Source organism: Staurois parvus, unplaced genomic scaffold (assembly GCF_062004578.1).
Source record: "Staurois parvus isolate SC_StPar_1 unplaced genomic scaffold, SC_StPar_1.0 ptg000283l, whole genome shotgun sequence".
Lineage (NCBI taxonomy): Eukaryota > Metazoa > Chordata > Amphibia > Anura > Ranidae > Staurois > Staurois parvus.
In genome coordinates this window covers 2,890,464-2,962,054 of record NW_028318079.1, presented here as the reverse complement: position 1 = coordinate 2,962,054, position 71,591 = coordinate 2,890,464, and the positions used below count along the sequence as shown (strand labels likewise).

At 44.1% G+C, this 71,591-nt stretch overlaps 2 protein-coding genes across 2 annotated transcripts; both read right to left on the bottom strand.

Annotated features, from left to right (window-relative positions):
• Window positions 1-16,009: 16,009 nt before the first annotated feature.
• On the bottom strand, window positions 16,010-28,159 carry LOC149458557 (E3 ubiquitin-protein ligase DCST1-like). Its single transcript, XM_089682003.1, has 14 exons — window positions 27,988-28,159; window positions 26,897-27,022; window positions 25,273-25,347; window positions 24,356-24,624; window positions 23,266-23,446; window positions 22,593-22,736; window positions 20,895-21,016; window positions 20,616-20,770; window positions 19,032-19,131; window positions 18,838-18,933; window positions 18,522-18,648; window positions 17,177-17,293; window positions 16,541-16,683; window positions 16,010-16,369 (listed from the first exon to the last, which is right to left on the bottom strand). Exons 1-14 carry the CDS (start codon window positions 28,157-28,159, stop codon window positions 16,010-16,012), a joined length of 2,187 nt encoding a protein of 728 aa, XP_089538129.1.
• A 24,959-nt stretch (window positions 28,160-53,118) lies between these two features.
• Window positions 53,119-65,178, bottom strand: LOC149458556 (E3 ubiquitin-protein ligase DCST1-like). Its single transcript, XM_089682002.1, has 14 exons — window positions 65,007-65,178; window positions 63,915-64,040; window positions 62,291-62,365; window positions 61,374-61,642; window positions 60,374-60,554; window positions 59,701-59,844; window positions 58,002-58,123; window positions 57,723-57,877; window positions 56,139-56,238; window positions 55,945-56,040; window positions 55,629-55,755; window positions 54,286-54,402; window positions 53,650-53,792; window positions 53,119-53,478 (listed from the first exon to the last, which is right to left on the bottom strand). Exons 1-14 carry the CDS (start codon window positions 65,176-65,178, stop codon window positions 53,119-53,121), a joined length of 2,187 nt encoding a protein of 728 aa, XP_089538128.1.
• Between the last annotated feature and the right edge of the window lie 6,413 nt (window positions 65,179-71,591).

Below are 71,591 nucleotides of genomic sequence, written 5' to 3'. Positions count from 1 at the left end.
TGTAGACTACTGGTGGAGGTAAGAACACTTCACACAATTTCCCCAGAAATTGTAGATTTTCTAGTTACTCAAGTTGTCTTTGTCACAGTTCAGATTGCCCTCAATTAGGTCTGGATTCAGGCCTTTATATTTATCACTTCTGTTTTGGGGTTATTTTTTCTGTCTCCCCACTCTTCTAATATTGTGTCCTTAGTACTATTGATATTAACACCATTTTATTTGTTTTGTTTACATCCCACCCCCTCCCATCATCCACCGGCTCCTCCTAGGGCTCTCTTGTGCCTTCGGAAAGCCCAGTATTCAATCCGGCGGTGCCTCTGGGTTACCATACAGTTGGCCGATTGAATCCTGTGCCGGTAAGTGTCTGTTTATTACAAGTCAGCAGCTACAGTATTGTAGCCGTTGACTTTAAATTTTTTGAAAACTGTAGTTCTTCTTTAGGATGTTCCTGGTTCAGTGAACATTGTTTGCAGTTCTAATTCATATATTTTATAGTAAATGACCTCAAATGCATCTTGCAATTGCAGTGTGCTTGCGGCCACCAAATCGAATGGTACCATGCGTTTTGGCACAGTCCATTCTGAAAAAATAGTGCCTGCACTCCTTTTTCCACATTTCAGTGTATTTTGTATTCAAATGAATACGGACCGCACTGAAACGAGCAGAAACCTCACAGGGGTGTGCACGTTCCAGTGTGAATGGCCCTTAAAGCAGAACCTCATTTAAAAGTGAAGATTCAGCTTATCCTCCTCCTCCCTCCCTCCTCTAGCTTTATTGGAAGTCCTCCACCCCTTTCCCTACCTGCAACCTCCCGAAACACATCACAGGTCCCAGGAAGCTGAGGGACCAGCAATGGGGAGCTTTTAAACAGCAGGAAGTCACAGCCTGCTCCCCACAGCCAGGATGACAGCGCCAGGGATCTGAAGACCGGTGAAGACATCGCTGGACTGCTGGGCTGGTAAGTGTCTGTTTATTAAAAGTCAAGAGCTACAGTATTTGTAAGTTTTTGAAAAATCACTGTAGTTCCTTTTGTACTTGTGTGGGCGGGCTGAGACCATATGTAATACAGAACTCAGTTGTCACTTATAGCGGAACTTCACTTAAACGTGACAGATCTGCTCATCCTCCTCCTCCCTCCATCCTCTACCCTTGTTTAACCACTTCAAGTCCGGACACTTTCACCCCCTTCCTGCCCTAGGCCAATTTTCAGCTTTCAGCGCTATCACACTTTGAATGACAATTGTGCGGTCATGCAACACTGTACACTTTTTAGCATTTTTTTGAGACAGATAAAGCTTTATTTTGGTGGTATTTATTCACCACTGGGATTTTTATTTTTTTTTGCTATATAAATGAAAATCTCCAAACATTTTGAAAAAAAGTGTTTTTCTTATAAAATTTTCCAAATAATATTTCATCATAAATATTGACCAAAATTTATTCCGTTATCTCTTTAGTAAAAAAAAAAAAAATAACCCAAATTAGTTTATAACCAAAAATTATAATTAAAAAACTTTTTTTTACATTTTTATTTTATTTTTTATATTATTATTTATGTTTTTTTTTTTTACATACTGTCACCCTAGCAGTACAGTGTCACCATGAAGTCTTCTGTAGATAGCCAACAGTTTTACGCCTTCAAGAAACTTCATAACTACACGCTGTTCCATGCACGCACTAACACTGTTGTCCGATATGCCGTCATACGCTGCCGATCAGTGATAGGTCCTTTAAGGCAGTGAAATTATACCCCCACCCCTGAATTTGTGGTAAAGTTAACCCCCTCCCCCCATATTGGTGAATATGGAAGGGGTTAAATTTCAATGCCAATGACAACCAATGTGGGAAGGGGTTAATACCAGGTTCCCGCCCGGCCTATAGCCAGATGGCGGCCTGCAAAACCCCTCATCCCTCCGGATGGATGCCATATGGCGTCCTTTCGGGCATGCGCAGTTTGCCTGTCCGTAGAGCCGCGCAAAAAAAAAATACTGATCACTTCCCCAAAGTAGTACAATGTTACTATGGTAACATTGTACTGTTTTGGTCATGGTTTGGAAAAAAAAAATTAAAAAATGTTAAAATGTTTTAAAAAAATTATATTTTTTTTATACTGTCACCAGTCAGTGTCCCTGATCACCGCCATGCCAGTTATATGATGACGCTGTACTGCACTGGTGACAGTTTGTAAAAAAAAATAGTGAAAATAATTTTTTTAATTTTTTAATTTTTCGAAAAATTATGACACAAAAATTACAACTTCAGAAAACTCGCAATGCCTCTTATGAAGTACGTCGGACTGTCTACTTTGCAAAAAGGGGTCATTTGGGGGATATCTGTACTGTTCTGACATTTGGGGGATATCTGTACTTTTCTGACATTCTTGGACCTCAAGAAATTAGATTGGCTGTCAGTACTTCAGGATTGATCAATATTCAGATCTATACCATAGTTTGTGAACGCTATAACTTTCCTACAGACTAAATAATACATCCTAATTTGGGTTATTTTCACCAAAGACATGTAGCAGAATACATCTTGGCCTAAATTTATGAAGAACAATTATTTAGTTGCAAACTTTTATAACAGAAACAAAGAAAAACGTGTTTTTTTTCAACATTTTCGGTCTTTTTTTGTTAATTTAGCAAAAAATAAAAACCCCAGGAATGATTAAATACCACCAAAAGAAAGCTCTAGTTGTGTGAAGAAAATACAATTTTAGTTTAGGCACAATATTGGATGACTGCGCAATTGTCAAAGTGTGAGAGCGCTGAAACCTGAAAATTGGCTTGGGCAGGAAGGGGGTAAAAGTGCCCTGTATGGCAGCGGATATTGACCTCCAATGTAGGGAGGGGGTTAATACTGACATCCAATGTGGGGGAGGGGGTTAATACTGACATCCAGTGTGGGGGAGAGGGTTAATACTGACATCCAATGTGGGGGAGTGGGTTAATACTGACATCCAATGTGGGGGAGGGGGTTAATACTGACATCCAATGTGGGGGAGAGGGTTAATACTGACATCCAATGTGGGGGATGGGCTTAATACTGACATCCAGTGTGGTGGAGGGGGTTAATACTGACATCCAATGTGGGGGAGGGGCTTAATAATACTGCCACCTATGTTGGGGGTTATCATTGCATCCACTGACACCAATGATGGGGGTTATTATTGCATCCACTGACACCAATGATGGGGGTTATTATTGCGTCCACTGACACCAATGATGGGGGGTTATTATTGCATCCACTGACATCCAATGTGGGGGAGGGGTTTAATAATACTGCCACCTGTGTTGGGGGTTATTATTGCATCCTCTGACACCAAGGATGGGGGTTATTATTGGGACACTGACACCAAGGTTGGGGGTATTATTGGGACACTGATACCAAGATTGGGGGTATTATTGGGACACTGACACCAAGGTTGGGAGTATTATTGGGACACTGACACCAAAGTTGGTGGTTGTTATCAGTGCACGGACACCAATGATGGGGGTTAATACTGGTCCACTGACATCAATGATGGGGGTTATTATCGGTCCACTGACACCAATGATGGGGATTATTATCGGTCCACTGACGCCAATGATGGGGGCTATTATTGGGACACTGACACCAATAATGGGGGTTATTCTTGTGTCCACTGACACCAAATAATCAGGGTTATTCTTGTGTCCACTGACACCAATGATGCGGGTTATTTTTGCGTCCACTGACGCCAATGATGCGGGTTATTCTTGCATCCACTGACACCAATGATGGGGGTTATTATTGGTCCACTGACACCAGTAATGGGGGTTATTCTTGTATCCACTGACACCAATGATGGAGGTTATTCTTGAGTCCACTGACACCAATGTTGGGGGTTATTAATGGCCCACTGACACCAATGATGGGGGTTATTAATGGCCCACTGACACCAATTTTGGGGGTTATTAATGGCCCACTGACACCAATGATGGGGGTTATTAACCACTTGCCATCCAGAGAATTTACCCCCCTTAATGACCAGGCCCTTTTTTGCTGTTTGGCACTGCACTACTTCAACTGATAACTGCGCGGTCTTGCAATGCTGTACCCAAACGAAATTTACGTCCTTTTTTTCACACAAATAGAGCTTTCTTTCAGTGGTATTTAATCACCTGTGTGCTTTTTATTTTTTGCGTTATAAACAAAAAAAGACTGAAAATGTTGAAAAAAAAACCAATATTTTCTACTTTCGGCTATGAAAAATATATCGTAAACTCAAAGTTAGTCATAAATTTAAGCCAAAATGTATTCTGCTACATGTTTTTTGTAAAAAAAATCCCAATAAGTGTATATTGATTGCTTTGTGTGAAAGTTATGGCGTCTACAAACTATGGTATAGATATTGTAATTTATGCCATTTTTTGCTATACAGCGCTGCACTAGTTTAACTGACAATTGCGCAGTCATGCAATGCTATACATAAATCATTTATGTCCTTTTTTTCGTACAAAATATAGCTTTCTTTTGTTGGTATTTGATCGACTGTGCGCTTTTTATTTTTTGCGCTATAAACAAAAAAAACCCAAACTTGTGAGGAAAAAAAACAATATTTTCTCATTTCTGTCATAAAAAATATTCAAAAAACTCAAATGTTGCCATAAATTTAGGCCAAAATGTATTCTGCTACATGTTTTTGGTAAAATAAATCCCAATAAGTGTATATTGATTGCTTTGTGTGTAAGTTATAGTGTCTACAAACTATGGTATAGATCATTTGAAATTTACACAGCTTTTACTTTCTGACTGCCTATCACATTTCTTGAGGGGCTAAAATACCAGGATAGTACAAACACCCCCAAATGACCCCTTTTTAGAAATTAGACACCCTAAGCTATCTGCTGAGAGGCATATTGAGTCCATGGATGGTTTATTCTTTTTCCACAACTTTTTGGAAAATGACAAAAATTGTTTTTTTTTTTTACACAAAGTTGTCACTTAAATGATATATTGCTCACACAAGCCATGGGTATAAGTGGAATTACCCCCCAAAAGACATTCTGCTACTTCTACTGAGTATGGGGATACCACATGTGTGAGACTTTTGGGGAGCCTAGCCACCTACAGGAGCCTGAAATCCACTGACCACTTTGAAAGCCTGAAGGTGCGTAACTTCTTCATTTCACTTCCTCACTACCTATAACAGTTTCGGAGGCTCTGAAATGCCAGGATAGCCCCAAACCCCCCCCAAATGACCCTTTTTTGGAACGTAGACACTCCAAGGAATTTAAAAAGAGGCATGGTAAGTATTTTGCAGATCTCATTTTTTCTCACAAGGTTTTAAAATATAAAAAAAGAAAAAAAAAATGTTTTTGTTTTCTTTCTTCATTTTCCAAAAACTTGTGGCAACAAACTTATCAAATTCCTTGGGGTGTCTACTTTCCAAAAATAGGTCATTTGGGGGGGGGGGGGGGGGTTGGTGCTATTCTGGCATTCCAGGGCCTCCGAAACAGTGATAGTTAGTCAGGAAGTGTAATGAGGAAATACAGCCCTTTAAAAGCCTGATGGTGCTTATTGGATTCTGGGGTCCTGTACTTGGCTAGACTGCCAAAATGTCTCTCACATGTGGAACCCCATATTCAGGAGAAGTAGCAGAATGTATTTTGGGGATTAATTCCGCATATACCTATGGCTTGTGTGAGCAATAAATTACTTAAATGACAATTTTCTGTAAATTTTTTTTTTTTGTCATTTGCCAAAAACTTGTGGTAAAAAAATACATTTTTTTATTGATTAAACATGCCTCTCAGCAAATAGTTTGGGGTGTCTACTTTCCAAAAAGGGGTCATTTTGGGGGGTGGGGGCATTTTATGCCTAGCATTAGAAGTTTATGCCACACATCACTCACTCTTCTAATCACCTGAAGAACAAGCCTTTTCTGACACTTTTTGTTCACATTACAAAAATCTGTATTTTTGCTAGGAAATTAATTTGAACCCCCAAACATTATATATTTATTTAGAGCAAAAACCCTAGTGAATAAAATGGTTGGTGCTGCAGTTTTTTATCTCACATAGTACTCACACAGCGATTTTTCAAACGCAATTTTTTTGAAAAATATACACTTTTTTTAATTTTAATGCACAAAAACACAATATATTGGCCAATTATTCATTAAGATATAAAACATGATGCTATGCTGAGTAAATAGATACCAAACATCCCATGCTTTAAAATTGCGCATGCCCCATGCAATGGCGACAAACTGCATACATTTTTAATACCTATAGACAACGCTTTAACATCCTTTACAAGCTTCCATTTTAGATTTACAGATAATTACTGCCCTTGATCTGACGTTTGTGGCGATACCTCACATGCATGGTGCAACCACTGTTTCCATACTGGCACAGTACCCTCACAACCGCAGGTACGCGGGGGGGCGAGGGTACTTTTTTTTTTTGTTATTCTGATTTATTTAATTATTTTTACACTGTCCCTTTAAATTTTTTTTTTGATCACTTTTAATGCTATCACAGGGAATTCAAATATCCCCTATAACTTCAATGGGCATTGTCATATATATATATTTTTTTTGAGAAATCTGGGGTCTGTCATACTCTAGATATCTCCTCCGCCCTTACATTATCTAATCTCACCAAGATCGGTGTGGTCAGATGCTTTCCCAATTTACAAATGGGGCTGTTTATATCCTGCGCGACTGAAGTAATGAAATGCTCGTAGCTTCTGATTTCTTAGACTATAGAGATGATTGGCACCATTCCGGTCTCCAATCAGCTCTATGATCAGCTGGCAGAAACACCCTCAGCATTCTCACGTTTCCCCGATGGCACGGGACTGCCCGAGAAGGCCGTGGAAGGCAGCGTGGGAGGGGGGGTATATTCTCCCGCTGCTTGTAAAAGCAATTTTGCAGCTAATTAGCCATTAGGATTGCTTTTACATGAAAGCCCATCGCCGGCTGAAAAAAACGATACTAGGATGATGCCTGCAGCTATCACCCTGGTATACCGATTCAAAGTCCATGATGTATCAGTACGTCGCTGGTCCTTGTTTGGTGTATATGCTATGTTATTTTTTTCTTTATGCAGCCTGTGGGCTGAATGGAAAAAAAGAGAAGAAATCTCTGCCAGAAAAAGTGTGTGGTATGCCCACCATCAGAATACCTCCCTTCATCCACCCACTTCTATTGGTGGGCAAATATGAAATGTGCCAACAAATATAAAATATATATATGCCGAAGCATAGGGGCCATCCACCCACTGGCCACCCCAGTTCAGCATGCTTCGGCATATATGCTCTTTTTTTAAACTGCGGATAAAAAATCTCATCTGACAGCGCTACCCACACTGATTTTTGTATATTCTGAGAGCAAGTTCCCATTGCTGTCGGAATAAACAGGTCAGTGCTGCAGCTGAAAGCATTCCTGCAAACTGCAAAGGTTAACAATAAAACAGTAAAAGTAGAACATTAACAAAAATGACAACAATAAAAAAAACTATAACTATTTTTGGTTTTTAAAATTTTTTATTTTTTTGGGGATTTGTACTTATTTATATTTTTTTTTTACTTCTTTTTTTTTTTTCAAACTTTAACATCTAAAACAGATGGTAGGGTCTCTCCAAATGCGATAGCCAGTTTCCTGACTACCTAACATCTTTCAAGACCCTGTGTAAATGTGCCCTGAACTGTGCCGTGCTGTACCCTATACTAATACTCCACTAGTGTATGGTAGAGGCGGAAGCAGTTCTTGACGCAAAGGCCAGGTTGGCCAGGACAGGAGGGACAATAAAAGCGTCTGTCACGCCTAATTCCATGTCTGCTACAGACACAACATCTTTTTTGGGGGTTCCTTTGGGTTGGGGTACCAGGAATGACATCAGCAAAATGCCTCTCATGCAGCCGGCTAACTGCATCTGGGTTGGGGTTTGGGGCGTAGCACCTCCTGGCTACAAAAGGGCCTTGATGATCTCTAACTGGAATTTTAAGTAGGATCCACTATGTTCAGTTGCTTTGTAAAGAACAAAAGCATTATATATAGTCAATTAAAATAAACAGACACTTTTTTGTACCAGCGTCTGGATTTTCGGGAAACGAAGTACGGCTGCATCATCTGGTCATTGAAGTCCACCCCTCCCATGTTAAGGTTATAATCGTGGACACAGAGGGGCTTCTCAACAACATCAGCTGTAGTGGCAATTTGGATGGTCGTATCTGCGTGAATGGAAGACAGGACGAAAACATCCCGTTTTTCCTTCCACTTCACTGCGAACAATTCTTCGTTTCTCAAGCAGGCTTTTCCCCCCTTTCTAAGACGGGTATTTACAAGCAGTTGGGGGAGGCCCTGGCGATTAGGTCGCACAGTGCCACATGCGCAAATTCCAAGATTGTACAAACGTCTAAATAGTGGCACGCTTGAGTAAAAATTGTCCACGTATAAGTGGTACCCCATATGGAAAAAGGATGACGCCAAGTCCCAAACTATCTTGCCACTGCTCCCCATGTAGTCTGGGCATCCGAGGGGCTCCACATGACTATCTTTTCCCTCGTAAATGCGAAACTTACATATATAGCCTGTTGCCCTTTCCCAGATCTTATACACCTTGACCCCATATCTGGCATGCTTGCTGGGTATATACTGTTTGAATGCAAAGCAGCCAGGAAAATGAATGAGGGACTCATCGATGCAGATGTTTTGATGGGGAGTATACACATCTGCGAATGTTTGGTTAAAGTGATTTACGAGGGGCCGAATTTTGTGGAGGCGGTCAAATTTAGGGTCACCCCGAGGACGACTGAGTGTGTTGTCGTTGAAGTGCATAAAATGCAATAACGTCTGATATCTATGCCTGGCCATGACATCAGAGAACACGGGCATGTGAAGAAGCGGGTCGGTGGACCAATATGACTGCAATTCATTTTTTTTAGTAATGGCCATGTTGAGGGTTAGGCCCAAAAAAACTTTAAATTCGGAAACCGTAATGGGTTTCTATGCGAATGGTCTGGCAAGGTGTGAATTTGTGTTAGCGGCGATAAACTGTCATGCATATAAATTGCTTTGGCCCACAATCAATGCATAAAGATTATCTGTGAAAAACAGCTCAAAAAAATCAAGGGCAGCATTTAAATTTGCTGTTTCCATCCTGAATTCCGGGTTGGGCAGTGAATGGGGGAAGTAGGTGTGCTTCAGAATTTGTGGGCTGCCAATCAGGATTTACATGCTTAGAAGGCGGGAAACAGGAGAGCGAGATAGACGCTTAGAAGGCGGGAGAGAGTGAGAAGCTTAGAAGGCGGGAAACGGGAGAGCGAGAGACGCTTAGAAGGCAGGAAGCGGGAGAGAGAGACGATCTCCCGTTTCCCACCTTTTAAGCGCCTCTCTCGCTCTCCCGGTTCCCGCCTTCTAAGCGTCTGTCTCGCTCTCCCGTTTCCCACCTTCTAAGCGCCTCTCTCGCTCTCCCGTTTCCCGCCTTCTAAGCGTGTCTCTTGCTCTCCCGTTTCCCGCCTTCTAAGCGTCTCTCTCGCTCTCCCGTTTCCCGCCTTCTAAGCGTCTTTCGCGCTCTCCCGTTTCCCGCCTTCTAAGCGCCTCTCTCACTCTCCCGTTTCCCGCCTTCTAAGCGTCTGTCTCGCTCTCCCGTTTCCCGCTTTCTAAGCGTCTCTCTCGCTGTCCCGTTTCCCACCTTCTAAGCGTCTGTCTCGCTCTCCCGTTTCCCGCCTTCTAAGAGCCTCTCTCGCTCTCCCATTTCTTGCCTTCTAAGCGTCTGTCTCGCTCTCCCGTTTCCCGCCTTCTAAGCGCGTCTCTTGCTCTCCCGTTTCCCGCCTTCTAAGCGTCTCTCTCGCTCTCTCGTTTCCCGCCTTCTAAGCGTCTTTTGCGCTCTCCCGTTTCCCGCCTTCTAAGCGCCTCTCTCGCTCTCCCGTTTCCCGCCTTCTAAGAGTCTGTCTCGCTCTCCCGTTTCCCGCTTTCTAAGCGTCTCTCTCGCTCTCCCGTTTCCCGCCTTCTAAGCGTCTGTCTCGCTCTCCCGTTTCCCGCCTTCTAAGCGCCTCTCTCGCTCTCCCGTTTCCCACCTTCTAAGCGTCTGTCTCGCTCTCCCGTTTCCCGCCTTCTAAGCGCGTCTCTTGCTCTCCCGTTTCCCGCCATCTAAGCGTTTCTCTCGCTCTCCCGTTTCCCGCCTTCTAAGCGCATCTCTCGCTCTCCCGTTTCCCGCCTTCTAAGCGTCTGTCTCGCTCTCCCGTTTCCCGCCTTCTAAGCGCGTCTCTTGCTCTCCCGTTTCCCGCCTTCTAAGCGTCTCTCTCACTCTCCCGTTTCCCGCCTTCTAAGCGTCTGTCTCGCTCTCCCGTTTCCCGCTTTCTAAGCGTCTCTCTCGCTGTCCCGTTTCCCGCCTTCTAACCGTGTGTCTCGCTCTCTTGTTTCCCGCCTTCTAAGCGCCTCTCTCGCTCTCCCGTTTCCCGCCTTCTAAACATCTGTCTCGCCCTCCCGTTTCCCGCCTTCTAAGCGCGTCTCTTGCTCTCCCGTTTCCCGCCTTCTAAGCGTCTCTCTCGCTCTCCCGTTTCCCGCCTTCTAAGCGTCTTTCGCGCTCTCCCGTTTCCCGCCTTCTAAGCGCCTCTCTCGCTCTCCCGTTTCCCGCCTTCTAAGCGTCTGTCTCGCTCTCCCGTTTCCCGCTTTCTAAGCGTCTCTCTCGCTCTCCCGTTTCCCGCCTTCTAAGCGTCTGTCTCGCTCTCCCGTTTCCCGCCTTCTAAGCGCCTCTCTCTCTCTCCCGTTTCCCGCCTTCTAAGCGCCTGTCTCGCTCTCCCGTTTCCTGCCTTCTAAGCGCGTCTCTTGCTCTCCCATTTCCCGCCTTCTAAGCGCGTCTCTTGCTCTCCCGTTTCCCGCCTTCTAAGCGTTTCTCTCGCTCACCCGTTTCCCGCCTTCTAAGCGCCTCTCTCTCGCTCTCCCGTTTCCCGACTTCTAAGCGTCTGTCTCGCTCTCCCGCTTCCCGCCTTCTAAGCGCCTCTCTCGCTCTCCCGTTTCCCGCCTTCTAAGCGTCTGTCTCGCTCTCCCGTTTCCCGCCTTCTAAGCGCGTCTCTTGCTCTCCCGTTTCCCGCCTTCTAAGCGTCTGTCTCGCTCTCCCGTTTCCCGCTTTCTAAGCGTCTCTCTCGCTGTCCCGTTTCCCGCCTTCTAACCGTGTGTCTCGCTCTCCCGTTTCCCGCCTTCTAAGTGCCTCTCTCGCTCTCCCGTTTCCCGCCTTCTAAGCGTCTGTCTCGCTCTCCCGTTTCCCACCTTCTAAGCGCGTCTCTTGCTCTCCCGTTTCCCGCCTTCTAAGCGTCTCTCTCGCTCTCCCGTTTCCCGCCTTCTAAGCGTCTTTCGCGCTCTCCCGTTTCCCGCCTTCTAAGCGCCTCTCTCGCTCTCCCGTTTCCCGCCTTCTAAGCGTCTGTCTCGCTCTCCCGTTTCTCGCTTTCTAAGCGTTTCTCTCGCTCTCCCGTTTCCCGCCTTCTAAGCGTCTGTCTCGCTCTCCCGTTTCCCGCCTTCTAAGCGCCTCTCTCGCTCTCCCGTTTCCCGCCTTCTAAGCGCCTGTCTCGCTCTCCCGTTTCCCGCCTTCTAAGCGCGTCTCTTGCTCTCCCGTTTCCCGCCTTCTAAGCGTTTCTCTCGCTCACCCGTTTCCCGCCTTCTAAGCGCCTCTCTCTCGCTCTCCCGTTTCCCGACTTCTAAGCATCTGTCTCGCTCTCCCGCTTCCCACCTTCTAAGCGTCTCTCTCTCTCCCGCTTCCCGCCTTCTAAGCGTCTCTCTCTCTCCCGCTTCCCACTTTCTAAGCGTCTCTCTCTCTCGCTTCCCGCCTTCTAAGCGTCTCTCTCTCCCGCTTCCCGCCTTCTAAGCGTCTCTCTCCCTCCTGTTTCCCACCTTCTAACCGTCTCTCGCTCTCCCGTTTCCCGCCTTCTAAGCGTCTCACTCTCTCCCGCCTTCTAGGCGTCTCTCTCCCACTTCCCGCCTTCTAAACATCTCTCTCTCTCCCGCTTCCCGCCTTCTTAGCGTCTCTCTCTCTCTCTCTCCCACTTCCCGCCTTCTAAGCCTAGAAGGTGGGAAGCAGGAGAGAGAGAGACGCTTAGAAGGCAGGAAGCGGCGGAGAGAGAGTCGCTTAGAAGGCGGAAAGCGGGAGAGAGAGAGACGCCTAGAAGGCGGGAGAGAGTGAGACGCTTATAAGGCGGGAAACGGGAGAGTGAGAGAGACACTTAGAAGGCGGGAAACGGGAGAGCGAGAGAGGCGCTTAGAAGGCGGGAAATGGGAGAGCGAGAGTGGCACTTAGAAGGCGGAAAACGGGAGAGCGAGAGAGGCGCTTAGAAGGCGGGAAACGGGAGAGCGAGAAAGACGCTTAGAAGGCGGGAAGCGGGAGAGCGAGAGAGAAGCTTAGAAGGCGGGAAACGGGACAGCGAGAGAGACGCTTAGAAGGCGGGAAACGGGAAAGCGAGAGAGAGGCGCTTAGAAGGCGGGAAACGGGAGAGCGAGAGAGAAGCTTAGAAGGCGTGAAACGGGAGAGCGAGAGAGACGTTTAGAAGGCGGGCAACGGGAGAGCGAGAGACGCGCTTAGAAGGCGGGAAACGGGAGAGCGAGAGAGACGCTTAGAAGGCGGGAAACGAGAGAGCGAGAGAGACGCTTAGAAGGCGGGAAACAGGAGAGCGAGAGAGACACTTAGAAGGCAGGAAACGGGAGAGCAAGAGACGCGCTTAGAAGGCGGGAAACGGGAGAGTGAGACAGACGCTTAGAAGGCGGGAAACGGGAGAGCGAGAGAGGCGCTTAGAAGGCGGGAAACGGGAGAGCGAGACAGACGCTTAGAAGGCGGGAACCGGGAGAGCGAGAGAGACGCTTAGAAGACGGGAAACTGGAGTGCGAGAGAGACGCTTAGAAGGCGAGAAACGGGAGAGCGAGAGAGAAGCTTAGAAGGCAGGAAACGGGAGAGCGAGAGAGACGCTTAGAAGGCGTTCAACGGGAGAGCGAGAGACGCGCTTAGAAGGCGGGAAACGGGAGAGCGAGAGAGACTCTTAGAAGGCGGGAAACGGGAGAGCGAGAGAGACGCTTAGAAGGCGGGAAACGGGAGAGCGAAAGAGGCGCTTAGAAGGCGGGAAACGGGAGAGCGAGACAGACGCTTAGAAGGCGGGAACCGTGAGAGCGAGAGAGACTCTTAGAAGACGGGAAACGGGAGTGCGAGAGAGACGCTTAGAAGGCGAGAAACGGGAGAGCGAGAGAGAAGCTTAGAAGGCAGGAAACGGGAGAGCGAGAGAGACGCTTAGAAGGCGGGCAATGGGAGAGCGAGAGACGCGCTTAGAAGGCGGGAACCGGGAGAGCGAGAGAGACTCTTAGAAGGCGGCAAACGAGAGAGCGAGAGAGACGCTTAGAAGGCGGGAAACGGGAGAGCGAGAGAGACGCTTAGAAGGCGGGAAACGGGAGAGCGTAAGAGACGCTTAGAAGGCGGTAAGCGGGAGAGCGAGAGAGACGCTTAGAAGGCGGGAAGCGGGAGAGCGAGAGAGACGCTTAGAAGGCGGGAAACGGGAAAGCGAGAGAGACGCTTAGAAGGCGGGAAACGGGAGAGCGAGACAGGCGCTTAGAAGGCGGGAAACGGGAGAGCGAGACAGGCGCTTAGAAGGCGGGAAACGGGAGAGCGAGAGAGACTCTTAGAAGGCGGGAAACGGGAGAGCGAGAGAGACGCTTAGAAGGCGGGAAACGAGAGAGCGAGAGAGGCGCTTAGAAGGCGGGAAGCGGGAGAGCGAGAGAGACGCTTAGAAGGCGGGAAGCGGGAGAGCGAGAGAGACGCTTAGAAGGCGGGAAACAGGAGAGCGAGAGAGACGCTTAGATGGCGGGAAACGGGAAAGCGAGAGAGACGCTTAGAAGGCGGGAAACGGGAGAGCGAGAGAGACGCTTAGAAGGCGGGAAGTGGGAGACCGAGAGACGCACTTAGAAGGCGGGAAACAGGAGAGCGAGACAGATGCTTAGAAGGCGGGAAACGGGAGAGCAAGACTGGCGCTTAGATGGAGGGAAACAGGAGAGCGAGACAGATGCTTAGAAGGCGGGAAGCGTGAGAGAGAGACGCTTAGTAGGTGGGAAACGGGAGAGCGAGAGACGCTTAGAAGGCGGGACAAGGGAGAGCGAGAGACGCTTAGAAGGCAGGAAGCGGGAAAGCGAGAGACGCTTAGAAGGCTGGACACGGGAGAGAGAGACAGACGCTTAGAAGGCGGGAAACGGGAGAGAGACGCTTAGAAGGGAGGAAGCAGGAGAGCGAGAGACACTTAGAAGGCGGGAAGCGGGAGAGCGAGAGACGCTTAGAAGGCTGGAAGCGGGAGAGCGAGAGACGCTTAGAAGGCGGTAAGCGGGAGAGCGAGAGACGCTTAGAAGGCGGGAGGCGGGAGAGCGAGAGACGCTTAGAAGGCGGGAAGCGGGAGAGCGAGTGAGACACTTAGAAGGCAGGAAGCTGGAGAGCGAGAGATGCTTAGAAGGCGGGAAATGGGAGAGGGAGAGACGCTTAGATGGCGGGAAACGGGAGAGAGAGACGCTTAGAAGGCGGGAAACGGGACAGAGAGAGGTGCTTAGAAGGTGGGAAATGGGGGAGAGATAGAGACACTTAGAAGGCGCTGTACTACTTGTGGGGGGGTGATGATTTTTTTTTTTTTTTTTTACACTGATTGATTTTACAGCCTTTATGGGTATAAAAGCAATCATTTCTCCTTCTCTCTGGCTGCATTCTTGCAGCCTTTCAGAAATGCTGTGTAAGCGGTGATTGGTCACAGCTTGTCACATGGTACAAGGCTGTTGTGAATAGCCTTGTACCATGTGACCTCTGTGATCATTCACAGATTTCACACGTAGTAAACAGTAATGTCATAAGTGACGTAAGTCCCGTACGATGATTGGTGTTCCACTTTGTCCGGAGAACACAGCGGGCACCGGATCATGGTGCTGCGCGCTCCCACGTAGCGCGCACAGCTTGAAAATGCGGGCACCGTTTATGAACAGCAACCCACCCCTGGACTGCCACCGTCCGGCCGTTTATATACAGCTGCCGGATGGCAAGTGGTTAAAAGCTTTTTCTTCTGGGAGTGGGTACTTTTTCTCTGACAGGTACCTGCTTCCACTTCCGCAATTCTCGCTTCAGCAAGAACTGCGGAAGTTTTGCCCTCCTCTCTTCCCCCCTTTCCGCCGACCCTCCACCCCCACACCTTCACATTCCAGTGCATTTTGTATTCAAATGAATACGGACCACACTGAAACAAGCAGAAACCACACAAGAACATGCGTGTTCCACTGTGAACCAGTCCTTAACACAGAACCTCACTTAAAAGTGAAAGTTCAGCTTATCCTCCTCCTTCCCTCCCTCCCTCCTCTACCTTTATTGGAAGTGGTTTTCTTTTTTTTTTTTTTTCTGGGAATGGTACCTATAGGTACATACTTCCACTTCCACTGTTTTCTGCCCCTACTTTCCATGGGATTCCAGACCCCCCTGTGTCCTCCTCTGGCTTTTCCTTGTCCCCTCGCAGCTTGTGGGGATGTATACCTTGGTGTCAGCTATGAGGCAGATTAAGTGGCAATGCTCTGTATTCTCAGCTGTAGGAGAAAAAGCTGCGAGAATTTCAAATCCCCATGCCTCTCTCTCTCCTCTTCTTGCAGGGATGATAGTATGGGCTAGATGGTTTTTGATTGGTCAGCACCATGACTGTGCTGACCACTCAAAAGCCATCTAGCCCGTACTGTCATCCCTGCAAGGAGAGGAGAGAAAGCCGCAGGGATTTCAAATCCCGGCAGCTTTCTCTCCTCTCAAAGTATCGGTACCCGATGATCAGGGTACAAAAATAATAAAAAATGGTAGGCGGGTGTAAATGGAAACAAGTTCATTTACACCCGCCTGTACATAATGATTGCATGGACCTTCCAATCAGGCGCCTGTCTGAAAGGGTCCTCAAAGTCTCCTGTACTTTTTTTCTTGATTGTAGTTCCAGATGTTTAGGCATTATAATGAATCCATATTTCCAGGGAATGTCAAAAGCCAGTCTAGTCGATGTATGGTGATCAGTCACTGCCTTGCTCGCTGTCACTGTAATCGGGACCTAGAATAAAATCCTCATATGGCGTACACGCATAGCAGAATTTTTTCATGTCCCTCCAGCACTGGCGGCAGTAGACCGTTCCACAATCAGGCTTTGGACACACAAACGAATTCTTCGTCTCACTTTGATCACACACTATGCAGTGCCTTCTGATGAACTTTCTCAAAAATTTACATTTTTGATAGAGAGTTCCCATGGTGGTCTTCAGATTTTTCCGGTTGATACGGGCTTTACTCATGATTTGCTTCCTTTTGACATGTGCATAGGTGGCCCGCTTACGGAGTTGCTCATTATAAAGGAAGAGGACTCTCCGTTTCTCTCTCTATTGGGGAAAAGAAAAGGAATCAATTAGAAAAAAACACATTCAAATACATTTAAAGATCGATTGACACTAAGTGGTTACAACCTGCTAACATAGATAATGATCAAGCACAGGACCACAATGCAGCAGAGATGTGCGAATGGGTCCTTAAAGTTTGTGTATGAGACTTACTTGTGGAAAGTAGTAAGATGCCACAACTCGGCGTAGGCGGTAGAAGTAGACCTGAAAGACTGACATGAAAAGCATTGCCAGTATGGGTAGACAGGTGACGATGTAATCCAAGCCTGTCAAGGCAGTGGGTTTTGGGAGGCACACTATGGGAAAGAGAGATTAAACGTTAGAACAATGAAGAATTGTAATATATACGGATACAATACGTTTGTATTTGCTAAAACTAAAATGAGCTTTAGTAACACCTGTAGTAGCAGATTTGCAGATTCCAGCCATTCTGCAGAAAGACCACTGCTTCCACAAAGAGAGCAAGGCTCCTTCTTTGCAGCATGCTGGAAACGGGAAGGCTTTTCTACTTAAAGCGAAGTTCCACCCTATTTGTCTGGCTTATGCCAAAGTGCATGGCATAAGCTGCCACTATCACGGGGGTGCTTCTAAAAGAAAAAAAAAAAAGACCAGAACTCCGCTTTAAGCTATAGCTGCTTTCTAAACAGTATCTATTAAATACTCTGCCCTCCAATGGACCTCCAAATTCACTGAAATGGGCAATAAGAGTATTTGGCTTACAGCAGCTTTTCTTCCTCTAGTGTCTACAAAATACTGCTTTACAGGATAAGCTACCATTTGTATACTTACTTTCATTACTGCTGGTCTCAAATGTATTTGATGATGAATTCAAAAGACCAATAGTTCTTCTTAATAGATTTGCCAGCATGCTATCTCCGTCCACGCCGACCTCCAGCTTGTGATGACCTGTTGAGAGAGAATGCAAGATTAGAATCAGGCATTGTGACAAGTTTTGAGTAAAATGTGTGACCTATATTTGTTGTCTCAGGCCCTTCAATTAGGAATATTGTTGCGTGTACTTCTGAATAATATAATCACACACGGGACCCCATTTGGCCTTGTTGTTCAGTGGATAGTTGCATCCCTATTTGAAGCACTTGGAATGTATTCTACTGATTTAAGCACTTTAGCTCCAGAAGATTTACCCCCTCTCACGACCAGGCCATTTTTTGCTATACAATGCCACGTTACTTTAACTGAGAATTGCGCGGTCATGCAGCGCTGTACATAATGAAATTTGTGTCTTTTTTTTCCCACAAATAGAGTTTTCTTTTGGTGGGGTTTGATAATCTCAGGGTTTTTTATTTTATGCGTTATAAACAAAAAAAAGACTAAAATCCCAATAAGCCTATATTGATTGGTTTGCGCAAAAGTTATACCGTCTTATGTACCGGAATTTATATATATATATACATACATACATACATACATATACACACACACACACACACACACTAGTAATGGCCGGGATCAGCAACTTATAGCAGGACAGCGATATTGCGGCGGACAGTCTGGCACTAACTGACGCTTTGTGGGAACCAGTGACACTAATACAGTGATCAGTGTTAGAAAATATACTCTGTCACTGTATTAATGACACTGGCTAGGAAGAGGTTAAACATCTAGGGTGATCAAAGGGCCAACTGTGTGCCTAGGCAGTGTTTTTATGTACTCTGTGTGCTGTTTTTACTAGGAAATCTACTAGGTTTTTTTTCTCTGCTTTGCAGAGGAAGAAAATCCAGCAGATTGCCGCTGACAGAACACAACTCTGCCTTGTTTACATAGGCAGAGCTATGTTCTGTCAGTCTTCTCAGCGATCAACAGGTACTAGCGCTTATCCATTGGCCAGTACCTGTTGATCGGCTTCTGCTGTGTCCCATCACAGCAGAAGCGGCGCTCGCCCCCTACGATGGAAGTGCAAAATCATGCATTTACACATGATTTAGCACAGAACGTCCACCCTGTAGCAGTAAATCTGCTATAGGGCGGACAAAAAATGGATAAACTGAAAGTTCAATTACGAATTAACTTAAAGATCTGTGAGGTGCATATGGTATGTATGTAATTTGTGCTCCCCATGGATGAAGTGGCCTGTGAATATTACCGTCGCCTTTTCAGTAAAGTTGATACTTACTTGCAAACACATAAGAAATGTTCGAATGCCTCCTTATTATATCCAGAACGTGATAGAGGATCCTGTCGAACATCACTAGGATTGTAAACGTCACGATGGGAAAGATACATTGGCGTAACTCCGTCATCTGTTTAAAACAAGAAAATGTTCATGTTAAAGTATATCTAAAGCTACATTTTTCTCAGTTTTGGATAGAGTAGTGAGGAAGTTTGAGTAGCGTGTACAGTTGCTTTCCCTACAATATCCAAAATAGAATGTTATGTTTACATCTATTATAATAACTGCTGATGTAGCAGGCACTAAACAATGTACTTACCATTGATGAGACCTCTGGTCCCTGGATCTTGGGGCTAAAAGGAAAAATGAATTTTGAAGTTTCCCCTTTCTTCATCGGCAGTAGATATCTTTTTTTCTGCAAAGACAATATAGACAAATCAGAGGTTAAAGTTAAAGATCAAGTTTAAATTGAATGATCATTAAAGCCATAGATTTAGATGTAGAATTACTTACTTGTTTCCGACGCCTTGCATCTATCTGTCTGAAGTAGGTTGTCACATAGCAGTTGTCATATCGGATGTCAGAATTATATCGTGTGGTGTACATGAAGGCACTGTAAAGGAAAAAGAGATTAGTAAAATGAACTATATACAACTGACACGTACAAATTGTCTGGTAAGGATGTATGCATGTATACTCCTTCACATCCTACAAAAATGATATATTCTGGAGCTTTTAAGGTTTATGATGTCATTGTCAAGAGTGCTTTGCTTTCATTAAAGTGGATGTAAAGGCTCAAGGTTTTCATTACTTTCATGCATTCTATGCATGAAGGTCAAAAACCTGTGTCCATCAGACCCCCAATACTTACCCGAGCCCCGTCTTCATCCAGTGATGTGCACAAGAGCCTCGGCTGTTTCAGGTCTCTCCCTCCTCACTGGCTCCCACTACTGTCAATAACAGCCAGTGGGCCAATAAGGAGAGAACGGGGAAGGGACAAGCCGCATCTGTGTGTGAATGGACATACAGAGCAGTGGCTCGGCAGCGAGCCTTCTTGGGTGCCCCCATAGCAAGCTGCTTGCTGTGGGGGCACTTGGCAGGAAGGAAGGGGCCAGAAGGGCCGGCGGGAGACCTGAAAAGAGGAGGATTGGGGCTGCTCTGTGCAAAACTACAGAGTATGAGATGTTTAATATTTTTTTTTTTAAACAAAAAACTAACCTAGAATATCACTTTAAGGAAATTCAAAATGTTCTCTGAACAATGCTCATGCTGATTGAGCGATCTCCTGTGTTCACTAACAGCAAAGCAGCAAGGGACTCGGAAGCTAGTTGTTAACACTTTAGTAGCAGTGCTTACCTTAGTGATTCCCAGCTATCACGGGTGTTGGCCAAGCATGACACATGCATACTTACATTGGTCCAAACGGTACCAATGTGACTAAAAATAAGCATATCTAAACTTCTAGCAGTATGGAGGAGAGGAGGATTGAGTATAGAGATCTTTTTTTTAGTTATGTTTCCTAAACCCTACTCACTGCAAGACACTTTAAAGTGTATGTAAACCCAAAAAAGGTAATTTATCGCCACTTACTGATCTTTAGATGTGCTGGCTGCATTTACATTTGTTTGCGTCTGTTGATCACTCACTGTAATGTAAATGTAATACAGCAGCATTGTCACCCTAGGCTATTTTTCTAATTTGAACTACAAACACCTCCCCAACTCCTGATCCCCATTACGTAGGGAAGGGAGTAGTTCCCTAGTTCACAGGAGAGAAAGCTGATAACATTTTTGAGATTTCAGATCAGTGCACAGGAAGTGAAAGAAACCGGAAATCTCATAATTAACAGCTATTCAGCTGTACTTGCAGAGAATGTTCTTAGTGTGAAAAATGAAAATGAATGCAGCCATCAAGCCTAGGAACTGGCAAGCTGCTGTATATTGGATTTGTGTTCTTGGGTTTAGATACACTTTAATGTCCTAATTTACTTCCTATATATTTCCAAAGTCAGTTTGAAACATTTAACTTTTTGAAGACTCCCTGCCAATCATCATTTCCAACTGTGGTGTAGTTTGAGAAAGGTTTTGGAATACTTACGAAAAGAAGATGTAAATGAAGGTGATCGCAGCGATGTGCTTCAGGACATTTGCAATACTTTCCAATATTACACTTCTCCTTTCCACGGCGATGTAGATACTGTCCTTTATGTCAATCTTGGTCACATTTTCTCCAGCACCAACGTCGTCTTCCTTCTGTCAAGATAAAAGGGGAGGTAAGTAAGACATATGATAAGAACGCTTAGTTATACTGTAAGAGATTCTGGAAGAAGGGTTAATGAGCGTTAACCAGTCAAATTGCTTTGACTACCACACTTACCTCTTTGATCAATTTGCTGGAAATCGAACTGCCCACGTTGCTTACGACCGAGCTGAGTTTATCATATGTTTCCCCAAAGTTGCCATTCATGGGAATATATTTCTTGCACCATGCGTCTCCAACTAAAAAAAAAAGAAAAGAGAAAAGATCCATCATCAAACACGAGTTATAGAGGACACTGTTCACAGTTGTATTTCTATTTATTTTTTCCTTTGAATGCAATTACCATTCTTACAGATCAAAATGCTTTACTGGATGCTGGTAACTAACCATAAATTGTGCACCAAATCTAGGCACCTTTTTTATGTTACGGTAGCGTGAGAAAGTGTTAGACCTCCTGCACTGTTTTGACTACCATCCAGGGCTCCATTAAAGACATTTCCTTTTACTTTCTTGCCTGCTAACATTTAATTAGGCAAGAAGTGAAGGAAATGCTTTAAAAAAAATTACAGAAATAAAAAGGTTTTTGTGAGTTGAGGGAATGCTAGAGTCCCTGTCAGACATTTACATTCTATTAAAAAAGAAAATATGTGCTGAGAGCGCGCGCCCTGCGTGCTCCCAGCACACATGTCCGACACTCACGGAAAGGTCCCAATCTCCTCTTTCGATTGGGACCTTTCCTGATAATGTGACCGCCGTGACGGCGTGTCACGGCGGTCACATAACCTTAAACCCCGCCCCGCCTCCCAGCTTCTGGAACCCTTAAAGGGCCGGGAGGTGCCATCGCCAAGGGGTGAACACGTACAAAACTGTGTCTGCAGCGTCAAGAACAGTTACTATGTAGCAATATAATTTTTGCTCCATTGCAACTTCTTTTGTTCATGTAGGCTAGGTTCACACTATTGTGGGTGGTTGCAGGAATCACAGCTGTTCTTACACCCGTAACCACCTGCAGCCAAAACGCGCCGCTCTTTACAGATGCGCATGGCTGCCCTTCATTCTTAATGGCTCCTCCACATATCTAAAAACAGTGAATTTGCGAGTGCGGGAACCGCAGGGAAAATGCACCATGCTATTTCCAGGCCATTGCGGGTTAAAAATGGTGCAGGAACCTTTTTCCTGTATGAAACGCAGGCACAGCAGCCCATTCAAATGAATGGGCTGCCGTGCCCAAGTATAACGCAGCTCACAGAGCCGCAATAGCATGAATTTAGCCTTATAGCAGATAAAAGGGGAGGGCTTTGATGTGCATATAATGTCAGTTACATCAACCTTGCATGTAATGTCAGTTACATCAACACCGGCATTTCGATCAGGTCTGCTTGTCAGTTCTTTAGGTGGACCCCATTGGTCTGGAAAATAAAAGGAAAAGGACTGCATCCCTTTTGCCATTTTTCCAGAACTACACGTGACAGGTAGGAGGTAGCCTTATGTAAACGAACATTGAAATTTGTATACACCGGCTCTGGTCCACCTGTGTCTGCTGGGCACAAAAAACTGACATCCATCCTGTTTGGCTCCGATTCATCAGGGAATATGCTCACAAACTCCCTGCTGAGAGGAGCGGACCCCCCCGAAAAAATTGTGTGTGCTAAAAAAACACAGACTTTTTTTTATTGTAAGTAATGACAGTTATCTGTGAAATTATAGGCCCATAGCTGAAATGTAAAAATTGCTGTGGTCCACAAGGGGTATACTTGCAATTGTTAAACTGGGTCATATCCAAATGATATTGTTAAAGGTAAATGAGGTACTTACTGTTTAGGATGCCGCACAGAAATGAAAACTGCAGTGGTAAACACAGGACATGGTTGATGAGGGGCACTGCGATTGTACGCATGCAATCCGCGTGTTTTGTTGCAAACCACTCTTCGCATTTGGTGATGCCAAGTCCGATGACATCTGTGAGGAAAGAGAAAGACAAAGATTAGACAAGCAAAAAAATGTTTTAAATGTGATTTCAATATTGTTGAATCTTAAAGCCCCTTTCACACTGTTGTTCTGATAGGGTCAGGAGGATCCTCCATTCTCCTCTATTCAGCGACGGATGTAAACGGACGTGTGTCTATTTATACCGCCTACCTTTAACCCAATTTCATCCGCTAAAAGCAAAAACGAAAGGGGAAATCCATTCCCCCCGTCTGGTTGGATCGTAGGGCAGTCGAGTGTAAACGGACAAACGGTGTGTTTACATCCCACTGTCCATAGAGGAGAGGAGGCTGTGTCCATGTCCGCTCCGCTTATTGCGAGACCTGTCATCCTCCCGCTCCACTCTGCTTAATGGGGGACAGATCCCCCAGTGAGGATTCTGCCCTTTGTGAAAGAAGCCTTTGATTCTTAAGATTAAGACATCTTGACATCTCTTAGTATCTCCACAGAATGGTGTGGAGATGTAAAGATAAAGACTTTGCAGATGATCTTGTATACTTACATTCACAACGAAGCATGCTTTTGATATCGAACTTTTGCTGTGTTGTGTCCACCTTGATCTTTCGGTACAGCTCTTCTTCTTTCTTAACGTTGTATCCACTTTTACCTTCCACGGCTTCTTTAGGTTCCTTAAATTCTGTCTTCACGTCTTCTCCAAGGCCCTTGAAGTCACCCGTTTTTTGCTAGAAAACATAATAGAGAACTCGCTTAGATTTCATGTACCCCACAAATGGTAAACACCTTTATTTTAAAGTATGTAGCATAAATACCAGGACCATGTTATGGAAATCCCCTTACTGGCCAGACATGGGCAGATGTGAACTTGTTTTGGCATTAGTATACCATGGTGTTAATGAGCCCTATATTCGCTTAGCAACAACACGGGGTTTGGGCACTATATGATGCTTACCCATTTATTTCCAGTGTCATCCTAGTGCACCGGACACTCCTCACACTGCAAAATCTATGCATTGCCTCTGGATGTGTTGGGACAAAATAGGTGGCAACTCCCCAAAAGCAGGCTTAGTAGAGACCACACAACTGTTTCCATAGCATCATTCCCCCACCAGCCAAATTAACACCCTCCCTGGCAAGCAAGATTGTACAGCTTTTTGGCCTACAAGTGACATTTTCCTGTTATAGTATGGTATTAAGTGTTTTTCTATGTCATGCTCTTGATTGTGACAGTATGGTACTGATGGTGTCAGTATGGTCCTGATTGTGGCAGTAAGGTACGATTGTGTTTCTATAACATGGTCCTGATTGTGTCATTATGGTACCGATTGTGTTTTTATGGCATGGTCCTGATTGTGTCATTATGGTACTGATTGTGTTTCTATAACATGGTCCTGATTGTGTCATTATGGTACTGATTGTGTTTCTATAACATGGTCCTGATTGTGTCAGTATGATACTGATTGTGTTTTTATGGCATGGTCCTGATTGTGGCAGTAAGATACTGATTGTGTTTTCATTGCATGGTCCTGATTGTGTCAGTATGATACGGATTGTGTTTCTATAGCATGGTCCTGATTGTAGCAGTATGGTACTGATTGTGTTTCTATTGCATGGTAATGATTGTGTTTACTTACCATTACATTCTTTAGGATATTTTTCACCGGTGTTGATAATATTTTCCATAGCATCTTGGTGTTATTGATTTGTAGCTCTGCCGTGCAGCCAATTGAACGGGGTATCTCTGTAAAGTTGTGCTTGAGATTAGCCCCTGGACCTGCATATATTGCTGCTAAAGCAATAATGAGTAGGCACGCACGTCCTTCCTTTCCAAGTACATTCGGTACAATGATCAGGGTGGTGCATCTGAAATAGGTGGACAAGCCCCACCCACTAGCACAAATCACTAAAAAAAAAGAAGGAAAAAAGTGTTACAGATATAAATACATTGTCAAAATGGGAGAAATACTGCAAATAATCACTGAAATAAAACTTCAACCAAAACATTGTTTAGGTTTGGGATAGGGTGGGGAAGGAACGGTTCTTCTGTTGGGCTTTTATTACTACAAGTCTCCTTATTGAGGCAATTTCTCCTCACTTGCTGAAAACTCCAACAAGGCTGAGCCTTTGCCAAACTGCTGCTGCTCTCTGAATACCTTCAGGGGAGATTTCCCATTTCTTGATCCAGGGACAGTGGTGACCAGGACCGGAAATAATGGGAAATATATTTAGTAGTACTATTAGTAGGGACACCCATAGTCATGAAGAACCTGTCAGTGATCCTAAGCCTTCCCTATTCAAAACCAAAAATATTTGAATTGTCATTTTATTTTGCATATCAGACAGAAATAAGGATAATTAAATAGAGGTTATCTACTAAAACTGGAGAGTAAAATATCCGGTGCAGCTCTGTATAGAAACCAATCCGCTTCCAGGTTTTATTGCTAAAGCTTCATCGAATAAGCTGAAGTTAGAAGCTGATTGGCTGCCATGCACAGCTGCACCAGATTCTGAGCGCACCAGTTTTAGTAAACCTCACCCGTAGTGTACTTACCTGTTAGAAAATATAAAATGGATATTTTTATCCAATCTGGTAGTTTTAGGGGGTCAATCATAAGGAGGTAGATGACTGTTGAAGAAAACATAAGAAAACATGGTTAGTTATGAAAATGAATACAGCACAGACATTCTTTACATGTATAGAGGTCAAAACCTTAAAGTGACCCTGTCACTACTATAAGGCCAGCCTATGCTATATACTTACCTAACCAGAGGCGCGTGTCTTCAAACTCCACTGGTTTACAGGTGTTCCAAATCTCAGTAGTCTGCACCCCACACCAAGCTGTGGTCACTTCCAGTGGACTCTATACCCTATAGGGACGTTCAAGCCAGCAGGAGACACAACAGCATGTGGGGGGTAGCAGGTATTCACACCTGAAAATGTTGCATACTCCCCAAAGCTGGGGAATCAGCAGAGTTTGAATACACAGGCTACTGGAAAGGTAAATCTTTACTATTTTATTACAGGTGCTTATATAGCACCATCAATTTACACAGCACTTTACACATATATATTGTACATTCACATCAGTCCCAAACCCTCAAGGAGCGTACAATCGAAGTGTCCCTCACTCACATTCTTACATACTAGGGCCAATTTAGACAGGAGCTAATTAGCCTACCAGCATGTCTTTAGAATGTGGGAGGAAACCCACGCAGGCACAGAGAGAACATGCAAAGTCGAGGCAAGTAGCGCCATGGTTGGGATTTGAACCAAAAACCGTAGTGCTGCTGGGCAGAGTTGCTAGCCACTTAACCATTGTGCTGCCCTATACCACACCTTTTTTTAACAAGCTAGTCTTAAAGGCTAAGCTCGCCTTTCATAACATGTCACATGTTTACTCGTATCCAGGGTGTAACATGTTACATGCTACTAAATGAGCAGCCTCCTCTACCCCCTTCACCTTTCCTCTGGACCTGCTGTCACAGCTTTTAAAAAAACGCAGCCGAGAGGGGCTCCACCCACCCGGCACTGTCATTTATTCATAGAGTTCTCTGAAAGGGAGAACTACAACTTCCGTTCGGCATTGCAGCTGGTGGTTTGTAGTTCTTAATGAACTACCAGGGCACTGATGAGTGCTGTAGGTAATTCATTGATTCCTCCTGTCATTCAGTAACTGCCTGCCCATACAAAGTTGTTCTTCAGGCTTTAGGGGGGCCGGACTGTGGCCAGAGAGAGTTAAAAATGCCCTGACATCAGTGCCCCATCATTGGTTTTAATGTGAGGAATAGTACACCATTGTTGATATCAATGAGATGAGTAGTGCCCCATTGATGGTGTCACTAGGAGTAATGGTGCCCCATCTTTGGTGTCAGTTGGTGGAATAGTGCTCCAAGGACCAGATAAGAGCACACCACTGCTTTACAGGATCCTAATAAAAAAATTATTCTACCCGCAAAAAGATGTGCATTTTTTTTTTACTGGTTACTGTATGATCATTTTTAGGAACACTGCTGCCCAACTAATATATCTGAGCTTGTCATGAATACCAGAAGTCACCTTCAGGAATAAATGGACAAAACCAGGGAGAGTCCCTGACGATCTAAGAGAGATGACTACTATGCATACATTCTACTATTCAACTAAAAAAAGTTTAATAAGTGAATTAGATTCTTACCAAATCCTATGAGGCCCCCAAATCCAAATCCAAAGAAGAATTTGGATTTTTGAAAAACATCTGTTTCCTCGAATAGGAAGTTGTTGATAATTCGGGGAAAAGCGAAGTCTGCAAAACGTTTCAAAGCTAAAAAAAAGAAAAAGATAAATTGTTAGATTCCTTCATTGATTTTTCTCTTGTATTTGAGAACTCTGCCTAGCCTATGTTTGATCAATCTAAGGGCCTGTGAAATCTCCCAAATAAGACATGGATGGGGAAAAGAAATGTGACAGGGGTTATAACCCTCCCTTACTCTATCCAAAATAAATGTTTTGCCTATAGTCCTACATTAAAGGGAACCCCAGTGTTGTAGAAGAAGATTCCTAGCAGGTATGGCTTCCAATCTTTTCTCTGTTCTGCAATACCAGCCTACCTTCTAGCAATTTTCTTCATAGGGCTCACATTCACGTTGGTGTAAACATTTCACCGATCCTATTACACAACTTCCTGCATAATGATCAGTAAAAATTTGTGTAAAATGGTTGTTTGTTTTTTTTTCCAGTACCTGCATCTGATATAGCTTTCTGGATTCTATGTTATGGATCTGAACGCAGGGCCTGTTTACACACCTGTGTGAATGTCGACATTGAAAACAATGCAGCTGCGTTCAGATCCGTAAATATAAAAAAACTCTTATAAATGCGCTTTTTTATTTTTGTACAGCCATGTGAATGAAGCCTGAGCACTTGTATGTATTTTAAGTCATTCTTAGCTCACTATACTTTAAAAAAATATAAATGTTAATGAAGGTTGGGGCATGCGACGGCTGTAATTACATGTAGAAATAGCAATGTGTACACCTTGTCCTGTATGCGGGGTGTACAGGGCGAGCACAGCCAATGGTGGTTCTGTGTGTTATAGAAAACCCATCTAGAAAATATTGGAGAGTCTAAAAATAAACTCATTTCAGCTGGAGACGATCATGTGACCCGCCTCTACATAACTGTCACATATCCAGGAATATCTGAATGTGAAGGACCCCCCCCCCCCCAGATCACGGTCTATGGGAATGTTAGTGTTATAGGTAAGACAAATGAAGAATGAATCCTTACTTGTTTTGGCACGTTTTGGCTTCTTCATCTTCTTCTTGCGTCCGGTTTTGGTGTGTCGAGCGCCATGATGATGTTCATTCACGGCTGTAACATTTTGGGTGGGCGCTTCCATGTCTGAGCGCACCACCACATCCTCGTCGTACATCTCAATGATGGTATGCATGGTGGTCATTTTTGCGATCAGTAATCTATAGTCGAACAGCTCTCTGCTAGCACTCCTCTCTCTTCTCTCTCCTCTGTGCTTCTGACCAGGTGACTGGAAGATTTGGTTAAGCCACTGCAGGGTGATGACATCACAGTGTAGGAGTTTCTTTTTTTTTTTTTCTTTTTTTTTTTTTTTTTGAATAACTTTATTGAGATGATTTTAAACAAACAAAAACCTGCAGGCTGGCAGGGCTGATCATATCACCATGGCAACCAATTCAAACAGAGGCTGTGTTGGCAGTGTGTTTACTTGGCTGTAGGATAAGATGGTGTAGCTCTGTTTTAAAGTGCAATAGAAGATAATCAGAATGTACCATGTCCTGCTCTGACTGCAGATGTGTTCTGATTTGTTCAGCTACATGAAAAAGGAAAGATGGACACATTTAAGCATTTTTTTGAATAACTTTATTGAGATGATTTCAAACAAACAAAAACCTGCAGGCTGGCGGGGCTGCTCACATCACCATGGCAACCAATTCAAACAGGCGTTTTGCCACGATTAGCGGCGGTTTTCCACAGTTGCAGGGTTTTGTTTTGTATTTTTAGAGGTTTTTTTTACTAAAAAATTAAACATTTTTGGTAAAAAAAAACCTCCAAAAACACTGATTTGCAGCGTTCTGTCGTGTTTTTCAGCGTTAGAGCGTTTTGACAGCTTAAAAACTCATCTAGGAACCCACTAGTCCTGGGTTTTTTTCCAGCCAAAAAATGTCCCTGCCAAAAAACGTTGATTACAGTCTATGTGTGCATGGACACCTAGGATAACATGCTGGGGGGTTTACTGGTTGTAGAAAAAAACATCACAGGCCAAAAACAGCCGCTGTAAAACGTCCCGTGTGTATGAGGGCTAAAAACATCCCATGTGCATGAGGGCTAAAAACATCCCGTGTGCATGAGGACTAAAAACATCCCGTGTGCATGAGGGCTAAAAACATCCCGTGTGCATGAGGGCTAAAAATGTCCCGTGTGCATGAGGGCTAAAAACATCCCGTGTGCATGAGGACTAAAAACATCCCGTGTGCATGAGGGCTAAAAATGTCCCGTGTGCATGAGGGCTAAAAACATCCCGTGAATGAGGATTTAAAGTGCAATAGAAGGTAATCAGAATGTACCATGTCCTGCTCTGACTGCAGATGTGTTCTGATTGGTTCAGCTACATGAAAAAGGAAAGATGGACACATTTAAGCATTTTTTTTAAATATCTTTTATTGAGATGATTTCAAACAAAAACCTGCAGGCTGGCAGGGCTGATCATATCACCATGGCAACCAATTCAAACAGAGGCTGTGTTGGCAGTGTGTTTACTTGGCTGTAGGATAAGATGGTGTAGCTATGTTTTAAAGTGCAATAGAAGGTAATCAGAATGTACCATGTCCTGCTCTGACTGCGATGTGTTCTGATTGGTTCAGCTACATGAAAAAAGAAAAACGGATTCATTTAAGCGTTTTTTTTTTTAGGTCTGATGGCAGAATTTAAAAATTGTGGCTGATTTAGGTAAATAGGCTGTGCACTGAACTGAGGGAAACATGCAAGAATAAAAAAACAGCATTTTTTGTTGGCACATGATTGGATGAAAGAAATCATGTGCCATTTCAGTTTCCCCTCGGATATAAAGCAACTGCACTAGCAGTGCACAGTATATTTACCTTTAGTAAATCAACCCCACTGTCTGTCCATCACTTTGGCATAGCCTAGCATTTTTTGGTTCCCCCAATGTAGCTTAATCCTACGTTCACATTTAGCTCTTTGTGATTGCTTTCCAAATCGTGCCGTATTTCCGCGTTTCTGTGTTGTTTTGTGTCAAACACAAAGGGCAGACCATTGATTTCAACCGGATGCCCAAAGTGCACATTTTGCCGCTTTTGGGGTGCGATTAACAAAGAACAGCAGCGCAAGCACAAAATGCTAAATGTTGTGTACACTTACAAAATGCTACGGCTACATTCGCTTTTTGCATTTTGGAAAGTGCATGCAAAATTGTGCCGATTTTGTTTGCATTTTTGCACATTTAGCCAATTCAGTGGGCTGCCATAAGCGCAAAAAACCGCAGCAACATTTTTAGTATCAGACTTCATTTGTTTTTGCTGAAATTGGGATGCCATTAACAATGGATGTCAACGCAAGCGTGTCACATGTTTTTTGTGCGTTTTTGTAAACCCAATTGAAATTAATCAATTTTGTGTACATTTACAAAATGCTATGGCTGCATTGACAATTTATCATTTTCGAAAGTGTGTGCTAAATTGTGATGCATTTTTTCCATGTCTTTGCACATATTTGCATCAAACACATAGGGCAGCTGATTCATGTCAGTGGGCTGCCCAAACAGCGAAAAAATATGGCAAAGTAGCTCATGCACTTTTTTGAGGATCGGGCTTTGCGTGTTTTGCTGTGTTCAGGGTGTCATTAACAATGAACAGCAGTGCAAGTGTGAGGCACGTTTTTTGTTGTTTTCATAAACACACAAAATCATGTGATTGCAGTCTGATCCCTTCCATCATATAATCTTATGGAGAGAAGGACTATTACACTATCTAGAGGTGTTAGCTTAGGAGCACAGTTTAGATCAGGGGCCTCTAAACTTTTTAAAGGCCAGTTTACTGTCCTTCAGACTTCATTATTATTATTATAATACAGGATTTATATAGCGCCAACAGTTTGCTCAACGCTTTACAATATAACTTTACAGGGCCAGATTGTGGCCGATGGGGGTAGAAAATGTCCCAGGCCCAGCATCAGTGAAAATAAACATGGACACAGGGTTGGTGGTCAGTGGGAGGAAAAGTAGTGCCCCATCATTGGTATTAATGGGAGGAAAAGTACCTCATCATTAGTATTAGTGGGAGGAATAATACCCCATTTTTTATATCAGTGGAGGGAATAGTGCCCCATTGTTGGTTTCAGTGGGAAGAATAGTGCACCATTGTTGGTGACAGTGGGAGGAATAGTGCCTCATATCATTTGGAGGAAAAGTGTCCCAAGAGCCGGATAAAGGCTAGCAAAGGGCCACATCCAGCCCTCGGGCCGCAGTTTGGAGACCTCTAGTTTGGAGGGTGATACAGAGGGACCGTATGTTATCACAAAAAAAACTGGACGTAGCTAAATTGTTTAAGGGGTGGTACATGCATCAAACCACAGTAATTGAAAGATGATGAACAAATTAATTAGTAGACCAACGTGGCAGTTACAAATATATAAATACACCAACATGGCAGAAATACATGTATACATAATAGATACAAGGAATATATATGTGTAAAGAATGCTGTATGTATTATACAGAGAGGTGACCTGTTATGTATACATGTTTATCTGCCATGCTGGTGTATTTATATATTTGTAACTGCCATGATGGTCTATTTATTTATTTATTCATCATCTTCCAATTACTGTGGTTTGATGCATGGAGCACTGACCCCGCCCTGTGCAGGGGTGGAGCTATGGGTCAGCTGTCTAAAACTATGTATCATATCGGGTGTGAACATTTTTTAAAAAACTACTTTTCCAAGGGACTAAATTGGGGTCCTAATACAAAAAAAGAAAATGAACTAAAACCAAAATTTAAATCAGGTTTTAAGATTGCGCTGTTTTTCTCCTCCTCACCTCCCTGCATGTCTCCAGCACCACACCCGGGGACTAGCAGGGAGAGGAGAGACCTTGCAGTGTGATGAGCACTGATTGGGTGCTCATTAGGAAAGGAGAGTGTCGCGTTCTCTTAATGCTCAGCAGTAGAGCATCTGCTAAACTAGTAAGTGAGGCGCCGGCCCCCAATGAGAAAAAAACACTTTATTCCTTCAGGTTACCCTCGCACACAGAAGCAGTTGGGTGCTCTGGACAAGCGCATGCTGAGCAGCCAAATCAAGCCCTGGTGTCTGCTCCATGAGGCTCCATTCACAACTAGACATTTTGGGATTGTGGCAGAATCGCTATGATTCTGCTCGCAATCTCAAAATGCACTCTAATCACAAAACATAGGTTCAGGTGCCATTATTTTCAATGGCACCTAAAATGCGGTGTGGTTTTGCCGTGATTGTCGCACAATTTCATGCGGCAAGTCATATCGTGTGAAGCTTGTCGCCCAAAAGATGCTGCTGCTCCATTTAAGGCGACAAGCTTCATGTGATGTGATTTGCTGCAATTGCCGCACAATAAATCACACAACAATCGTGGCAGAACCACATTGTGCTTTAGGTGCCATTGAAAATATCTGCACCTGAACCTACGGTTTGCGATTGTAGTGCACTTTGAGATCGCAGGCAGAACCACAGTGACTGTTGTGAACCGAAAATGCCCAGGTGTGAATGGAGTTTTAGTCCCGGATCAGATGCAATCCAAAAGGCATCGATTCACATGGCATTTGAAAATACGTTGTTTTCTATGAATGACGTTCACATTTATGCGATGCGATTTTGATCCGGTTAAAAAAAGGGTCCTGTACAAATTTAGAGTGATGCGCTCCACACTCACACAGCATAGAGTATAGTGGCATTCTGAGATAACTGTTCTCATACAATGCGTTTCATAGGAAGTTTTGAATAGAAGTGGCTAGAAGACAGATTTGAATCACACCTGCACCCAGGGGTGTATTTACCACAAGGCAAATAAGGCATTTCCCTAGGGCGGCATTTTTCAGGGGGGCAGTGCTGCCCCCTGGAAGAAGGGACTGAAGAAGGGACACACGTCAGGTGGGATCTGAGAGACGCTGCGGGCTGCTTGAGAGTATATACAGAGCCCGACTCATTCCTGAGGATGTCCGGAGTTGTGAAGATGAGTGTCTTTCTCTCTCTTGCCAGGTGGGGAAGACGGTGTATGGGGGAGCATTGGTAGTGGAAGGATCTCTCGGGTGGGGGAAGGGGGGGGCAGGGGAGTTGTTGGTCAATGTCTCAGGCTCTCTCCTCCATGGGAGTGGGGGGATGGCACTGGTTGGTGTCAGGCTCTCTCCACGGGGAGGGGGGTGTCCGATTTTTGTCTTGCCTAGGGCAGCACAAAACCTACATACACCACTGCCTGCACCGCTGAACAAGAACCTTTGGTACTGAAAACTGACATGAAAATCGCTCTGAAAACTGACATGAAAATTGCACTAAAAACTGACATGAAAATTGCACCACATAAAGTAAACCACGCTGCTTGCCCACAGCAGGGCTAAATGAAAGAAAAAACCCTTCCCGGCGCACAAAACTGCATGTCCCAGGCGTCAGGCGATAGGATTTGCACATCCCTGCATATACATACAGAATAAAAACAAATACTAAGCATTACATTCAGTATATGATACTTTACACCATACATGCATACAGAAAAAAAAAAACAGATATCAAGATCTACATTCAGTATAGAAGAAGATAAATTGTATTATGCACCATATGCACATATGGAATAGGAACGAATACCAAGCATTGCATTCAGCATATAGACCGTAGCAATACTATGCACCACATGTACATAAAGGATAACAACCAATGCCGATAATTACATTCATTCTATAGAAGGAGAGAAGCAATACTATGGAACCAAATATACACAGAGGTATCCGTTTATCATGCAGCGGTAAATGACCGCTGCTCAGTTCTCTGGCATTCTCAGAGGAGACAGTTCTCTGAATGCCTGTTCATGAAGCGGTGTAGATCGCTTCTCCTAATGAGAAGAGAAACGATCTACAAATGCTTTGAACGCTAGAAAACGTCTGCTGTTACTATAACCTTGCGAGATTACAGTAAGAGATCAGTCAAACACTGTTTACTAAGCAGCTGTAAATTACCTCTGCTTTGTTTGTGGTTCCCCCGATTCTCCACCTCTGGGCTGGAGAACCTGGAGGGAGAATTTTCATACAGATCACCAGTGAAGGGCTGACATCGCTCCTGCATACACTGGCCGTCTGTGTGGTGAGATGATCAGCAGAGAACATGTTCTCCGCTAATCATCTCTGTTTCCTAAACCACTAATGATCTGAGAACAACAATGATCCTCAGTGTCGTCGCTGATCTGTTTCATAAAAGGACACCAGAATAAGAACACATACCGAGAATTACTTCAGCATATTGGTGTCCTTCAATCATGCAGCGATAAATGACCGCTGCTCAGTTCTCCGGCATTCTCAGAGGAGAGAGTTCTCCTCTGAATGCCTTTTTATGAAGCGGTGTAGATCACTTCTCCGAATGAAGGGAGAAGCGATCTACAAACGCTCTGAATGCTGGAAAACGGCTGATCTTACTATAATCTCGTGAAATTACAGTAAGAGAACAATCAAACACACAGTTTACTAAGCAGCTGTAAATTATCACTGCTTTGTTTGCGGTTCTCTGCTGATCATCTCTGTTTCCTAAACTACTAATGATCGGTAACCTGAAGAAATAGAGTTCTTTTCTCATTGGGGCCAGCACTTCATTTACTTGCTCAGCGGAGAACTTAACACTCCCCTTTCCTGATTAGCACCCAATAGGTGCTCATCACACTGCAAGGTATCTCCCCTCTCTGCAAGTCCACGGGTGGGATGCTAGAGACAGGCAGGGAGGTGAGTAGGAGATAAACAGCGCAATGTTAAAAGCATTAAGTCGCCGTAAAGCCTCTTTGGTTTTTAAAAGCCCTAGACATTCCTAAAAGCACCTCAGATTTAAATACAGTTTTGGTTAAAACATTTTTTCATCAGGACAAGTAGATTGTCATGAGGGACAAGTAGATTGGGACCCTTGGACAAGTAGTTTTTAAAAAAAATTTCCACACCCCTGCTCCTGGAACAGTGTCACAGGTCCTAGGAGGCTGTGGGACAATCTGAAAGCATAACGCATCTCACGTATGCACAGTGGGGAGCCAGCTGTGAAACAGAAGCAAGTCACTGCTGGCTTCTCACGGTCAAGTTGGCAGCGCCGGGGTCCCAAAGACCAGCGAAGAACTGGCCTGGGAAATGACAGTGCTGGATCCATGGACTGGTAAGAGTCTGTTTATTAAAAGTCAAGTTTATTTAAAGTGTATGCAGCTCCCCCCAACCCCCCCACCTTATACGCACATGAGCCCAATCTGGATCCAGCGCTGTGCACAAGAGCATAGGCTCTCCCGGGCTCTCTCCCTCCTCATTGGCTCACACATAGCATTGGCTCCTGATGCTGTCAATCACAGCCAGTGAGAAGGGAGTGAGAACGGGGCCAAGCCGTGCTCTGTAGACACACAGAGCCATTTTGGTATACCCTGGAAGTATAAACCCATATCAATACATGTGTTTGAGGTCTGATTTCAACTGATGTGATGTAAATGTTCATTTGGCATTTCTCCATTAAGGTTTTTGCTGTAAAATTACTACACTACGGGAGTGCTCTCTCTTTTTCCTCTGAGGTGCGTCTGATGTTCCTGTGAAAAGGATTACCAGTTTCAAGACTAATGACATCATTACGGTTATACGGTAAGGAAGGCCATATTCCTGTGATCGGTGTGATTCTATCATCTTGAATATCTATTAAGGGCCCTGAGAGTGTGAGGCCTGAAAGCTGTGTGGCCCCTTGGGGTCTTGGCGTGGAGGTGAGGAGGCATTTTAGCCGGTGACGGATTTATAATTCATTTCATCCAGTTGCTTTGTTCATTTGGAGTTGGCGGTCTATTTAAATTGACTTTATGTCGATTGGATGATCACTTATATTTATTTTGATGGTCACTTATTATTTGTTATACGTCACGGTGCTTTCATTAGTTTTGTGCTTATTGACGCACGTTTATTTCTACTGTGCGTTTTTCACTGGCATCAATCCTGATTATAAGGTGCATTTATAGTTTCATACACCCTGTATGATTAGTTTTGCACATGTATTTTTTTGCTTTTTGATTTTGTTACAGTTTTCTTTGCATGGCGCTTTTTGTGCCCTTTTAATTAGGATGTGTTAGTCCTATTATGTTGAATACATCATTTATGTTCATTTGTTGATTATTGTGCACGTTATTTTCATCACAATTCATATTGCACTTAGTTTGGTCTGGTTTCAGGCCTTTACATTTTTATGTATTATTTATGATGCATTTATAGTTTCATGCACCCTGTATGATTAGTTTTGCACATATTTTTTGCCATTTGATTTTGGCACAGTTTTCTTTGCACGCTGTTTTTTGTGCACTTTTATTTAGGACGTGTTCGTCCTATTATGTTGAATACATCATTCATGTTCACTTGCTGATTAAGTGTTCACGTTGTATTTCATCACAATCTATATTGCACTTAGTTTGGTCTGGGTTCAGGCCTTTACACTTTTATGTATTATTTATGTTCACTTGCTGATTATTAAGTGTTCTTGCATGACAAGACCACTTACTGTTACCTCACATATATATTCTTATTATTATAGCCAAATTTACCACCCTAACTCCTCCCACAGTTTTTACACTACATAGACAAGTAATATACGGAAACGTGCGGATTGTTCCCGATTGGTGTGCTATTACTTTGTGGAACATTTCGTCAAATGGTTCACGAAATATCGGCGTTTTTGTGGTGAAATTGGTCCCATAGGAATGAATGGCTCAATGTTCAAAACTAGAGTGGGAGCTGACAAAAGCTAGAGGGTGAGCTAAAAAATCAGGACATGATTTCTAAACTGCCATCATTCCCTCATTTTCAAACCTACACAAATCTTATATCAAAACGTTCTGCTATCTGTGCTGCCACTAAAAATGTCCACGGCTAAGCCCATTGACATTCATTCCACTCTAGCCACCTCAAATTTGAAGGGCAATTTCTAAACTGCGACTGTGCCTTCATTTTTAATATTTCGGAGACATACCATGCATCAAAATGTAGGCCTGGGTCTTGTGATTCTCACAATATAAAGCTCTTCAGTGTAGGATTTATACTTTGTAAATTACAACCGTTTGAAGATGGTAACTGCCAGTGAAGTTAGCAAGTTGGAGCAGTTTGTTTTTAACCGCTCTCCTCTGCCCTTGCTGTAGAGTGAGTTGCCATAGGAACCCAGGTGTGTGAGCAGGCAGCAGAGTGACAACAGCTAGAGTGTGAGTTGTAGACTACTGGTGGAGGTAAGAACACTTCACACAATTTCCCCAGAAATTGTAGATTTTCTAGTTACTCAAGTTGTCTTTGTCACAGTTCAGATTGCCCTCAATTAGGTCTGGATTCAGGCCTTTATATTTATCACTTCTGTTTTGGGGTTATTTTTTCTGTCTCCCCACTCTTCTAATATTGTGTCCTTAGTACTATTGATATTAACACCATTTTATTTGTTTTGTTTACATCCCACCCCCTCCCATCATCCACCGGCTCCTCCTAGGGCTCTCCTATGCCATCGGGAAGCCCAGTATTCAATCCGGCGGTGCCTCTGGGTTACCATACAGTTGGCCGATTGAATCCTGTGCCGGTAAGTGTCTGTTTATTACAAGTCAGCAGCTACAGTATTGTAGCCGTTGACTTTTAATTTTTTGAAAACTGTAGTTCTTCTTTAGGATGTCCCTGGTTCAGTGAACATTGTTTGCAGTTCTAATTCATATATTTTATAGTAAATGACCTCAAATGCATCTTGCAATTGCAGTGTGCTTGCGGCCACCAAATCAAATCCTACCATGCGTTTTGGCACAGTCCATTCTGAAAAAATAGTGCCTGCACTACTTTTTCCACATTTCAGTGTATTTTGTATTCAAATGAATACGGACCGCACTGAAACGAGCAGAAACCTCACAGGGGTGTGCACGTTCCAGTGTGAATGGCCCTTAAAGCAGAACCTCATTTAAAAGTGAAGATTCAGCTTATCCTCCTCCTCCCTCCCTCCTCTAGCTTTATTGGAAGTCCTCCACCCCTTTCCCTACCTGCAACCTCCCGAAACACATCACAGGTCCCAGGAAGCTGAGGGACCAGCAATGGGGAGCTTTTAAACAGCAGGAAGTCACAGCCTGCTCCCCACAGCCAGGATGACAGCGCCAGGGATCTGAAGACCGGTGAAGACATCGCTGGACTGCTGGGCTGGTAAGTGTCTGTTTATTAAAAGTCAAGAGCTACAGTATTTGTAAGTTTTTGAAAAATCACTGTAGTTCCTTTTGTACTTGTGTGGGCGGGCTGAGACCATATGTAATACAGAACTCAGTTGTCACTTATAGCGGAACTTCACTTAAACGTGACAGATCTGCTCATCCTCCTCCTCCCTCCATCCTCTACCCTTGTTTAACCACTTCAAGTCCGGACACTTTCACCCCCTTCCTGCCCTAGGCCAATTTTCAGCTTTCAGCGCTATCACACTTTGAATGACAATTGTGCGGTAATGCAACACTGTACACTTTTTAGCATTTTTTTGAGACAGATAAAGCTTTATTTTGGTGGTATTTATTCACCACTGGGATTTTTATTTTTTTTTGCTATATAAATGAAAATCTCCAAACCTTTTGAAAAAAAGTGTTTTTCTTATAGAATTGTCCAAATAATATTTCATCATAAATATTGACCAAAATTTATTCCGTTATCTTTTTAGTAAAAAAAAAAAAAAATAACCCAAATTAGTTTATAACCAAAAATTATAATTAAACTTTTTTTACATTTTTATTTTATTTTTTATATTATTATTTATGTGGTTTTTTTTACATACTGTCACCCTAGCAGTACAGTGTCACCATGAAGTCTTCTGTAGATATCCGCCAGTTTTACGCCTTCAAGAAACTTCATAACTACTACTGTTCCATGCACGCACTAACACTGTTGTCCGATATGCCGTCATATGCTGCCGATCAGTGATAGGTCCTTTAAGGCAGTGAAATTATACCCCCCACCCCTGAATTTGTGGTAAAGTTAACCCCCTCCCCCCATATTGGTGAATATGGAAGGGGTTAAATTTCAATGCCAATGACAACCAATGTGGGAAGGGGTTAATACCAGGTTCCCGCCCGGCCTATAGCCAGATGGCGGCCTGCAAAACCCCTCATCCCTCCGGCTGGACGCCATATGGCGTCCTTTCGGGCATGCGCAGTTTGCCTGTCCGTAGAGCCGCGCAAAAAAAAAATACTGATCACTTCCCCAAAGTAGTACAATGTTACTATGGTAACATTGTACTGTTTTGGTCATGGTTTGGAAAAAAAAATCTAAAAAAAATTAAAAAATGTTAAAATGTTTTAAAAATGTAATTTTTTTTTTCATTCTGTCACCAGTCAGTGTCCCTGATCACCGCCATGCCAGTTATATGATGACGCTGTACTGCACTGGTGACAGTTTGTAAAAAAAAAATAGTGAAAATAATTTTTTAAATTTTTTAATTTTCCGAAAAATTATGACACAAAAATTACAACTTCAGAAAACTCGCAATGCCTCTTATGAAGTACGTCGGACTGTCTACTTTGCAAAAAGGGGTCATTTGGGGGATATCTGTACTGTTCTGACATTTGGGGGATATCTGTACTGTTCTGACATTTGGGTGATATCTGTACTGTTCTGACATTTGGGGGATATCTGTACTGTTCTGACATTCTTGGACCTCAAGAAATTAGATTGGCTGTCAGTACTTCAGGATTGATCAATATTCAGATCTATACCATAGTTTGTGAACGCTATAACTTTCCTACAGACTAAATAATACATCCTAATTTGGGTTATTTTCACCAAAGACATGTAGCAGAATACATCTTGGGCTAAATTTATGATGAACAATTATTTAGTTGCAAACTTTTATAACAGAAACAGAGAAAAACGTGTTTTTTTTCAACATTTTCGGTCTTTTTTTGTTAATTTAGCAAAAAATAAAAACCCCAGCAATGATTAAATACCACCAAAAGAAAGCTCTAGTTGTGTGAAGAAAATACAATTTTAGTTTAGGCACAATGTTGGATGACTGCGCAATTGTCAAAGTGTGAGAGCGCTGAAACCTGAAAATTGGCTTGGCCAGGAAGGGGGTAACAGTGCCCTGTATGGCAGCGGATATTGACCTCCAATGTAGGGAGGGGGTTAATACTGACATCCAATGTGGGAGAGGGGGTTAATACTGACATCCAGTGTGGGGGAGAGGGTTAATACTGACATCCAATGTGGGGGAGGGGCTTAATACTGACATCCAGTGTGGTGGAGGGGGTTAATACTGACATCCAATGTGGGGGAGGGGCGTAATAATACTGCCACCTATGTTGGGGGTTATCATTGCATCCACTGACACCAATGATGGGGGTTATTATTGCATCCACTGACACCAATGATGGGGGTTTTTATTGCGTCCACTGACACCAATGATGGGGGGTTATTATTGCATCCACTGACATCCAATGTGGGGGAGGGGTTTAATAATACTGCCACCTGTGTTGGGGGTTATTATTGCATCCTCTGACACCAAGGATGGGGGTTATTATTGGGACACTGACACCAAGGTTGGGGGTATTATTGGGACACTGACACCAAAGTTGGTGGTTGTTATCAGTGCACGGACACCATTGATGGGGGTTAATATTGGTCCACTGACATCAATGATGGGGGTTATTATCGGTCCACTGAAACCAATGATGGGGTTTATTATCGGTCCACTGACACCAATGATGGGGGCTATTATTGGGACACTGACACCAATAATGGGGGTTATTCTTGTGTCCACTGACACCAATGATGGGGGTTATTCTTGAGTCCACTGACACCAATGTTGGGGGTTATTATTGGTCCACTGACACCAGTAATGGGGTTATTCTTGGTCCACTGACACCAGTAATGGGGGTTATTCTTGTATCCACTGACACCAATGATGGAGGTTATTCTTGAGTCCACTGACACCAATGTTGGGGGTTATTAATGGCCCACTGACACCAATGATGGGGGTTATTAATGGCCCACTGACACCAATGATGGGGGTTATTAATGGCCCACTGACACCAATTTTGGGGGTTATTAATGGCCCACTGACACCAATGATGGGGGTTATTAACCACTTGCCATCCAGAGAATTTACCCCCCTTAATGACCAGGCCCTTTTTTGCTGTTTGGCACTGCACTACTTCAACTGATAACTGCGCGGTCTTGCAATGCTGTACCCAAACGAAATTTACGTCCTTTTTTTCACACAAATAGAGCTTTCTTTCAGTGGTATTTAATCACCTGTGTGCTTTTTATTTTTTGCGCTATAAACAAAAAAAGACTGAAAATGTTGAAAATAAAAACAATATTTTCTACTTTCAGCTATGAAAAATATATCGTAAACTCAAAGTTAGTCATAAATTTAAGCCAAAATGTATTCTGCTACATGTTTTTTGTAGAAAAAATACCAATAAGTGTATATTGATTGCTTTGTGTGAAAGTTATGGCGTCTACAAACTATGGTATAGATATTGTAATTTATGCCATTTTTTGCTATACAGCGCTGCACTAGTTTAACTGACAATTGCGCAGTCATGCAATGCTGTACATAAATCAAATTTATGTCCTTTTTTTCGCACAAAATATAGCTTTCTTTTGGTGGTATTTGATCAACTGTGCGCTTTTTATTTTTTGCGCTATAAACAAAAAAACCCCAAAATTTTGAGGATAAAAAAAAACAATATTTTCTCATTTCTGTCATAAAAAAATATTCAAAAAACTCAAATGTTGTCATAAATGTAGGCCAAAATGTATTCTGCTACATGTTTTTGGTAAAATAAATCCCAATAAGTGTATATCGATTGCTTTGTGTGTAAGTTATAGTGTCTACAAACTATGGTATAGATCATTTGAAATTTACACAGCTTTTACTTTCTGACTGCCTATCACATTTCTTGATGGGCTAAAATACCAGGATAGTACAAACACCCCCAAATGACCCCTTTTTGGAAATTAGACACCCTAAGCTATCTGCTGAGAGGCATATTGAGTCCATGGATGGTTTATTCTTTTTCCACAACTTTTTGTAAAATGACAAAAATTGTTTTTTTTTTTACACAAAGTTGTCACTTAAATGATATATTGCTTACAAAAGCCATGGGTATATGTGGAATTACCCCCCAAAAGACATTCTGCTACTTCTACTGAGTATGGGGATACCACATGTGTGAGACTTTTGGGGAGCCTAGCCACCTACAGGAGCCTGAAATCCACTGACCACTTTGAAAGCCTGAAGGTGCGTAACTTCTTCATTTCACTTCCTCACTACCTATCACAGTTTCGGAGGCTCTGAAATGCCAGGATAGCCCCAAACCCCCCCAAATGACCCATTTTTGGAACGTAGACACTCCAAGGAATTTAAAAAGAGGCATGGTAAGTATTTTGCAGATCTCATTTTTTCTCACAAGGTTTTAAAATATAAAAAAAGAAAAGAAAAAAATGTTTTTGTTTTCTTTCTTCATTTTCCAAAAACTTGTGGCAACAAACTTATCAAATTCCTTGGGGTGTCTACTTTCCAAAAATGGGTCATTTGGGGGGGGGGGGGGGGGTTGGTGCTATTCTGGCATTCCAGGGCCTCCGAAACAGTGATAGTTAGTCAGGAAGTGTAATGAGGAAATACAGCCCTTTAAAAGCCTGATGGTGCTTATTGGATTCTGGGGTCCTGTACTTGGCTAGACTGCCAAAATGTCTCTCACATGTGGAACCCCATATTCAGGAGAAGTAGCAGAATGTATTTTGGGGATTAATTCCGCATATACCTATGGCTTGTGTGAGCAATAAATTACTTAAATGACAATTTTCTGTAAATTTTTTTTATTTGTCATTTGCCAAAAACTTGTGGTAAAAAAATACATTTTTTTATTGATTCAACATGCCTCTCAGCAAATAGTTTGGGGTGTCTACTTTCCAAAAAGGGGTCATTTTGGGGGGTGGGGGCATTTTATGCCTAGCATTAGACGTTTATGCCACACATCACTCACTCTTCTAACCACCTGAAGAACAAGCCTTTTCTGACACTTTTTGTTCACATTACAAAAATCTGTATTTTTGCTAGGAAATTCATTTGAACCCCCAAACATTATATATTTTTTTAGAGCAGAAACCCTAGTGAATAAAATGGTTGGTGCTGCAATTTTTTATCTCACATAATACTCACACAGCGATTTTTCAAACGCAATTTTTTTGAAAAATATACACTTTTTTTAATTTTAATGCACAAAAACACAATATATTGGCCAATTATTCATTAAGATATAAAAGATGATGCTATGCTGAGTAAATAGATACCAAACATCCCATGCTTTAAAATTGCGCATGCCCCGGGCAATGGCGACAAACTGCATACATTTTTAATAGCTATAGACAACGCTTTAACATCCTTTACAAGCTTCCATTTTAGATTTACAGATGATTACTGCCCTTGATCTGACGTTTGTGGCGATACCTCACATGCATGGTGCAACCACTGTTTCCATACTGGCACAGTACCCTCACACCTGCAGGTGCGCGGGGGGGGGGGGCGAGGGTACTTTTTTTTTTTGTTATTCTGATTTATTTAATTATTTTTACACTGTCCCTTTAAATTTTTTTTTTTTTTGATCACTTTTAATGCTATCACAGGGAATTCAAATATCCCCTATAACTTCAATGGGCATTGTCATATATATATATATTTTTTTGAGAAATCTGGGGTCTGTCATACTCTAGATATCTCCTCTGCCCTTACATTATCTAATCTCACCAAGATCGGTGTGATCAGATGCTTTCCCAATTTATATCCTGCTGTTTATATCCTGCGCGACTGAAGTAATGAAATGCTCGTAGCTTCTGATTTCTTAGACTATAGAGATGATTGGCACCATTCCGGTCTCCAATCAGCTCTATGATCAGCTGGCAGAAACACCCTCAGCATTCTCACGTTTCCCCGATGGCACGGGACTGCCCGAGAAGGCCGTGGAAGGCAGCGTGGGAGGGGGGGTATATTCTCCCGCTGCTTGTAAAAGCAATTCTGCAGCTAATTAGCCATTAGGATTGCTTTTACATGAAAGCCCATCGCCGGCTGAAAAAAACGATACCAGGATGATGCCTGCAGCTATCACCCTGGTATACCCATTCAAAGTCCAGTGATGTATCAGTACGTCGCTGGTCCTTGTTGGGTGTATATGCTATGTTATTTTTTTCTTTATGCAGCCTGTGGGCTGAATGGAAAAAAAGAGAAGAAATCTCTGCCAGAAAAAGTGTGTGGTATGCCCACCATCAGAATACCTCCCTTCATCCACCCACTTCTATTGGTGGGCAAATATGAAATGTGCCAACAAATATAAAATATATATATGCCGAAGCATAGGGGCCATCCACCCACTGGCCACCCCAGTTCCCCATGCTTCGGCATATATGCTCTTTTTTTAAACTGCGGATAAAAAAATCTCATCTGACAGCGCTGCCCGCACTGATTTATGTATATTCTGAGAGCAAGTTCCCATTGCTGTCGGAATAAACAGGTCAGTGCTGCAGCTGAAAGCATTCCTGCAAACTGCAAAGGTTAACAATAAAACAGTAAAAGTAGAACATTAACAAAAATGACAACAATAAAAAAAACTATAACTATTTTTGTTTTTTAAAATTTTTTATTTTTTTGGGGATTTGTACTTTTTTATATTTTTTTTAACTTCTTTTTTTTTTTCAAACTTTAACATCTAAAACAGATGGTAGGGTCTTTCCAAATGCGATAGCCAGTTTCCTGACTACCTAACATCTTTCAAGACCCTGTGTAAATGTGCCCTGAACTGTGCCGTGCCGTGCTGTACCCTATACTAATACTCCACTAGTGTATGGTAGAGGCGGAAGCAGTTCTTGACGCAAAGGCCAGGTTGGCCAGGACAGGAGGGACAATAAAAGCGTCTGTCACGCCTAATTCCATGTCTGCTACAGACACAACATCTTTTTTGGGGGTTCCTTTGGGTTGGGGTACCAGGAATGACATCAGCAAAATGCCTCTCATGCAGCCGGCTAACTGCATCTGGGTTGGGTTGCACCTCCTGGCTACAAAAGGGCTTTGACGATCTCTAACTGGAATTTTAAGTAGGATCCACTATGTTCAGTTGCTTTGTAAAGAACAAAAGCATTATATATAGTCAATTGAAATAAATAAACAGACACTTTTTTGTACCAGCATCTGGATTTTCGGGAAACGAAGTACAACTGCATCATCTGGTCATTGAAGTCCACCCCTCCCATGTTAAGGTTATAATCGTGGACACAGAGGGGCTTCTCAAAAACACCAGCTGTAGTGGCAATTTGGATGGTCGTATCTGCGTTAATGGAAGACAGGACGAAAACATCCCGTTTTTCCTTCCACTTCACTGCGAACAATTCTTCGTTTCTCAAGCAGGCTTTTCCCCCCTTTCTAAGACGGGTATTTACAAGGAGTTGGGGGAGACCCTGGCGATTAGGTCGCACAGTGCCACATGCGCAAATTCCAAGATTGTACAAACGTCTAAATAGTGGCACGCTTGAGTAAAAATTGTCCACGTATAAGTGGTACCCCATATGGAAAAAGGATGACGCCAAGTCGCAAACTATCTTGCCACTGCTCCCCATGTAGTCTGGGCATCCGAGGGGCTCCACATGACTATCTTTTCCCTCGTAAATCCAAAACTTACATATATAGCCTGTTGCCCTTTCCCAGATCTTATACACCTTGACCCCATATCTGGCATGCTTGCTGGGGATATACTGTTTGAATGCAAGGCAGCCAGGAAAATGAATGAGGGACTCATCGATGCAGATGTTTTGATGGGGAGTATACACATCTGCAAATGTTTGGTTAAAGTGATTTACGAGGGGCCGAATTTTGTGGAGCCGGTCAAATTCAGGGTGACCCCGAGGACGACTGAGTGTGTTGTCGTTGAAGTGCATAAAACGCAATATTGTCTGATATCTATGCCTGGCCATGACATCAGAGAACACGGGCATGCGAAGAAGCGGGTCGGTGGACCAATATGACTGCAATTCATTTTTTTTTAGTAATGGCCATGTTGAGGGTTAGGCCCAAAAAAACTTTAAATTCGGAAACCGTAATGGGTTTCTATGCGAATGGTCTGGCAAGGTGTGAATTTGGGTTAGCAGCGATAAACTGTCATGCATATAAATTGCTTTGGCCCACAATCAATGCATAAAGATTATCTGTGAAAAACAGCTCAAAAAAATCAAGGGCAGCATTTAAATTTGCTGTTTCCATCCTGAATTCCGGGTTGGGCAGTGAATGGGGGAAGTAGGTGTGCTTCAGAATTTGTGGGCTGCCAATCAGGATTTACACACTTAGAAGGCGGGAAACGGGAGAGCGAGATAGACGCTTAGAAGGCGGGTGAGAGTGAGAAGCTTAGAAGGCGGGAAACGGGAGAGCGAGAGACGCTTAGAAGGCAGGAAGCGGGTGAGAGAGAGACGCTCTCCCGTTTCCCGCCTTCTAAGCGCCTCTCTCGCTCTCCCGGTTCCCGCTTTCTAAGCGTCTGTCTCGCTCTCCCGTTTCCCACCTTCTAAGCGCCTCTCTCGCTCTCCCGTTTCCCGCCTTCTAAGCGTCTGTCTCGCTCTCCCGTTTCCCGCCTTCTAAGCGCATCTCTTGCTCTCCCGTTTCCCGCCTTCTAAGCGTCTCTCTCGCTCTCCCATTTCCCGTCTTCTAAGCGTCTTTCGCGCTCTCCCGTTTCCCGCCTTCTAAACGCCTCTCTCACTCTCTCGTTTCCCGCCTTCTAAGCGTCTGTCTCGCTCTCCCGTTTCCCGCTTTCTAAGCGTCTCTCTCGCTGTCCCGTTTCCCACCTTCTAAGCGTCTGTCTCGCTCTCCCGTTTCCCGCCTTCTAAGCGCCTCTCTCGTTCTCCCGTTTCCCGCCTTCTAAGCGTCTGTCTCGCTCTCCCGTTTCCCGCCTTCTAAGCGCGTCTCTTGCTCTCCCGTTTCTCGCCTTCTAAGCGTCTCTCTCGTTCTCCCGTTTCCCGCCTTCTAAGCGTCTCTCTCGCTGTCCCGTTTCCCGCCTTCTAACCGTCTGTCTCGCTCTCCCGTTTCCCGCCTTCTAAGCGCCTCTCTCGCTCTCCCGTTTCCCGCCTTCTAAGCGCCTGTCTCGCTCTCCCGTTTCCCGCCTTCTAAGCGCGTCTCTTGCTCTCCCGTTTCCCGCCTTCTAAGCGTCTGTTGCGTTCTCCCGTTTCCCGCCTTCTAAGCGCCTCTCTCGCTCTCTCGTTTCCCGTCTTCTAAGCGTCTGTCTCGCTCTCCCGTTTCCCGCCTTCTAAGCGCCTCTCTCGCTCTCCCGTTTCCCGCCTTCTAAGCGCCTGTCTCGCTCTCCTGTTTCCCGCCTTCTAAGCGTTTCTCTCGCTCTCCCGTTTCCCGCCTTCTAAGCTCCTCTCTCTCGCTCTCCCGTTTCCCGACTTCTAAGCGTCTGTCTCGCTCTCCCGCTTCCCACCTTCTAAGCGTCTCTCTCTCTCCCGCTTCCTGCCTTCTAAGCGTCTCTCTCTCTCCCGCTTCCCACCTTCTAAGCGTCTCTCTCTCTCGGTTCCCGCCTTCTAAGCGTCTCTCTCTCTCCCGCTTCCCGCCTTCTAAGCGTCTCTCTCTCTCCCGGTTCCCGCCTTCTAAGCGTCTCTCTCCCTCCCGTTTCCCGCCTTCTAAGCATCTCTCGCTCTCCCGTTTCCCACCTTCTAAGCGTCTCACTCTCTCCCGCCTTCTAGGCGTCTCTCTCCCGCTTCCCGCCTTCTAAACATCTCTCTCCCGCTTCCCGCCTTCTAAGCGTCTCTCTCTCTCTCCCACTTCCCGCCTTCTAAGCTTAGAAGGTGGGAAGCAGGAGAGAGAGAGATGCTTAGAAGGCAGGAAGCCGGAGAGAGAGAGTCGCTTAGAAGGCGGGAAGCGGGAGAGAGAGAGACGCCTAGAAGGCGGGAGATAGTGAGACGCTTAGAAGGCGGGAAACGGGAGAGCGAGAGAGACGCTTAGAAGGTGGGAAACGGGAGAGCGAGAGAGCGTCTGTCTCGCTCTCCCGTTTCCCGCCTTCTAAGCGCCTCTCTCGTTCTCCCGTTTCCCGCCTTCTAAGCGTCTGTCTCGCTCTCCCGTTTCCCGCCTTCTAAGCGCGTCTCTTGCTCTCCCGTTTCTCGCCTTCTAAGCGTCTCTCTCGTTCTCCCGTTTCCCGCCTTCTAAGCGTCTGTCTCGCTCTCCCGTTTCCCGCTTTCTAAGCGTCTCTCTCGCTGTCCCGTTTCCCGCCTTCTAACCGTCTGTCTCGCTCTCCCGTTTCCCACCTTCTAAGCGCCTCTCTCGCTCTCCCGTTTCCCGCCTTCTAAGCGCCTGTCTCGCTCTCCCGTTTCCCGCCTTCTAAGCGCGTCTCTTGCTCTCCCGTTTCCCGCCTTCTAAGCGTCTGTCGCGTTCTCCCGTTTCCCGCCTTCTAAGCGCCTCTCTCGCTCTCTCGTTTCCCGTCTTCTAAGCGTCTGTCTCGCTCTCCCGTTTCCCGCCTTCTAAGCGCCTCTCTCGCTCTCCCGTTTCCCGCCTTCTAAGCGCCTGTCTCGCTCTCCCGTTTCCCGCCTTCTAAGCGTTTCTCTCGCTCTCCCGTTTCCCGCCTTCTAAGCGCCTCTCTCTCGCTCTCCCGTTTCCCGACTTCTAAGCGTCTGTCTCGCTCTCCCGCTTCCCACCTTCTAAGCGTCTCTCTCTCTCCCGCTTCCTGCCTTCTAAGCGTCTCTCTCTCTCCCGCTTCCCACCTTCTAAGCGTCTCTCTCTCTCTCGGTTCCCGCCTTCTAAGCGTCTCTCTCTCTCCCGCTTCCCGCCTTCTAAGCGTCTCTCTCTCTCCCGGTTCCCGCCTTCTAAGCGTCTCTCTCCCTCCCGTTTCCCGCCTTCTAAGCGTCTCTCGCTCTCCCGTTTCCCGCCTTCTAAGCGTCTCACTCTCTCCCGCCTTCTAGGCGTCTCTCTCCCGCTTCCCGCCTTCTAAACATCTCTCTCCCGCTTCCCGCCTTCTAAGCGTCTCTCTCTCTCTCCCACTTCCCGCCTTCTAAGCTTAGAAGGTGGGAAGCAGGAGAGAGAGAGATGCTTAGAAGGCAGGAAGCCGGAGAGAGAGAGTCGCTTAGAAGGCGGGAAGCGGGAGAGAGAGAGACGCCTAGAAGGCGGGAGAGAGTGAGACGCTTGGAAGGCGGGAAACGGGAGAGCGAGAGAGACGCTTAGAAGGTGGGAAACGGGAGAGCGAGAGAGGCGCTTAGAAGGCGGGAAATGGGAGAGCGTTTCTCTCTCTCCCGCTTCCTGCCTTCTAAGCGTCTCTCGCTCTCCCGTTTCCCGCCTTCTAAGCATCTCACTCTCTCCCGCCTTCTAAGCGTCTCTCTCTCTCCCGCTTCCCGCCTTCTAAGCGTCTCTGTCTCTCTCGTTTCCCGCCTTCTAAGCGTCTCTCTCTCTCCCGCTTCCCGCCTTCTAAGCGTCTCTCTCCCTCCCTTTTCCCGCCTTCTAAGCGTCTCTCGCTCTCCCGTTTCCCGCCTTCTAAGCGTCTCACTCTCTCCCGCCTTCTAGGCGTCTCTCTCCCGCTTCCCGCCTTCTAAACATCTCTCTCTCTCCCGCTTCCCGCCTTCTAAGCATCTCTCTCTCTCTCTCTCCCACTTCCCGCCTTCTAAGCTTAGAAGGTGGGAAGCAGGAGAGAGAGAGAGATGCTTAGAAGGCAAGAAGCCGGAGAGAGAGAGTCGCTTAGAAGGCGGGAAGCGGGAGAGAGAGAGACGCCTAGAAGGCGGGAGAGAGTGAGACGCTTAGAAGGCGGGAAACGGGAGAGCGAGAGAGACGCTTAGAAGGCGGGAAACGGGAGAGCGAGAGAGGCGCTTAGAAGGCGGGAAACGGGAGAGCGAGAGAGGCGCTTAGAAGGCGGAAAACGGGAGAGCGAGAGAGGCACTTAGAAGGCGGAAAACGGGAGAGCGAGAGAGGCGCTTAGAAGGTGGGAAATGGGAGAGCGAGACAGACGCTTAGAAGGCGGGAAGCGGGAGAGCGAGAGAGAAGCTTAGAAGGCGGGAAACGGGACAGCGAGAGAGACGCTTAGAAGGCGGGAAACGGGAGAGCGAGAGAGAGGCGCTTAGAAGGCGGGAAACGGGAGAGCGAGAGAGACGCTTAGAAGGCGGGAAACGGGAGAGCAAGAGAGACGCTTAGAAGGCGGGAAACGGGAGAGCGAGAGAGACTCTTAGTAGGCGGGAAACGGGAGAGCGAGAGAGACGTTTAGAAGGCGGGAAACGGGAGAGCGAGAGAGACACTTAGAAGGCGGGCAACGGGAGAGTGAGAGACGCGCTTAGAAGGCGGGAAACGGGAGAGCAAGAGAGATGCTTAGAAGGCGGGAAGCGGGAGAGCGAGAGAGACGCTTAGAAGGCGGGAAACAGGAGAGCGAGAGAGACGCTTAGAAGACGGGAAACGGGAAAGCGAGAGAGACGCTTAGAAGGCGGGAAACAGGAAAGAGAGAGAGACGCTTAGAAGGGGGGAAACGGGAGAGCAAGAGACGCGCTTAGAAGGCGGGAAACGGGAGAGCGAGACAGACGTTTAGAAGGCGGGAAACGGGAGAGCGAGAGAGGCGCTTAGAAGGCGGGAAACGGGAGAGCTAGACAGACGCTTAGAAGGCGGGAACCGGGAGAGCGAGAGAGACGCTTAGAAGGCGGGAAGCGGGAGACCGAGAGACGCGCTTAGAAGGCGGGAAACAGGAAAGTGAGACAGATGCTTAGAAGGCGGGAAACGGGAGAGCAAGACTGGCGCTTAGATGGCGGGAAACAGGAGAGCAAGACAGACGCTTAGAAGGCGGGAAGCGTGAGAGAGAGACGCTTAGTAGGCGGGAAACGGGAGAGCGAGAGACGCTTAGAAGGTGGGACACGGGAGAGCGAGAGACGCTTAGAAGGCGGGAAGCGGGAAAGCGAGAGACGCTTAGAAGGCTGGACACGGGAGAGAGAGACAGACGCTTAGAAGGCGGGAAACGGGAGAGGGACGCTTAGAAGGCGGGAAGCGGGAGAGCGAGAGACGCTTAGAAGGCGGTAAGCGGGAGAGCGAGAGACGCTTAGAAGGCGGTAAGCGGGAGAGCGAGAGACGCTTAGAAGGCGGGAAGCGGGAGAGCGAGAGACGCTTAGAAGGCGGTAAGCGGGAGAGCGAGAGACGCTTAGAAGGCGGTAAGCGGGAGAATGAGAGACGCTTAGAAGGCGGGAAGCGGGAGAGCGAGTGAGACACTTAGAAGGCAGGAAGCAGGAGAGCGAGAGATGCTTAGAAGGTGGGAAACGGGAGAGACGCTTAGATGGCAGGAAACGGGAGAGAGAGACGCTTAGAAGGCGGGAAACGGGACAGAGAGAGGTGCTTAGAAGGTGGGAAATGGGGGAGAGATAGAGACACTTAGAAGGCGCTGTACTACTTGTGGGGGGGTGATGATTTTTTTTTTTTTTTTTTTTTGCACTGATTGATTTTACAGCCTTTATGGGTATAAAAGCAATCATTTCTCCTTCTCTCTGGCTGCATTCTTGCAGCCTTTGAGAAATGCTGTGTAAGCGGTGATTGGTCACAGATTGTCACATGGTACAAGGCTGTTGTGAATAGCCTTGTACCATGTGACCTCTGTGATCATTCACAGATTTCACACGTAGTAAACAGTAATGTCATAAGTGACGTAAGTCCCGTACGATGATCGGTGTTCCACTTTGTCCGGAGAACACAGCGGGCACCGGATCATGGTGCTGCGCGCTCCCAGGTAGCGCGCACAGCTTGAAAATGCGGGCACCGTTTATGAACAGCAACCCACCCCTGGACTGCCACCGTCCGGCCGTTTATATACAGCGGCCGGATGGCAAGTGGTTAAAAACTTTTTCTTCTGGGAGTGGGTACTTTTTCTCTGACAGGTACCTGCTTCCACTTCCGCAATTCTCGCTTCAGCAAGAACTGCGGAAGTTTTGCCCTCCTCTCTTCCCCCCTTTCCGCCGACCCTCCACCCCCACACCTTCACATTCCAGTGCATTTTGTATTCAAATGAATACGGACCACACTGAAACAAGCAGAAACCACACAAGAACATGCGTGTTCCACTGTGAACCAGTCCTTAACACAGAACCTCACTTAAAAGTGAAAGTTCAGCTTATCCTCCTCCTTCCCTCCCTCCCTCCTCTACCTTTATTGGAAGTGGTTTTCTTTTTTTTTTTTTTTCTGGGAATGGTACCTATAGGTACATACTTCCACTTCCACTGTTTTCTGCCCCTACTTTCCATGGGATTCCAGACCCCCCTGTGTCCTCCCCTGGCCTTATCAAAAATGGTACCATGCGTTTTGGCACAGTCCATTCTGAAAAAATAGTGCCTGCACTACTTTTTCCACATTTCCTTGTATTTTGTATTCAAATGAATACGGACCGCACTGAAACGAGCAGAAACCTCACAGGGGTGTGCACGTTCCAGTGTGAATTTCCCTTAAAGCAGAACCTCATTTAAAAGTGAAGATTCAGCTTATCCTCCTCCTCCCTCCCTCCTCTAACTTTATTGGAAGTTTTTTTCTGGGAATGGTAACTATTACTAATAGGTACATACTTCCACTGTTTTTTGCCCCTACTTTCCATGGGATTCCAGACCCCCCTGTGTCCTCCTCTGGCCTTTCCTTGTCCCCTCGCAGCTTGTGGGGATGTATACCTTGGTGTCAGCTATGAGGCAGATTAAGTGGCAATGCTCTGTATTCTCAGCTGTAGGAGAAAAAGCTGCGAGAATTTCAAATCCCCATGCCTCTCTCTCTCCTCTTCTTGCAGGGATGATAGTATGGGCTAGATGGTTTTTGATTGGTCAGCACCATGACTGTGCTGACCACTCAAAAGCCATCTAGCCCGTACTGTCATCCCTGCAAGGAGAGGAGAGAAAGCCGCAGGGATTTCAAATCCCGGCAGCTTTCTCTCCTCTCAAAGTATCGGTACCCGATGATCAGGGTACAAAAATAATAAAAAATGGTAGGCGGGTGTAAATGGAAACAAGTTCATTTACACCCGCCTGTACATAATGATTGCATGGACCTTCCAATCAGGCGCCTGTCTGAAAGGGTCCTCAAAGTCTCCTGTACTTTTTTTCTTGATTGTAGTTCCAGATGTTTAGGCATTATAATGAATCCATATTTCCAGGGAATGTCAAAAGCCAGTCTAGTCGATGTATGGTGATCAGTCACTGCCTTGCTCGCTGTCACTGTAATCGGGACCTAGAATAAAATCCTCATATGGCGTACACGCATAGCAGAATTTTTTCATGTCCCTCCAGCACTGGCGGCAGTAGACCGTTCCACAATCAGGCTTTGGACACACAAACGAATTCTTCGTCTCACTTTGATCACACACTATGCAGTGCCTTCTGATGAACTTTCTCAAAAATTTACATTTTTGATAGAGGGTTCCCATGGTGGTCTTCAGATTTTTCCGGTTGATACGGGCTTTACTCATGATTTGCTTCCTTTTGACATGTGCATAGGTGGCCCGCTTACGGAGTTGCTCATTATAAAGGAAGAGGACTCTCCGTTTCTCTCTCTATTGGGGAAAAGAAAAGGAATCAATTAGAAAAAAACACATTCAAATACATTTAAAGATCGATTGACACTAAGTGGTTACAACCTGCTAACATAGATAATGATCAAGCACAGGACCACAATGCAGCAGAGATGTGCGAATGGGTCCTTAAAGTTTGTGTATGAGACTTACTTGTGGAAAGTAGTAAGATGCCACAACTCGGCGTAGGCGGTAGAAGTAGACCTGAAAGACTGACATGAAAAGCATTGCCAGTATGGGTAGACAGGTGACGACGTAATCCAAGCCTGTCAAGGCAGTGGGTTTTGGGAGGCACACTATGGGAAAGAGAGATTAAACATTAGAACAATGAAGAATTGTAATATATACGGATACAATATGTTTGTATTTGCTAAAACTAAAATGAGCTTTAGTAACACCTGTAGTAGCAGATTTGCAGATTCCAGCCATTCTGCAGAAAGACCACTGCTTCCACAAAGAGAGCAAGGCTCCTTCTTTGCAGCATGCTGGAAACGGGAAGGCTTTTCTACTTAAAGCGAAGTTCCACCCTATTTGTCTGGCTTATGCCAAAGTGCATGGCATAAGCTGCCACTATCACGGGGGTGCTTCTAAAAGAAAAAAAAAAAAGACCAGAACTCTGCTTTAAGCTATAGCTGCTTTCTAAACAGTATCTATTAAATACTCTGCCCTCCAATGGACCTCCAAATTCACTGAAATGGGCAATAAGAGTATTTGGCTTACAGCAGCTTTTCTTCCTCTAGTGTCTACAAAATACTGCTTTACAGGATAAGCTACCATTTGTATACTTACTTTCATTACTGCTGGTCTCAAATGTATTTGATGATGAATTCAAAAGACCAATAGTTCTTCTTAATAGATTTGCCAGCATGCTGTCTCCGTCCACGCCGACCTCCAGCTTGTGATGACCTGTTGAGAGAGAATGCAAGATTAGAATCAGGCATTGTGACAAGTTTTGAGTAAAATGTGTGACCTATATTTGTTGTCTCAGGCCCTTCAATTAGGAATATTGTTGCGTGTACTTCTGAATAATATAATCACACACGGGACCCCATTTGGCCTTGTTGTTCAGTGGATAGTTGCATCCCTATTTGAAGCACTTGGAATGTATTCTACTGATTTAAGCACTTTAGCTCCAGAAGATTTACCCCCTCTCACGACCAGGCCATTTTTTGCTATACAATGCCGCGTTACTTTAACTGAGAATTGCGCGGTCATGCAGCGCTGTACATAATGAAATTTGTGTCTTTTTTTTCCCACAAATAGAGTTTTCTTTTGGTGGGGTTTGATAATCTCAGGGTTTTTTATTTTATGCGTTATAAACAAAAAAAAGACTAAAATCCCAATAAGCCTATATTGATTGGTTTGCGCAAAAGTTATACCGTCTTATGTACCGGAATTTATATATATATACATACATACATACATACATATACACACACACACACACACACACTAGTAATGGCCGGGATCAGCAACTTATAGCAGGACAGCGATATTGCGGCGGACAGTCTGGCACTAACTGACGCTTTGTGGGAACCAGTGACACTAATACAGTGATCACTGCTAGAAAATATACTCTGTCACTGTATTAATGACACTGGCTAGGAAGAGGTTAAACATCTAGGGTGATCAAAGGGCCAACTGTGTGCCTAGGCAGTGTTTTTATGTACTCTGTGTGCTGTTTTTACTAGGAAATCTACTAGGTTTTTTTTCTCTGCTTTGCAGAGGAAGAAAATCCAGCAGATTGCCGCTGACAGAACACAACTCTGCCTTGTTTACATAGGCAGAGCTATGTTCTGTCAGTCTTCTCAGCGATCAACAGGTACTAGCGCTTATCCATTGGCCAGTACCTGTTGATCAGCTTCTGCTGTGTCCCATCACAGCAGAAGCGGCGCTCGCCCCCTACGATGGAAGTGCAAAATCATGCATTTACACATGATTTAGCACAGAACGTCCACCCTGTAGCAGTAAATCTGCTATAGGGCGGACAAAAAATGGATAAACTGAAAGTTCAATTACGAATTAACTTAAAGATCTGTGAGGTGCATATGGTATGTATGTAATTTGTGCTCCCCATGGATGAAGTGGCCTGTGAATATTACCGTCGCCTTTTCAGTAAAGTTGATACTTACTTGCAAACACATAAGAAATGTTCGAATGCCTCCTTATTATATCCAGAACGTGATAGAGGATCCTGTCGAACATCACTAGGATTGTAAACGTCACGATGGGAAAGATACATTGGCGTAACTCCGTCATCTGTTTAAAACAAGAAAATGTTCATGTTAAAGTATATCTAAAGCTACATTTTTCTCAGTTTTGGATAGAGTAGTGAGGAAGTTTGAGTAGCGTGTACAGTTGCTTTCCCTACAATATCCAAAATAGAATGTTATGTTTACATCTATTATAATAACTGCTGATGTAGCAGGCACTAAACAATGTACTTACCATTGATGAGACCTCTGGTCCCTGGATCTTGGGGCTAAAAGGAAAAATGAATTTTGAAGTTTCCCCTTTCTTCATCGGCAGTAGATATCTTTTTTTCTGCAAAGACAATATAGACAAATCAGAGGTTAAAGTTAAAGATCAAGTTTAAATTGAATGATCATTAAAGCCATAGATTTAGATGTAGAATTACTTACTTGTTTCCGACGCCTTGCATCTATCTGTCTGAAGTAGGTTGTCACATAGCAGTTGTCATATCGGATGTCAGAATTATATCGTGTGGTGTACATGAAGGCACTGTAAAGGAAAAAGAGATTAGTAAAATGAACTATATACAACTGACACGTACAAATTGTCTGGTAAGGATGTATGCATGTATACTCCTTCACATCCTACAAAAATGATATATTCTGGAGCTTTTAAGGTTTATGATGTCATTGTCAAGAGTGCTTTGCTTTCATTAAAGTGGATGTAAAGGCTCAAGGTTTTCATTACTTTCATGCATTCTATGCATGAAGGTCAAAAACCTGTGTCCATCAGACCCCCAATACTTACCCGAGCCCCGTCTTCATCCAGTGATGTGCACAAGAGCCTCGGCTGTTTCAGGTCTCTCCCTCCTCACTGGCTCCCACTACTGTCAATAACAGCCAGTGGGCCAATAAGGAGAGAACGGGGAAGGGACAAGCCGCATCTGTGTGTGAATGGACATACAGAGCAGTGGCTCGGCAGCGAGCCTTCTTGGGTGCCCCCATAGTAAGCTGCTTGCTGTGGGGGCACTTGGCAGGAAGGAAGGGGCCAGAAGGGCCGGCGGGAGACCTGAAAAGAGGAGGATTGGGGCTGCTCTGTGCAAAACTACAGAGTATGAGATGTTTAATATTTTTTTTTTTAAACAAAAAACTAACCTAGAATATCACTTTAAGGAAATTCAAAATGTTCTCTGAACAATGCTCATGCTGATTGAGCGATCTCCTGTGTTCACTAACAGCAAAGCAGCAAGGGACTCGGAAGCTAGTTGTTAACACTTTAGTAGCAGTGCTTACCTTAGTGATTCCCAGCTATCACGGGTGTTGGCCAAGCATGACACATGCATACTTACATTGGTCCAAACGGTACCAATGTGACTAAAAATAAGCATATCTAAACTTCTAGCAGTATGGAGGAGAGGAGGATTGAGTATAGAGATCTTTTTTTTAGTTATGTTTCCTAAACCCTACTCACTGCAAGACACTTTAAAGTGTATGTAAACCCAAAAAAGGTAATTTATCGCCACTTACTGATCTTTAGATGTGCTGGCTGCATTTACATTTGTTTGCGTCTGTTGATCACTCACTGTAATGTAAATGTAATACAGCAGCATTGTCACCCTAGGCTATTTTTCTAATTTGAACTACAAACACCTCCCCAACTCCTGATCCCCATTACGTAGGGAAGGGAGTAGTTCCCTAGTTCACAGGAGAGAAAGCTGATAACATTTTTGAGATTTCAGATCAGTGCACAGGAAGTGAAAGAAACCGGAAATCTCATAATTAACAGCTATTCAGCTGTACTTGCAGAGAATGTTCTTAGTGTGAAAAATGAAAATGAATGCAGCCATCAAGCCTAGGAACTGGCAAGCTGCTTTATATTGGATTTGTGTTCTTGGGTTTAGATACACTTTAATGTCCTAATTTACTTCCTATATATTTCCAAAGTCAGTTTGAAACATTTAACTTTTTGAAGACTCCCTGCCAATCATCATTTCCAACTGTGGTGTAGTTTGAGAAAGGTTTTGGAATACTTACGAAAAGAAGATGTAAATGAAGGTGATCGCAGCGATGTGCTTCAGGACATTTGCAATACTTTCCAATATTACACTTCTCCTTTCCACGGCGATGTAGATACTGTCCTTTATGTCAATCTTGGTCACATTTTCTCCAGCACCAACGTCGTCTTCCTTCTGTCAAGATAAAAGGGGAGGTAAGTAAGACATATGATAAGAACGCTTAGTTATACTGTAAGAGATTCTGGAAGAAGGGTTAATGAGCGTTAACCAGTCAAATTGCTTTGACTACCACACTTACCTCTTTGATCAATTTGCTGGAAATCGAACTGCCCACGTTGCTTACGACCGAGCTGAGTTTATCATATGTTTCCCCAAAGTTGCCATTCATGGGAATATATTTCTTGCACCATGCGTCTCCAACTAAAAAAAAAAGAAAAGAGAAAAGATCCATCATCAAACACGAGTTATAGAGGACACTGTTCACAGTTGTATTTCTATTTATTTTTTCCTTTGAATGCAATTACCATTCTTACAGATCAAAATGCTTTACTGGATGCTGGTAACTAACCATAAATTGTGCACCAAATCTAGGCACCTTTTTTTATGTTACGGTAGCGTGAGAAAGTGTTAGACCTCCTGCACTGTTTTGACTACCATCCAGGGCTCCATTAAAGACATTTCCTTTTACTTTCTTGCCTGCTGACATTTAATTAGGCAAGAAGTGAAGGAAATGCTTTAAAAAAAATTACAGAAATAAAAAGGTTTTTGTGAGTTGAGGGAATGCTAGAGTCCCTGTCAGACATTTACATTCTATTAAAAAAGAAAATATGTGCTGAGAGCGCGCGCCCTGCGTGCTCCCAGCACACATGTCCGACACTCACGGAAAGGTCCCAATCTCCTCTTTCGATTGGGACCTTTCCTGATAATGTGACCGCCGTGACGGCGTGTCACGGCGGTCACATAACCTTAAACCCCGCCCCGCCTCCCAGCTTCTGGAACCCTTAAAGGGCCGGGAGGTGCCATCGCCAAGGGGTGAACACGTACAAAACTGTGTCTGCAGCGTCAAGAACAGTTACTATGTAGCAATATAATTTTTGCTCCATTGCAACTTCTTTTGTTCATGTAGGCTAGGTTCACACTATTGTGGGTGGTTGCAGGAATCACAGCTGTTCTTACACCCGTAACCACCTGCAGCCAAAACGCGCCGCTCTTTACAGATGCGCATGTCTGCCCTTCATTCTTAATGGCTCCTCCACATATCTAAAAACAGTGAATTTGCGAGTGCGGGAACCGCAGGGAAAATGCACCATGCTATTTCCAGGCCATTGCGGGTTAAAAATGGTGCAGGAACCTTTTTCCTGTATGAAACGCAGGCACAGCAGCCCATTCAAATGAATGGGCTGCCGTGCCCAAGTATAACGCAGCTCACAGAGCCGCAATAGCATGAATTTAGCCTTATAGCAGATAAAAGGGGAGGGCTTTGATGTGCATATAATGTCAGTTACATCAACCTTGCATGTAATGTCAGTTACATCAACACCGGCATTTCGATCAGGTCTGCTTGTCAGTTCTTTAGGTGGACCCCATTGGTCTGGAAAATAAAAGGAAAAGGACTGCATCCCTTTTGCCATTTTTCCAGAACTACACGTGACAGGTAGGAGGTAGCCTTATGTAAACGAACATTGAAATTTGTATACACCGGCTCTGGTCCACCTGTGTCTGCTGGGCACAAAAAACTGACATCCATCCTGTTTGGCTCCGATTCATCAGGGAATATGCTCACAAACTCCCTGCTGAGAGGAGCGGACCCCCCCGAAAAAATTGTGTGTGCTAAAAAAACACAGACTTTTTTTTATTGTAAGTAATGACAGTTATCTGTGAAATTATAGGCCCATAGCTGAAATGTAAAAATTGCTGTGGTCCACAAGGGGTATACTTGCAATTGTTAAACTGGGTCATATCCAAATGATATTGTTAAATGTAAATGAGGTACTTACTGTTTAGGATGCCGCACAGAAATGAAAACTGCAGTGGTAAACACAGGACATGGTTGATGAGGGGCACTGCGATTGTACGCATGCAATCCGCGTGTTTTGTTGCAAACCACTCTTCGCATTTGGTGATGCCAAGTCCGATGACATCTGTGAGGAAAGAGAAAGACAAAGATTAGACAAGCAAAAAAATGTTTTAAATGTGATTTCAATATTGTTGAATCTTAAAGCCCCTTTCACACTGTTGTTCTGATAGGGTCAGGAGGATCCTCCATTCTCCTCTATTCAGCGACGGATGTAAACGGACGTGTGTCTATTTATACCGCCTACCTTTAACCCAATTTCATCCGCTAAAAGCAAAAACGAAAGGGGAAATCCATTCCCCCCGTCTGGTTGGATCGTAGGGCAGTCGAGTGTAAACGGACAAACGGTGTGTTTACATCCCACTGTCCATAGAGGAGAGGAGGCTGTGTCCATGTCCGCTCCGCTTATTGCGAGACCTGTCATCCTCCCGCTCCACTCTGCTTAATGGGGGACAGATCCCCCAGTGAGGATTCTGCCCTTTGTGAAAGAAGCCTTTGATTCTTAAGATTAAGACATCTTGACATCTCTTAGTATCTCCACAGAATGGTGTGGAGATGTAAAGATAAAGACTTTGCAGATGATCTTGTATACTTACATTCACAACGAAGCATGCTTTTGATATCGAACTTTTGCTGTGTTGTGTCCACCTTGATCTTTCGGTACAGCTCTTCTTCTTTCTTAACGTTGTATCCACTTTTACCTTCCACGGCTTCTTTAGGTTCCTTAAATTCTGTCTTCACGTCTTCTCCAAGGCCCTTGAAGTCACCTGTTTTTTGCTAGAAAACATAATAGAGAACTCGCTTAGATTTCATGTACCCCACAAATGGTAAACACCTTTATTTTAAAGTATGTAGCATAAATACCAGGACCATGTTATGGAAATCCCCTTACTGGCCAGACATGGGCAGATGTGAACTTGTTTTGGCATTAGTATACCATGGTGTTAATGAGCCCTATATTCGCTTAGCAACAACACGGGGTTTGGGCACTATATGATGCTTACCCATTTATTTCCAGTGTCATCCTAATGCACCGGACACTCCTCACACTGCAAAATCTATGCATTGCCTCTGGATGTGTTGGGACAAAATAGGTGGCAACTCCCCAAAAGCAGGCTTAGTAGAGACCACACAACTGTTTCCATAGCATCATTCCCCCACCAGCCAAATTAACACCCTCCCTGGCAAGCAAGATTGTACAGCTTTTTGGCCTACAAGTGACATTTTCCTGTTATAGTATGGTATTAAGTGTTTTTCTATGTCATGCTCTTGATTGTGACAGTATGGTACTGATGGTGTCAGTATGGTCCTGATTGTGGCAGTAAGGTACGATTGTGTTTCTATAACATGGTCCTGATTGTGTCATTATGGTACCGATTGTGTTTCTATAACATGGTCCTGATTGTGTCATTATGGTACCGATTGTGTTTTTATGGCATGGTCCTGATTGTGGCAGTAAGGTACTGATTGTGTTTTCATTGCATGGTCCTGATTGTGTCAGTATGATACGGATTGTGTTTCTATAGCATGGTCCTGATTGTAGCAGTATGGTACTGATTGTGTTTCTATTGCATGGTAATGATTGTGTTTACTTACCATTACATTCTTTAGGATATTTTTCACCGGTGTTGATAATATTTTCCATAGCATCTTGGTGTTATTGATTTGTAGCTCTGCCGTGCAGCCAATTGAACGGGGTATCTCTGTAAAGTTGTGCTTGAGATTAGCCCCTGGACCTGCATATATTGCTGCTAAAGCAATAATGAGTAGGCACGCACGTCCTTCCTTTCCAAGTACATTCGGTACAATGATCAGGGTGGTGCATCTGAAATAGGTGGACAAGCCCCACCCACTAGCACAAATCACTAAAAAAAAAGAAGGAAAAAAGTGTTACAGATATAAATACATTGTCAAAATGGGAGAAATACTGCAAATAATCACTGAAATAAAACTTCAACCAAAACATTGTTTAGGTTTGGGATAGGGTGGGGAAGGAACGGTTCTTCTGTTGGGCTTTTATTACTACAAGTCTCCTTATTGAGTCAATTTCTCTTCACTTGCTGAAAACTCCAACAAGGCTGAGCCTTTGCCAAACTGCTGCTGCTCTCTGAATACCTTCAGGGGAGATTTCCCATTTCTTGATCCAGGGACAGTGGTGACCAGGACCGGAAATAATGGGAAATATATTTAGTAGTACTATTAGTAGGGACACCCATAGTCATGAAGAACCTGTCAGTGATCCTAAGCCTTCCCTATTCAAAACCAAAAATATTTGAATTGTCATTTTATTTTGCATATCAGACAGAAATAAGGATAATTAAATAGAGGTTATCTACTAAAACTGGAGAGTAAAATATCCGGTGCAGCTCTGTATAGAAACCAATCCGCTTCCAGGTTTTATTGCTAAAGCTTCATCGAAGAAGCTGAAGTTAGAAGCTGATTGGCTGCCATGCACAGCTGCACCAGATTCTGAGCGCACCAGTTTTAGTAAACCTCACCCGTAGTGTACTTACCTGTTAGAAAATATAAAATGGATATTTTTATCCAATCTGGTAGTTTTAGGGGGTCAATCATAAGGAGGTAGATGACTGTTGAAGAAAACATAAGAAAACATGGTTAGTTATGAAAATGAATACAGCACAGACATTCTTTACATGTATAGAGGTCAAAACCTTAAAGTGACCCTGTCACTACTATAAGGCCAGCCTATGCTATATACTTACCTAACCAGAGGCGCGTGTCTTCAAACTCCACTGGTTTACAGGTGTTCCAAATCTCAGTAGTCTGCACCCCACACCAAGCTGTGGTCACTTCCAGTGGACTCTATACCCTATAGGGACGTTCAAGCCAGCAGGAGACACAACAGCATGTGGGGGGTAGCAGGTATTCACACCTGAAAATGTTGCATACTCCCCAAAGCTGGGGAATCAGCAGAGTTTGAATACACAGGCTACTGGAAAGGTAAATCTTTACTATTTTATTACAGGTGCTTATATAGCACCATCAATTTACACAGCACTTTACACATATATATTGTACATTCACATCAGTCCCAAACCCTCAAGGAGCGTACAATCGAAGTGTCCCTCACTCACATTCTTACATACTAGGGCCAATTTAGACAGGAGCTAATTAGCCTACCAGCATGTCTTTAGAATGTGGGAGGAAACCCACGCAGGCACAGAGAGAACATGCAAAGTCGAGGCAAGTAGCGCCATGGTTGGGATTTGAACCAAAAACCGTAGTGCTGCTGGGCAGAGTTGCTAGCCACTTAACCATTGTGCTGCCCTATACCACACCTTTTTTTAACAAGCTAGTCTTAAAGGCTAAGCTCGCCTTTCATAACATGTCACATGTTTACTCGTATCCAGGGTGTAACATGTTACATGCTACTAAATGAGCAGCCTCCTCTACCCCCTTCACCTTTCCTCTGGACCTGCTGTCACAGCTTTTAAAAAAACGCAGCCGAGAGGGGCTCCACCCACCCGGCACTGTCATTTATTCATAGAGTTCTCTGAAAGGGAGAACTACAACTTCCGTTCGGCATTGCAGCTGGTGGTTTGTAGTTCTTAATGAACTACCAGGGCACTGATGAGTGCTGTAGGTAATTCATTGATTCCTCCTGTCATTCAGTAACTTCCTGCCCATACAAAGTTGTTCTTCAGGCTTTAGGGGGGCCGGACTGTGGCCAGAGAGAGTTAAAAATGCCCTGACATCAGTGCCCCATCATTGGTTTTAATGTGAGGAATAGTACACCATTGTTGATATCAATGAGATGAGTAGTGCCCCATTGATGGTGTCACTAGGAGTAATGGTGCCCCATCTTTGGTGTCAGTTGGTGGAATAGTGCTCCAAGGACCAGATAAGAGCACACCACTGCTTTACAGGATCCTAATAAAAAAATTATTCTACCCGCAAAAAGATGTGCATTTTTTTTTTACTGGTTACTGTATGATCATTTTTAGGAACACTGCTGCCCAACTAATATATCTGAGCTTGTCATGAATACCAGAAGTCACCTTCAGGAATAAATGGACAAAACCAGGGAGAGTCCCTGACGATCTAAGAGAGATGACTACTATGCATACATTCTACTATTCAACTAAAAAAAGTTTAATAAGTGAATTAGATTCTTACCAAATCCTATGAGGCCCCCAAATCCAAATCCAAAGAAGAATTTGGATTTTTGAAAAACATCTGTTTCCTCGAATAGGAAGTTGTTGATAATTCGGGGAAAAGCGAAGTCTGCAAAACGTTTCAAAGCTAAAAAAAAGAAAAAGATAAATTGTTAGATTCCTTCATTGATTTTTCTCTTGTATTTGAGAACTCTGCCTAGCCTATGTTTGATCAATCTAAGGGCCTGTGAAATCTCCCAAATAAGACATGGATGGGGAAAAGAAATGTGACAGGGGTTATAACCCTCCCTTACTCTATCCAAAATAAATGTTTTGCCTATAGTCCTACATTAAAGGGAACCCCAGTGTTGTAGAAGAAGATTCCTAGCAGGTATGGCTTCCAATCTTTTCTCTGTTCTGCAATACCAGCCTACCTTCTAGCAATTTTCTTCATAGGGCTCACATTCACGTTGGTGTAAACATTTCACCGATCCTATTACACAACTTCCTGCATAATGATCAGTAAAAATTTGTGTAAAATGGTTGTTTGTTTTTTTTTCCAGTACCTGCATCTGATATAGCTTTCTGGATTCTATGTTATGGATCTGAACGCAGGGCCTGTTTACACACCTGTGTGAATGTCGACATTGAAAACAATGCAGCTGCGTTCAGATCCGTAAATATAAAAAAACTCTTATAAATGCGCTTTTTTATTTTTGTACAGCCATGTGAATGAAGCCTGAGCACTTGTATGTATTTTAAGTCATTCTTAGCTCACTATACTTTAAAAAAATATAAATGTTAATGAAGGTTGGGGCATGCGACGGCTGTAATTACATGTAGAAATAGCAATGTGTACACCTTGTCCTGTATGCGGGGTGTACAGGGCGAGCACAGCCAATGGTGGTTCTGTGTGTTATAGAAAACCCATCTAGAAAATATTGGAGAGTCTAAAAATAAACTCATTTCAGCTGGAGACGATCATGTGACCCGCCTCTACATAACTGTCACATATCCAGGAATATCTGAATGTGAAGGACCCCTCCCCCCCCCAGATCACGGTCTATGGGAATGTTAGTGTTATAGGTAAGACAAATGAAGAATGAATCCTTACTTGTTTTGGCACGTTTTGGCTTCTTCATCTTCTTCTTGCGTCCGGTTTTGGTGTGTCGAGCGCCATGATGATGTTCATTCACGGCTGTAACATTTTGGGTGGGCGCTTCCATGTCTGAGCGCACCACCACATCCTCGTCGTACATCTCAATGATGGTATGCATGGTGGTCATTTTTGCGATCAGTAATCTATAGTCGAACAGCTCTCTGCTAGCACTCCTCTCTCTTCTCTCTCCTCTGTGCTTCTGACCAGGTGACTGGAAGATTTGGTTAAGCCACTGCAGGGTGATGACATCACAGTGTAGGAGTTTCTTTTTTTTTTTTTCTTTTTTTTTTTTTTTTTGAATAACTTTATTGAGATGATTTTAAACAAACAAAAACCTGCAGGCTGGCAGGGCTGATCATATCACCATGGCAACCAATTCAAACAGAGGCTGTGTTGGCAGTGTGTTTACTTGGCTGTAGGATAAGATGGTGTAGCTCTGTTTTAAAGTGCAATAGAAGATAATCAGAATGTACCATGTCCTGCTCTGACTGCAGATGTGTTCTGATTTGTTCAGCTACATGAAAAAGGAAAGATGGACACATTTAAGCATTTTTTTGAATAACTTTATTGAGATGATTTCAAACAAACAAAAACCTGCAGGCTGGCGGGGCTGCTCACATCACCATGGCAACCAATTCAAACAGGCGTTTTGCCACGATTAGCGGCGGTTTTCCACAGTTGCAGGGTTTTGTTTTGTATTTTTAGAGGTTTTTTTTACTAAAAAATTAAACATTTTTGGTAAAAAAAAACCTCCAAAAACACTGATTTGCAGCGTTCTGTCGTGTTTTTCAGCGTTAGAGCGTTTTGACAGCTTAAAAACTCATCTAGGAACCCACTAGTCCTGGGTTTTTTTCCAGCCAAAAAATGTCCCTGCCAAAAAACGTTGATTACAGTCTATGTGTGCATGGACACCTAGGATAACATGCTGGGGGGTTTACTGGTTGTAGAAAAAAACATCACAGGCCAAAAACAGCCGCTGTAAAACGTCCCGTGTGTATGAGGGCTAAAAACATCCCATGTGCATGAGGGCTAAAAACATCCCGTGTGCATGAGGACTAAAAACATCCCGTGTGCATGAGGGCTAAAAACATCCCGTGTGCATGAGGGCTAAAAATGTCCCGTGTGCATGAGGGCTAAAAACATCCCGTGTGCATGAGGACTAAAAACATCCCGTGTGCATGAGGGCTAAAAATGTCCCGTGTGCATGAGGGCTAAAAACATCCCGTGAATGAGGATTTAAAGTGCAATAGAAGGTAATCAGAATGTACCATGTCCTGCTCTGACTGCAGATGTGTTCTGATTGGTTCAGCTACATGAAAAAGGAAAGATGGACACATTTAAGCATTTTTTTTAAATATCTTTTATTGAGATGATTTCAAACAAAAACCTGCAGGCTGGCAGGGCTGATCATATCACCATGGCAACCAATTCAAACAGAGGCTGTGTTGGCAGTGTGTTTACTTGGCTGTAGGATAAGATGGTGTAGCTATGTTTTAAAGTGCAATAGAAGGTAATCAGAATGTACCATGTCCTGCTCTGACTGCGATGTGTTCTGATTGGTTCAGCTACATGAAAAAAGAAAAACGGATTCATTTAAGCGTTTTTTTTTTTAGGTCTGATGGCAGAATTTAAAAATTGTGGCTGATTTAGGTAAATAGGCTGTGCACTGAACTGAGGGAAACATGCAAGAATAAAAAAACAGCATTTTTTGTTGGCACATGATTGGATGAAAGAAATCATGTGCCATTTCAGTTTCCCCTCGGATATAAAGCAACTGCACTAGCAGTGCACAGTATATTTACCTTTAGTAAATCAACCCCACTGTCTGTCCATCACTTTGGCATAGCCTAGCATTTTTTGGTTCCCCCAATGTAGCTTAATCCTACGTTCACATTTAGCTCTTTGTGATTGCTTTCCAAATCGTGCCGTATTTCCGCGTTTCTGTGTTGTTTTGTGTCAAACACAAAGGGCAGACCATTGATTTCAACCGGATGCCCAAAGTGCACATTTTGCCGCTTTTGGGGTGCGATTAACAAAGAACAGCAGCGCAAGCACAAAATGCTAAATGTTGTGTACACTTACAAAATGCTACGGCTACATTCGCTTTTTGCATTTTGGAAAGTGCATGCAAAATTGTGCCGATTTTGTTTGCATTTTTGCACATTTAGCCAATTCAGTGGGCTGCCATAAGCGCAAAAAACCGCAGCAACATTTTTAGTATCAGACTTCATTTGTTTTTGCTGAAATTGGGATGCCATTAACAATGGATGTCAACGCAAGCGTGTCACATGTTTTTTGTGCGTTTTTGTAAACCCAATTGAAATTAATCAATTTTGTGTACATTTACAAAATGCTATGGCTGCATTGACAATTTATCATTTTCGAAAGTGTGTGCTAAATTGTGATGCATTTTTTCCATGTCTTTGCACATATTTGCATCAAACACATAGGGCAGCTGATTCATGTCAGTGGGCTGCCCAAACAGCGAAAAAATATGGCAAAGTAGCTCATGCACTTTTTTGAGGATCGGGCTTTGCGTGTTTTGCTGTGTTCAGGGTGTCATTAACAATGAACAGCAGTGCAAGTGTGAGGCACGTTTTTTGTTGTTTTCATAAACACACAAAATCATGTGATTGCAGTCTGATCCCTTCCATCATATAATCTTATGGAGAGAAGGACTATTACACTATCTAGAGGTGTTAGCTTAGGAGCACAGTTTAGATCAGGGGCCTCTAAACTTTTTAAAGGCCAGTTTACTGTCCTTCAGACTTCATTATTATTATTATAATACAGGATTTATATAGCGCCAACAGTTTGCTCAACGCTTTACAATATAACTTTACAGGGCCAGATTGTGGCCGATGGGGGTAGAAAATGTCCCAGGCCCAGCATCAGTGAAAATAAACATGGACACAGGGTTGGTGGTCAGTGGGAGGAAAAGTAGTGCCCCATCATTGGTATTAATGGGAGGAAAAGTACCTCATCATTAGTATTAGTGGGAGGAATAATACCCCATTTTTTATATCAGTGGAGGGAATAGTGCCCCATTGTTGGTTTCAGTGGGAAGAATAGTGCACCATTGTTGGTGACAGTGGGAGGAATAGTGCCTCATATCATTTGGAGGAAAAGTGTCCCAAGAGCCGGATAAAGGCTAGCAAAGGGCCACATCCAGCCCTCGGGCCGCAGTTTGGAGACCTCTAGTTTGGAGGGTGATACAGAGGGACCGTATGTTATCACAAAAAAAACTGGACGTAGCTAAATTGTTTAAGGGGTGGTACATGCATCAAACCACAGTAATTGAAAGATGATGAACAAATTAATTAGTAGACCAACGTGGCAGTTACAAATATATAAATACACCAACATGGCAGAAATACATGTATACATAATAGATACAAGGAATATATATGTGTAAAGAATGCTGTATGTATTATACAGAGAGGTGACCTGTTATGTATACATGTTTATCTGCCATGCTGGTGTATTTATATATTTGTAACTGCCATGATGGTCTATTTATTTATTTATTCATCATCTTCCAATTACTGTGGTTTGATGCATGGAGCACTGACCCCGCCCTGTGCAGGGGTGGAGCTATGGGTCAGCTGTCTAAAACTATGTATCATATCGGGTGTGAACATTTTTTAAAAAACTACTTTTCCAAGGGACTAAATTGGGGTCCTAATACAAAAAAAGAAAATGAACTAAAACCAAAATTTAAATCAGGTTTTAAGATTGCGCTGTTTTTCTTCTCCTCACCTCCCTGCATGTCTCCAGCACCACACCCGGGGACTAGCAGGGAGAGGAGAGACCTTGCAGTGTGATGAGCACTGATTGGGTGCTCATTAGGAAAGGAGAGTGTCGCGTTCTCTTAATGCTCAGCAGTAGAGCATCTGCTAAACTAGTAAGTGAGGCGCCGGCCCCCAATGAGAAAAAAACACTTTATTCCTTCAGGTTACCCTCGCACACAGAAGCAGTTGGGTGCTCTGGACAAGCGCATGCTGAGCAGCCAAATCAAGCCCTGGTGTCTGCTCCATGAGGCTCCATTCACAACTAGACATTTTGGGATTGTGGCAGAATCGCTATGATTCTGCTCGCAATCTCAAAATGCACTCTAATCACAAAACATAGGTTCAGGTGCCATTATTTTCAATGGCACCTAAAATGCGGTGTGGTTTTGCCGTGATTGTCGCACAATTTCATGCGGCAAGTCATATCGTGTGAAGCTTGTCGCCCAAAAGATGCTGCTGCTCCGTTTAAGGCGACAAGCTTCATGTGATGTGATTTGCTGCAATTGCCGCACAATAAATCACACAACAATCGTGGCAGAACCACATTGTGCTTTAGGTGCCATTGAAAATATCTGCACCTGAACCTACGGTTTGCGATTGTAGTGCACTTTGAGATCGCAGGCAGAACCACAGTGACTGTTGTGAACCGAAAATGCCCAGGTGTGAATGGAGTTTTAGTCCCGGATCAGATGCAATCCAAAAGGCATCGATTCACATGGCATTTGAAAATACGTTGTTTTCTATGAAGGACGTTCACATTTATGCGATGCGATTTTGATCCGGTTAAAAAAAGGGTCCTGTACAAATTTAGAGTGATGCGCTCCACACTCACACAGCATAGAGTATAGTGGCATTCTGAGATAACTGTTCTCATACAATGCGTTTCATAGGAAGTTTTGAATAGAAGTGGCTAGAAGACAGATTTGAATCACACCTGCACCCAGGGGTGTATTTACCACAAGGCAAATAAGGCATTTCCCTAGGGCGGCATTTTTCAGGGGGGCAGTGCTGCCCCCTGGAAGAAGGGACTGAAGAAGGGACACACGTCAGGTGGGATCTGAGAGACGCTGCGGGCTGCTTGAGAGTATATACAGAGCCCGACTCATTCCTGAGGATGTCCGGAGTTGTGAAGATGAGTGTCTTTCTCTCTCTTGCCAGGTGGGGAAGACGGTGTATGGGGGAGCATTGGTAGTGGAAGGATCTCTCGGGTGGGGGAAGGGGGGGGCAGGGGAGTTGTTGGTCAATGTCTCAGGCTCTCTCCTCCATGGGAGTGGGGGGATGGCACTGGTTGGTGTCAGGCTCTCTCCACGGGGAGGGGGGTGTCCGATTTTTGTCTTGCCTAGGGCAGCACAAAACCTACATACACCACTGCCTGCACCGCTGAACAAGAACCTTTGGTACTGAAAACTGACATGAAAATCGCTCTGAAAACTGACATGAAAATTGCACTAAAAACTGACATGAAAATTGCACCACATAAAGTAAACCACGCTGCTTGCCCACAGCAGGGCTAAATGAAAGAAAAAACCCTTCCCGGCGCACAAAACTGCATGTCCCAGGCGTCAGGCGATAGGATTTGCACATCCCTGCATATACATACAGAATAAAAACAAATACTAAGCATTACATTCAGTATATGATACTTTACACCATACATGCATACAGAAAAAAAAAAACAGATATCAAGATCTACATTCAGTATAGAAGAAGATAAATTGTATTATGCACCATATGCACATATGGAATAGGAACGAATACCAAGCATTGCATTCAGCATATAGACCGTAGCAATACTATGCACCACATGTACATAAAGGATAACAACCAATGCCGATAATTACATTCATTCTATAGAAGGAGAGAAGCAATACTATGGAACCAAATATACACAGAGGTATCCGTTTATCATGCAGCGGTAAATGACCGCTGCTCAGTTCTCTGGCATTCTCAGAGGAGACAGTTCTCTGAATGCCTGTTCATGAAGCGGTGTAGATCGCTTCTCCTAATGAGAAGAGAAACGATCTACAAATGCTTTGAACGCTAGAAAACGTCTGCTGTTACTATAACCTTGCGAGATTACAGTAAGAGATCAGTCAAACACTGTTTACTAAGCAGCTGTAAATTACCTCTGCTTTGTTTGTGGTTCCCCCGATTCTCCACCTCTGGGCTGGAGAACCTGGAGGGAGAATTTTCATACAGATCACCAGTGAAGGGCTGACATCGCTCCTGCATACACTGGCCGTCTGTGTGGTGAGATGATCAGCAGAGAACATGTTCTCCGCTAATCATCTCTGTTTCCTAAACCACTAATGATCTGAGAACAACAATGATCCTCAGTGTCGTCGCTGATCTGTTTCATAAAAGGACACCAGAATAAGAACACATACCGAGAATTACTTCAGCATATTGGTGTCCTTCAATCATGCAGCGATAAATGACCGCTGCTCAGTTCTCCGGCATTCTCAGAGGAGAGAGTTCTCCTCTGAATGCCTTTTTATGAAGCGGTGTAGATCACTTCTCCGAATGAAGGGAGAAGCGATCTACAAACGCTCTGAATGCTGGAAAACGGCTGATCTTACTATAATCTCGTGAAATTACAGTAAGAGAACAATCAAACACACAGTTTACTAAGCAGCTGTAAATTATCACTGCTTTGTTTGCGGTTCTCTGCTGATCATCTCTGTTTCCTAAACTACTAATGATCGGTAACCTGAAGAAATAGAGTTCTTTTCTCATTGGGGCCAGCACT

What these genes read in the sequence shown, in the direction of transcription:
- LOC149458556 (XM_089682002.1), bottom strand. Translation starts at nt 65,178, where the DNA reads ATGACCACCATGCATACCATCATTGAGATGTACGACGAGGATGTGGTG. An exon ending in ATATCCTAAAGAATGTAATG is followed by an intron (nt 60,555 to 61,373) that starts GTAAGTAAACAC and finishes TATGTTTTCTAG; the next exon opens with CAAAAAACAGGTGACTTCAA. An exon ending in CCAGCAAATTGATCAAAGAG is followed by an intron (nt 57,878 to 58,001) that starts GTAAGTGTGGTA and finishes TTATCTTGACAG; the next exon opens with AAGGAAGACGACGTTGGTGC.
- LOC149458557 (XM_089682003.1), bottom strand. Translation starts at nt 28,159, where the DNA reads ATGACCACCATGCATACCATCATTGAGATGTACGACGAGGATGTGGTG. An exon ending in CATTTCTTATGTGTTTGCAA is followed by an intron (nt 17,294 to 18,521) that starts GTAAGTATCAAC and finishes CTCTCTCAACAG; the next exon opens with GTCATCACAAGCTGGAGGTC. An exon ending in TGAGACCAGCAGTAATGAAA is followed by an intron (nt 16,684 to 17,176) that starts GTAAGTATACAA and finishes TCTTTCCCATAG; the next exon opens with TGTGCCTCCCAAAACCCACT.